At 38.9% G+C, this 72,089-nt stretch overlaps 3 protein-coding genes across 3 annotated transcripts; 1 reads left to right on the plus strand and 2 right to left on the minus strand.

The window, feature by feature from the left end:
* The first annotated feature begins 3,981 nt into the window (after positions 1 to 3,981).
* On the plus strand, positions 3,982 to 10,705 carry LOC108681227 (60S acidic ribosomal protein P2). Its single transcript, XM_018170240.2, has 3 exons — positions 3,982 to 4,096; positions 10,133 to 10,309; positions 10,499 to 10,705. The coding sequence occupies exons 2-3, from the start codon at positions 10,141 to 10,143 to the stop codon at positions 10,675 to 10,677; spliced, it is 348 nt and encodes a 115-aa protein (XP_018025729.1). The 5' UTR covers positions 3,982 to 4,096; positions 10,133 to 10,140; the 3' UTR covers positions 10,678 to 10,705.
* Positions 10,706 to 12,053: 1,348 nt separating this feature from the next.
* LOC108681228 lies at positions 12,054 to 26,869 on the minus strand. The gene is made up of 5 exons (XM_018170241.2): positions 25,239 to 26,869; positions 23,333 to 24,988; positions 22,830 to 22,946; positions 14,304 to 20,489; positions 12,054 to 13,742 (listed from the first exon to the last, which is right to left on the minus strand). The coding sequence occupies exons 1-5, from the start codon at positions 26,788 to 26,790 to the stop codon at positions 13,453 to 13,455; spliced, it is 9,801 nt and encodes a 3,266-aa protein (XP_018025730.2). The 5' UTR covers positions 26,791 to 26,869; the 3' UTR covers positions 12,054 to 13,452.
* A 156-nt stretch (positions 26,870 to 27,025) lies between these two features.
* On the minus strand, positions 27,026 to 30,072 carry LOC125177695. The gene is made up of 3 exons (XM_047879924.1): positions 29,873 to 30,072; positions 28,475 to 29,386; positions 27,026 to 28,057 (listed from the first exon to the last, which is right to left on the minus strand). The coding sequence occupies exons 2-3, from the start codon at positions 29,383 to 29,385 to the stop codon at positions 27,046 to 27,048; spliced, it is 1,923 nt and encodes a 640-aa protein (XP_047735880.1). The 5' UTR covers position 29,386; positions 29,873 to 30,072; the 3' UTR covers positions 27,026 to 27,045.
* Between the last annotated feature and the right edge of the window lie 42,017 nt (positions 30,073 to 72,089).

Raw genomic sequence — 72,089 nt, forward strand, 5'->3', positions numbered from 1 at the left:
TTACCTAACCTGTACTGCTCTACTCCATCCATACTCATAATAAACTTTCCGTACTCAAAATAATGTAATTATCTCGAGCCCAACCTTACATTACCCATAATTCAAAACCCTGCGCAGCATTACCCAAACTTACTTAACTTTGTTTATTCTTCCCTAACCTAACCTAACCTAACCTAACCAAATCTAACCTAAAAGGACCTAGCCTAACCTAACCAAATCAAACCCAACCTAACCTAACCTAACCTAATCAGCATTTGTTTCAATGCCAAACAATATGATTAAACGCAACACATTTTTCTCTGTGCGCTATTCTGCGCTGGTTCTCGAAAGTGAGAATCGAAGTGAGAAAGTGAGAAAGTCTGGAATGTTACGGTCTGAAATCATTTATGGAGCACTCGATATCATAATTTTGTTTTATTTCGCTCAAATGTTGAGACCCAAATTACCTTTTATTCAACCCGATCGATTTGTATATGTCCCATTGTGAACTTCTGTTGACTAAGCCACTGCTGATACGGCAAACACCTAAGATCTATCAATGAAAACACGACAAATACATATACAACGACTCGGCCTATCGGCCGAGCATTTTCAATCAAGCGGCCTTGATTTTATAACTTGGGAGCCCTCGCGTGTCTGACGACTCGCCTCGGGCTCGCAGAGTGAAGAAAAGAATCGGGTAGTAATGCCCTGAAATTCACAAATTTCCAGATGGAACAAGTTCCAGGTGGAACAAGTTTACAGATGGAACAAGTTTCCAGATGGAACTAGTTGGCAGATGGAGCAAGTTTCCAGATAGAATCAGCTTACAGATGGAACAAGTTTCCAGATGGAACTAGTTGGCAGATGGAGCAAGTTTCCAGATAGAACAAGCTTACAGATGGGACAAGTTTCCAGATGGAAGAAGATCCAGGTAGAACAAGTTTACAGATGGAACGTGTTTCCAGATGGAACAAGCTTACAGATGGAACAAGTTTCCAAAAATTTCATCTTCGTAGCAGGGCTGGAAGTACGAAAGTGGGTCTAAAAGTGTCGATTTCACGTAGGTACCAATACGACGAGGACAAGGACGTAAAGTCAAAATCAAAATCTGAATGCGGATCTGAATCTAAGTGTTTCTTCGAAATTCTTTCGGGGTCCCTGCGCCATTAACCAGTATCAAAATCATTCTAATTTGTCCAATTCTGAACCGATAACCTCCTCTATGTTGCAGTGGCCGGGTCAATCTCCGATTGGTGCAGGATTAACGTTGACGTTGTAAGTTGAACGGTAATCCCGTTATTGCGTACGTTTTTGTTTCAATTTTTATTGGAATGGCGAAGCCGCACTGCAGGTGCGTTTTATTTATAGTGTTTATTTATTTCTAGTGTTGCCCACATAAGATGCTGAACGATGCCATCGAACTCATGGCCTTACAATATTAACTAGTTAACGTATAGTATAACAAGAGTGACTCAGTCAGTCATTATACGAGTAAGAGCACAATTACGCAACCCATTTTTTTAAACATATTGACTTTATCATACCTTCTATATGCTTTTGTCCCAACTCAAACAATTTGTTCATTACCAAATGTTCAATGTTACACTTCAGTACGGCGTTTACCTGTGGGGGAAGAAGAGTGAGACGATACCCACGGGGAAGATCTGCATCACCATATCCACGTCCCCGCTGAGCTACTGCTGCGTCAAAGGCGGCTACCTCTGACTGCTTCAGCCCGCTGATTTTCTGCTGGTTCACCTCACCATCGCAAATTGAATGATTTTTTAAAATTTAATTTAAAAGAATTATTCGCTTTGTAAGCCAAATTTGTTATTAAGTTTCAGGTAGAATCCATATTTTTACGTTAGGATGAGCAGCAAAATAGGGCACTCAGCAGCCTTGTTACTCGAGTGTATTAATTCATTTCCATACACATAAATTTGATTGATTTTCCCCGGTTACATTCATTATCCTCTTTGGAACTCAAAATAAATATGAAAAGAAGTGAAAATAAGAAATAAATGCCATCAGCAACATTTAAATAGGAATAACGCAACGGAAGACTGAATTTTGAGATGGGAAAGCGCCAAGTCTGAATTCGAAATGCGGCTTGATAAACGTCCTGTGGCGACCGTACGGCCGATGGTCACAGGAAGAATATGGACAGGGCATATAATTATAATTTATATATAAATCTGGCACAGCACTACAAGGACAATAATGAACTGAAAATATGAGAAAAATGAATGTAGAGGTGCTGTTGCTGGAATTTTGGGTGAAATTGATGAATATAGAAGTGCTGTTGCTGAAAATAGACATGTATTTGATGAAAATAAATGTTTTGTTGTTATAGTGTTGCTGCGAGATAGATACTTGTATTCTAGACGATGAACACGTGTTAAAAAAGGGAAAAAGTGGATCACTATTTTTACGGAGTTTCACTCAATTAAACATAACATGGTGATGTCGGCGCTGAAGAGTAGGCCTGGTGTGGCCTGTTGCCGATTCATGTACTTTTCGTGCCTTGTTCACAGAAGATCTCGTGTCATTTGACCGGATCTTTTCAGGACTGACAATAGTTTTGAATAGCTACTAGACTTCCACCGGGTTCTATAAGGAGCTAGGCATTTCAAGTCTGAACATATATTTTTAAATAGCTTTATCTAGTGTGTTCTTGAACGCGTTCATACTCGAAGCGTCAACGATGTAATCAGGGAGGCTGTTCCACATGTCGGCGATTCGAAGCGAGAAGAAATTTTGTCGTGTGGATAAGTTGCAGCGCATTTTTTTTTTACTTTATTGCCGTGGCCCATGGTGTTGGTTCTTGTTACCGGTCCGACACTTCAGCGAACTCGCGTGCGAACTCGCCTGCGAGCTCGAATGGAAAACCTAACTTAATTTTCAACTCTGGCACGCATAACTCCTTCAATTATGAACGGATTTTATTCAAATTTGAAATATAAGTAGATAATATCAGTACGCTGCGGTGAGTATTTTACCGCAGCGTACTGATATTATCTACTTATATTTCAAATTTGAATAAAATCCGTTCATAATTGAAGGAGTTATGAGTGCCAGAGTTGAAAATGAAGTTCGAGCTCGCAGGCGAGTTCGCACGCGAGTTCGCTGAAGTGTCGAATCGGTGTTCTTGTTTCAAATTCTAGTAATCCTTCAGGGACCTTGTATAAACTTATGGGCCTATTTCTTCAATGCCGACACTTCTATTCTATTCTATTAGTATACATGTAGTTGTATACATCAATGAGGTCCCCACGCAGACGTCGATAACTGAGGCTTGGAAGCTTCATAATCTTTAATCTTTCTTCACAGGACTTGCCCTTCGATCCTGAAATTGTCCATGTTGCACGTCTTTGAGCAATCTCTATTAAACTTTCGCCTTCTTCATATCTCGGTGACCCCGCAACGTTTCCGAACTCTAGATTCGGGCGCACGACAGCAACTAACAACTGCTTCATCTCTAAAGAAAAAATTGTAGCTTCTCTCCGAGTTCCCGTTGCTGTGTTTGTGTACTTTTCGTTCCAATGTAATACCTATATATATTCCAAAATTCGAGCAAATCCGTTCAGTATTAGAGGAGTTCCGAGTGGTTCAGTTGCCTAAAAGTCGCGGTTTTTCATTCTAATTGAAAATAAAGTAATTAAAAAATTAGTACCTTATTATTTCTGACACAGTGCATTGATAAAGCATACTTAGATTCCAAATTTCGAGCAGATCCCTTCAGTTTTGAAGGACTTATTAGTGGTTCAGTTGAGAAAAAAGTTAGGTTGTTTGTTTGAGTTCGCAGCCGGGTTCGGAGAAGTGTCTTTTCGGCGTTCAAACTCTGTCCCATCATTCGGAAAAGCAGTGTTTTTTGTTTTCAATGTAGTCATTTCTGTGCATCAAAAGTTTCATGCAATTTAACTATACACCCAATGTTATTTTGAAAGTTTATTAAACATAATACATGAAAGTTATTGCACTTCGGAATCAAATATTTTGGTCGCAATTCACATTTAACCAATTTTTGATAAGAACCATTTACTTCTCTCTCCTTCACAGTTCGTAAACACGCGAAGTTTTGTGCAGTCTCTGTTTCGTGCCGCACGGCCTAATAGTAAGTAAATTGTAATGCATTTTGATGCCTGTTATTGTTTCTCGTCTTTTATAACTTTATGCGATTTTCAAGCTCTTATTGACGGTTTAAACTATTTTTTAATAAAACGCCTTTACGGATCGTTATTATGGCTTGCCTCAGTTGCCTGAATGCAAACCAGCCTACCTAGGTTACAGGTATATGATGAATTATTGATGATCATAAATAATTTGTGATTCATAATGTCCATGGCTCTGAATATAAACTGGAAAAAATTATAGGTTTGATATTGATAGAGCTCATTTTTTTCACCACTCAAGTCGTTATTTTGCAAATACCTAGGGGTTGAGGCTAGCCTCTGGCTAGGGCTTGTTACAATTTACCTACTTGATTGCGCAACTTGAGTTATTGGTATTTTGGTAGAAATCATAAATTAGCCTACTTGATAATTTTATATTCGGATAGCCTAGGTAGGTAGCCTAGGTATCATGTTTACTGCCAAATGCCATATGTCAATGATTAGGTTAGGTATGTCACTACATCATCCTACCTACATGCAGGAAACAAATTTTTTTCCTCTGATTGTAATGAAAATTAGGTATTATTGCAGATTAACTACATCCAAAAAAAAGGGTGTTTTTTTTTTAATTATATGTTTTTTGGGTATTATTGCAGATTAACTACATCCAAAAAAAAGGGTGTTTTTTTTTTAGATGTGTATAAGAGACAGGCTCTACTCGGCCACGACAGTGACATGCTTCTTTCCAGCACAACGGAGCAGATACAGGTACCATACGTCCATCGCACTGTTCTCGGATACGCGGTGGTAGGTTCTATTTGTCCCATGTCATATATGCACGGAGGACGCGACACGGTTGCCTTGAGAACTTCAAGTATTATATGCGATCATTTTGAGGCGACGCCGATATTTCATCCTAGGCTAAAACAGGTGAAAGACGTGTTCTCGCTGCAAGCTGATTTTGAGAGGTCAGCAGAATCTCCAGATGATAGAAAATTTTTTCAATACATGACCGAGATGCGCGAGAACGATGCAGGTTATCTTGAGGCTCCGCTCCCATTTAAGGTGGCTGACGTGAGCATGCCTGACAATCGGCTGACAGTCCTCCGTCGGCAGCAGTTGGCGTTGTCGCCTTTGAAACGGGATCCGGGAAAGCTCTCCAAATGCATGNTCACGGCTCGTAGAAATGGAATCACGGCTGGCAAATCCATAAAACCACGGCTCAAAAAATTCAGTCGCGGCTCGCCAAGTAGATATATTCCATACTAGGGCCAGGGTCACTGAGGCTAAGTTAAAAATGCTATAAATCCACGGATATTGGGGGCCAAGATTTAACTTGTATTTTATTTTAGATAATATATAAAAATTGGAAAAAATTGGTTTCCAATGCCAACCGCCAAAAACGGGATTTCAGATTCTTTATCTACACCCCAAAAACATATATTTAAAAAAATGCCCTTGGTTTTTGGATGCACTTAATCTAAAGTAATACCCTAATTCTGACACAGCTCAGAATTAGACTCAGACTCAGAGGGTATCGGAATTCCAACACAGGGTGTCGGAATTCAGCGATTTTGTTGATTTGAATTCTAACGGCTTCTAAATAAACATGGCAACAGTTTGTGACGTTTCATCATTGCTAGGACGTAGTGTGGTGTTTTGAGAGTGACTTAAACCAATCAGAACTTGAGTTGCACATACTGTGATCTATTTATAGCCATTTATTTCTTGCTATGTCCTTAAGGTACTGGTATTGGAATATGGTGTGTTTACCCTGCTGTAGAAAACTATCTCCTCATAGTATTTTCAAGCTATAACATTAAGACACATATCATTCGATGTGCACAGGCCATAGCTATTGATTTATTGTAGCTTTTTTTTAAATTCAAATTTTTGTGGGTGGTGAGCTTTTTGTAAAATTTTGAACATTTTCCATTTTCTTCTATTCCCCCCATTTTACAAAATTTTTTCAAAACTATAACAAAATTGAAAAAAACTACTATAAATCAATAGATCTTTTATTTGCAAATTGAATGGTATATTCTCATGGAGTCATGGCTGTAGGTTAAAAACTCTAGGAGGAGATGGGTTTGCAATGACAATAAGTGTGAATGTTCAGTAAAGCGTGACAAAGTCAATGCACCTCAAAATAGGCATTCAAGGATGCAAGACTTGATGATACTGGAGCTCAATTTCTGTCAAGGATGGTGCAAACAACTGCATGAGAACCATCCTGCACGACTGCAGCCTGGTGCACTTTAAGTGCACTGCGGGCACTGTGAATTTCCACCTAGGTTAACTGTTGGAGAACAACTCCCCTAACCCTTTTGAGATCTGTGGTGAACGCATAAATAAATGTACAGAGGTGGTTTTGGGCAAACAACCCCCTTAACAATTTAAGAGGAACTGTCTCAGTTAGAGATAGCAAATTTTGGCTTCTTCTTTTTCTTAGTCTCATTTTGGTTGCCGAAAAGGCGTGTCTAATGCAGCAAACCACATGTCTGTGCATGCTCTAGTTTTGCGTAAAGCAATTTGTTAACAATATGTACAAAGATTACTTGAAATTAAATCTGTATATATAGATAATTTTTCAAGAATGGCCAAGGTGGTGTTAACCACTTGGGGCTTTTGGGCAGGGTTGGTGATTTTTTTATTTTTTTTTAAAATCAAAAAAATCAAAAATCAACGATCTTTTTGATTTATTTGATTTTTTTGATTTTTTCAACTTTTTTGTCTTTTTGAAGTGTTATTTTTTATGTTGCAATTAGCCTATTAACAATAACAGTATATGGATCATAATGGATGGCTAAAAAGGGCACTTATTGCCTCCAATAATGGTCAACAGGCCAAGGTGGTGTTTACCACTTAGGGATTTTTGGGTAAACAATTATTGGTACTATGTCTATTCATTAGCTTTGTAAAGTTTGTATGGAGCAAGGTAATGAGCTAAATATTGACCATTTAACTGGCTTCAATATACAATAACACTTCAGGAATGCAGATCTCCTAAACATTAAAATCTTTCTAATTGCCTAAAAAATCAATACTACCTCTCAATATACAGGGTGGGGGAGAACCGATTGAGCAGTTTTGAGGTAAAATAAAAGAGTAATGGAGGTACATAAAGAAGAAAGTTTATATTCCTAGAAGTTAGCATAATATACCATTAAGAATACTTATGTTTTGAAAACAATATCTGGAAGATAGGGCCTTTAGCTGCAACACACTGTTGGAGTCGTTTTCGGAGGAGGGAGTAACCGTGATAGTGAATTCCGATCGCTATGCTATTTCTTGCAGCCCATGATGGAAAACATTGTTGAAAATGAAGCATTGCAAGACATGTGGTTCCAGCAGGATGGGGCTACAGCTCACACAGCTCGAATGTCACCCAATGTTTTGAAACACATGTTTCCCAGAGGTCTGGTGTCTCTGAGGGGTGATTTACACTGGCCTGTGAGGTCACCTGATTTGAGCATTTGCAATTTCTTTCTTTGGGGACATCTAAAAGAGTAGTTCAGAAGTTGCCTTCACACCCTACCACAGTTAAGGGAACAGATTATTGCAGCAGAGGTTATGGCCATACCTCGCCATATGTGTGAACGTGCTGTAGAAAACTTCTGAGAATGACTCCAACAGTGTGATGCAGCTAACAAACCCCATTTTCCTGATATTGTTTGCAAAACATAAGTATTTTAAATGGTATGTTATGCTAATCTTGAGAAAAATAAACTTTCTTCTTTATGTACCTCCATTACTCTTTTATTTCGCCCCAAAACTGTTCAATCAGTTCTGCCTCACCCTGTATAAGCTAGCTAACACATTTAAATTGTATATTGTAATCAATATATAGGTAACAAATAGTCAAATAGTTAAAGACTACTTATAGCCGTATAAGAATTAGCTAAGCTGTTAGCTACGTACAATGTATTGCACTCTTGATGGCTCTGTACCAAAAAAATTCAATTTATTGGAACCTAATACACACTAAAGGCAACAAGTTTATGTACAAATTTGTCATTCATAGTACATTTATACTAAACCATGAATAACAATACCTCAATATAAATTAAAGACTGCCACTCAATATATTTAAATATATGAAAAAATAAAAAAAAATAGAAAAAAATCATGATTTTTTTATAAAAAAATCAAGTTATTTAATCACATGATTTAATCATTTTGATTTAATCATTGCCAACCCTGCTTTTGGGTAAACAATTATTGGTAAGATTTTTCATTAACTTTGTAAAGTTTGTACGGAGCAAGGTAACGAGCTGAACATTTAACTGGCTTCGATAAACAAAAACACTTCAGGAATACAGATCTTCCAAACATTGAAGAGTCACATTTAGGTAGCTGATAGCACAGTGCACAACACTCTCAAAATAGATCTACTAGTTTCATGTCCTATAAATCTATCGTCTAAACACACCAACTAATAGTGACTGAGTGACCGACTGCAGTCACTGCACTGTTCCCATTTGATTCAGACCAATAAACCAATGCTAAACATTAACTGAACTACAACCAAACAAACCTCAAATGACTTGAAACAAGGCATGTGAGAAAAGCTAACACTTTGAAATAAACATGTATACAATTCAAGCATTTTATTTCCATTCACTGCATTTAATTATTTTATCTATAGTTTTGTAATTTTTTTGTTTCTAGTTATAAATTCAAATACCTATTCGAAGATTGAAATTAAATTTTTAAATTAGAATACTCATGTTAGGGTGATAATCTTTCTAAATACGTAAAAGGTCAATACAGTCTAAACCAATCCTTCTTTTATAAGCTAACTAACACATGTAAAGTGTATAATGTATTTAATATATAAAAAATAGTCAAATAGTTGAAGACTACTTTTAGCCTTATAAGAATTAGCTAAGCTGCTAGCTGTGTAAAACGTTTTGCAACAATTATGCCCCTGTACCAAAAACATCAATTCATTGGAACGTAATACCTACACACTAAAGGCAACAGGTTTGTATTTCAATTTGTCATAGTACATTTATACTAAACCATGAAATAGAATACTTAAAAATAAATTAAAGACTGCCACTCTATATATTTGAATATAGAATAAATAAAAAATTGTGATTTTTTATAAAAAATCAAATAATTTAATCACATGATTTCATCAGTTTGATTTAATCATTGCCAACCCTGTTAGGTAGGCCTATGAAATTGAATGAAATGGACCACAAGTATGATTGCCAAAACGCTAGCTGAAGCATCAGTGTTTTTGCCTCAAATGGGGATGGCTTCTACTGGATCCTCTGTGATGGGCGTTTGCCTGGATGTTTTGCATAATTTTTTATGCTCGCAGAGTGCTGGTTCTGTCATGGTGTGCAATTGTTTTGTTATGGACTGAGAATTAATTTATCAAAGTTTGATTTATTTATGGTTGTGAACATTAATTTCATTGCCCCTTTGGCGCCTGGTAATCAAGACTTCATTAAATGGCAATTTTATAAACAAAGCTGAATCACAAATTTCTATTGTGATTGAGTGCTCTGTTTTTATGTTGTAATTGAGCCCTAATGTAATTTTCTCTTCTGAGTGAAGTTCTGATCTGTATTATAGCTATTAGTGGGGACTGAGTTAAGTGCAGTAATTTGTATGTCATCTGGTCATCATAACTCGAAGCATCTGCGATTGTGATGCAAATAAACTCTTTGTAATTAATACAAGATGGCTGCAACTCATTCAGAATAAATTTCCAAAAGTTTAACCAAGTGAAAACATTGAAGTTATCTACGATTTTATTATAGAAAAAAAAATGAAATTTCTATCAAAGATGATGATGATGATGAATGATTATGGTTGAATGTTCAAATCTTTGCAGTGCTTGCAAACTGCATTAAGCATTCAGAGGAGAGCACTAACTGAGGTGCAGAGGCTATTATTGGTTGAGCTAGGGATATGCTTGAGATTTTATTCACTAGAATGAGTTGGACTTTTTCAAATAATTCATTCTTTAACTGTTGTGTATTTTTGTACAGCCTAAATATATATTGTGCTGTATTTTGCAGTACTCAGTATGCGTTACGGAGCTGCTTATCTGCTGGCCGCCCTGAGCGGTTCATCACCCTCTGCCAAGGACCTTGAGAAGATCTTGGGGTCTGTTGGTGTGGACTGTGATGCTGCCTTGGCTAAGCAAGTTGTTGATGCTCTCAGTGGCAAGAAGGTTGAAGATGTTGTGTCTGAAGGTAAGTAATCAAATTTTAACCATCAAAGCCCGCAGTTTGAGCTCGTATTTTAGCAGTCTTTATACTCTTTTATATCATATGTATTAAGTTGAATGACTTGTAATCTACACTACTTATAAAAAAACACAACTACATAGCCAAAAATTGCCATAACATATTTCCCTTCTTCAACGCATCGATTTCGTGCAGGCTTGGAGAAAATCGGCGGGTTATTGTCCAGCGGAGGCGGTGGTGTAGTGGCAGCCACAAGTGGCGGTGCTGCCGCATCTGCTGGTGGTGCTGCTGCTGCTGCGCCCAAGGCAGAGGAAAAGGCGGCTGAGCCAGAAGAAGAGTCCGACGACGACATGGGCTTCGGTCTCTTCGACTAAACCCGCCCCCAATAAAGGGACCAGAGAACAAGGAGTTTCATTGCACTTTGTTAATTTTGAAATTAGATCTTTCATTCATTATGAAGTCACAAGACAATGCATTGAGGTTTAATATGTAAACGACTTAGAGATTTTCTCCCAAGCTATATTTGATTAAATGGTCATTTACTTGAGGCTTATTTTGAGGTAATAGCTGCGTTGTATTAAAATCTCGATGCCGGAAGGATATATTGAAGGTCGAGCTGCTTGTAGTAAAAATGCAACCATCCCACGAATATGACCTAGAGTCCTAGATCTACGACTGGTGCGCCTGTATTGTGGCAGCTTGTTAGCCGGTATGCATTTTTATGCCAGCAATATTTGCTGTTAACGGCAAATGCAGAGACATCTGCATTTGCTTGTGATTTGACCCGCTGAGCCAAAGGCCGAATGGGTGGTGACAGTACGGGGTGCGATTGGGATAGTGTGATGAAAAAATATTGGAAAAAAAAGCGAGTGAAAGACGGCTAAAGGTGTGGAAGCAAGGAATGGAGTGAAAGGACACTCCCAAGACTATCACGAAAGCGATGCCAAAATATGAATGGTTGTAGAGGTGGGGACCTGTTTTCTGTGAGAGCAGGGGCGCTAGTTGTGAATTGACGTACATATAGATGGAATGAGAGGTGGGGGAAGATGAATGTTTTATGTGTGATCACTGATGGGAATGAGAAGGAAACTGTGGAGCATTTGATGGAATTTGGAGCGTATGAGACAGCTTCAGTCTATGATAGTGATTCTGAATGAGGGAGGCGAGATCAACTAAGTGGGGTAGAAGAGAACAAGCAGAGTGGATTGCAATGACTAGGTCTGAGGGAGCAACTGCAGCTATGTTAAGAGTGTGGAGATATTTGGAAAAGGTTTGGAGGTTGAGGGAGAGGAGAATGATAGGAGTGAGTTTTGATGCACAGATCTTTATTAAGTTGGCCGTCTAATTAATAGTATTCGCACATGGCTGCAGAAATAGACTTGAATCGGCTGATTGGCGTATCCAGGCCTGATATGTACTCGGCTTAGCTCGTAGGTCGAACTAGAGCTACTATAATGGCGATGAAAAATCAAGCCGTGATTGACAGGACCCATCTAACCGGTAAAGATGATTTTCGCCTAAATGTGTGCTGATGTTATTTACTAACAGGAAAGAAAGTTATGCTAGATCCTGCACATCACTAGCAGTTCCACCATCGCTGTGGACCAAGGAACTCTTATCTCCAGCAATGAAGGGAGCCGTGCCAGTTCAGTGGCCGATATAACTGTCTGACAGTACTCTCTTCACTCGAGCTTCAAAAATACCTATGATGAAACTTCTCCAGAAGTAAAGATAATAAATGCAACAAAAGTCTGTTTTTAGGTATTTAGTAAAGTTTCAAGAGAAAAGAAAGAGTTACCAGATCTGCTTCAAAAATATTCCTTGATGAAGCTTCGTAATAAATAAGAGCACAGACATTGAATCAGATCTATTGACTGTTTCAACACTTGGATTTTGCAACCCATATGTATTCCATAGCAATAAAATACTCATACATTCGGCGAAAATACAACGCTTTGGAATGAGCAAGCGAAAAATGGCAGCACAGATCCACTACAACACAGCTGGGCACGGTGATAATGACTGCGGTAGTGCGACGCATAACATCACATAACTAGGAACAGAATTTTACACAGGACATTCATCTAATGATGTAACATCAATTCTGTTGGATTATGAATATAAGAGACTTCTCAGCGTCGTCAACACCGGTATTGATTATCAGATCTTCATCTCGCCTCAAGTAACGACGTATATCGGCTGGCCGAGCCATGCTTTAAAAGAGGTGTGCTTCCCACTGAGTTCCCAGAATTGAAAATGAATTCAAGACGCAAACTGGGTGCGAAATTCGTTAGCATTCATATGAGATGAATATCGGCGGGAGGATGTGCTTCCCACAGTTGAAAATTGTATTCAGGACTTAAAATGAGTGCGAGATTTATTAACACTTACGTGTGACGTGATTGCATTCGGATACTGGCGCAATTACCTAACATAGAGGCTAACTAATCAACAGTTTAACATATTCCATGTTGCAACATCGCAGTATCAATTAGACAGACGTGTCAAAGTAAGAATGTACCATCCGCTAATAGCTACGAAATATTCTTAAATCATAGTTCACAAAAAACTAAACTCAAAACAAAATCCTAAAGTGCACAAAATTAAATACAACTTAATTTCTCTGCTAGGTGGAACCTCAGCCATAGTTAATAGAAACGTCCATTCCAGAAATTGAAAATCAATCCACTGGCTCGTCAATCCACTGATGACAATGCAGCCCAGTTTTAAAGAAACATTCCTATCAATGCTTTAAAATAAATCGAAACTAGAAAGTTTACCAGTTGTAGGCAATTGACTATCCACTAGCTCGTTAATAAATCGATAACCAAGTAGCCTAAAATTTTAAAAACAATTTTACCCGACGTTGTCAAAAATTCAGGTTACAGGCTAAGTTAATCAGTTGGTGACAATAAAAAGCAGTTCAACACCATCAAAACCAGCAATGCGTTCCAGGCGCTTTAATTTCATAGTTGAGGTGACCGTTTTCTAAGCAACGAGATGAGAATCTTTTACGAAAATTGGTGCAGAGTATTTCTATCTTTCTGTATAAATTCACATAAATAAATTGTTGAAGCCGGACGATCAACGCTCTTTCCATATAAGAGTGAGCAGCGGATTAGGTGGCCGCAGTAGATTCGATGTCACTTTCAGTTTTCTTTGCTATGGTGGATATTCCTTCCGTAAGGATAAGACTGAACATGATGCGTGGATGCAGTAGCCGAGACACGAACACCAGATGCACTATTGCTGGCAACATTATTTCCGTGGTGAACATTCATTCCGTAAGAAGTAGATTGAACATTATTCTTGGATGCGCTAGCTGGGACACGGACACCAGATGCACAACCGCTGGCAACATTATTCCCATGGTGAACATTCATTCCGTAAGAATTAGACTGAATATGATTAGTTGATGCGGTAGCTGGGAGTCGAACACCAGATGCACTATTGCTGGCAACATTATTTCCGTGGTGAACATTCATTCCGTAAGAAGTTGTCTGAACATGATTCGTGCGTGCGGTAGCGGGCACTCGAACACTAGATGCACGACCGCTGGCAACATTATTCCCATGGTGAACATTCATTCCGTAAGAATTAGACTGAATATGATTAGTGGATGCGGTAGCCGGGACACGAACACCAGATGCACTATTGCTGGCAACATTATTCCCATGGTGAACATTCATTCCGTAAGAAGTAGATTGAACATTATTCTTGGATGCGCTAGCTAGGACACGAACAGCAGATGCACTACCGGGAACATTATTTCCATGGTGAACATTATTTCCATGGTGAACATTATTTCCATGGTGAACATTATTTCCATGGTGAACATTCATTCCGTAAGAATTAGTCTGAACATGATTCTTGGATGCGCTAGCTGGGACACGGACACCAGATGCACAACCGCTGGCAACATTATTCCCATGGTGAACATTCATTCCGTAAGAATTAGACTGAATATGATTAGTTGATGCGGTAGCTGGGAGTCGAACACCAGATGCACTACCACTGAGAGCGTTATGCTGTTGCGCCGAAGTCTGCATGCGCGCTTGAGGAATATTTCCGAATTTAGGTTGAATGTTTAGCTGCAACATGTGGCTAGCATATGTCGGAGGTGGGGTTCTGGGCGTCTGCTGGTAAGGCTGCGGCAATGCCCCGCCAGTGGGACGAGTAGGAAGAAATAATCTAGGAGACGCATTAAGCTCTCCAACAGCTTGACCGGGAGGATTTAAACATGGTGCTGAGTGGTTCGGAGTGTTGAGTGGAGGAAGAGAGTGATTAGGCAAAAAGGAAGCATTTGGTACTGAATGGATAAACTGGCTAGTAGAATCCATCTGATTAAAAGCATCCTTCGAAGGCACATTCAAGCACACTGGTGTTCGATTGAAAGAAGTACTTGGATTATTGCCAGTCATCTCAGTTGGAACTGATGGGTAGTCAGAGTCTCGAAGTACATATGAATTTCCATATAAAAGAGGTTGCGGAGGTGCAATTGCAACAGGAAAAGCTGACTCCCAGCCGTTCTTGGGAACCGATAGATTCTTATTCGTTGTTTGAAGGAGAGGGCGCGAATAGCATATGTAAACGAACGAAGTTCGACGTTTAGGATAAATAGTTACTGGGGGGAAAGCAAGTAGCCCAATAATACTTTCAAAATTCTCCACATCAACAGGGGGCCTCACGAATAAATTTTGGGTGGAAGAAGAACTTGACAAAGTTGGCTGCCTGCTCAGTCCAATTGGATTCGAAGTGCGCGCGGCTTCAAGGAGCCTATTGGAAAACATATCTTGATTGACCTCGTTTGAATTAGACATAAGAGGTGCAACCAACGCAGGGACAGCTGAAATCGAACTAGGCACAATGACCTCAGATGACGGCTCCGAAAATATATCTTGATTACCCTCATTTGAATTAGACATAGGAGGTGCAACCATCGCAGGGACAGCTGCAATCGAATTAGGCACAATGAGCTCAGGCGACAGCTCAGAATTTATTTCTCCGCAGAAATCGTTTCTATTTTCTTGCAATGTTTGACGCAAAAGTTTGGTACGCATTGCGGAACTTTTCCTAGCAGTAGCTTTTTTAGAGGTGATTGCTAACACTGAAGATGCCTTGGGAAGGTTGTCGACTTCAGGCTTGGACGATTTTGTGATTTGTTGGCGCGTTGATTTGAGTGGCTTGGACGGGCTTGTGAGTCGTTGGCGCGTAGATTTAAGTGGTTTTCCTCGTTTAGAGTAGATTTCATCAAGAGGTTTGCTATCATTTACATTGCCCAGCCAAACTATTTCTGAAAATGGATCTTCTTCCTCATCATGTGCAGTGTGAATATTAGAATCAGCTTCATTGTTTTTGGAACTCGTTGAATCACGATTATTAGGTTTCACTGCGTTGGACGGCGATCCTTTGTTTTCTGCTAAAAGAGTCGATTCAAATTTATTGTTAGGCTTTTCAGCTTCAAAACAAAAATTCGAAGAAGCGATGTCGGGCAAATCGTTTTCAGCATCTTCAGAATCGGAAGCAATCAAGTCCACAACAGCCACATGTGATGATCGAGTGGAGGTTTGGCTGGGCTTCATTAGTTCGAGATTTGAAGTGGATTGGCGCGTAACATCAAAGTTACCAGTACCTTGTGTTACATGTTTGCTTGTAGACATAGAATGGAATGGAGATATCGATTCCTGAGTTCCAAAGATAGAATGAGAAGGATTAACACGAGGAATGAAAGGTTGTGGCATGATGCGATTCGAAACCAATTTCAAATCATTGCGAGTTAATGAATTTCCACTCGGGTGATTTCTCTCAGCAGTTTTTTCATAAGAAAGAGCTAGAGGGTCAGCGTGCAAAAGAGTTGTGTTGTTTTCCCTGGACTTGTCAATACTTTTTGACAAGTCAACATAAAATTGGTTTTGGACTGATACTTTTCTGGCAGAATCGTTGATATTGAAGTCATTGTTTGATATTGAAGCATGGGTACGCTGCTCAGGTTTAAAAGTTGGTGATCGACCAGAAACGACGCCAAGTATTGTTTCTTCACCAACACGAGCGTAATTTTCAACAATAATGGCTCCGGGATTATTAAATGCTGTAGAGGGAATTCCAACGTGATTTCCGCAAGTTTCACCGAGACTAACAGGGAACTCACTTACTGCTGAACGAGGCTCAAAAAGATTTTTGCGACATTCATTTAGAGTAACAGGACAATTAGTCCCTCCAGGAACAGGCCTAACACTCCCATGAAATCTTGTAGGGCCTGAGTCCCTTTGAGGTGACACATATTTTGGACTGTTTACAATAACAGATGATGATGAGGAGGGAGAGTTTAAACTTCCAAATTGACCTCCTGGGCTAACAGAATTTGATGATAACGGAGTGAGTTCCATTGAAACAGTATGGTTAGAAGTGGGAGCAGACAATAAATGCGGTCCAGCGCAATAAATATCATTTGGGATATTCCTCGAAGGCGGCTGGCTAATGGCGTGAACCCCAGCATCCTGGTTGACATCAGGTCTACTGAGTAACGAGGCAGAAGAATTATTCACTTGATTATGATGAAGAGCACCGAGACCTCCTGGCTGAGCAGAATACGGAGATGAAAAATACATGTCTTTGTGCACGTTATTCGTTGAACATGAAGTACCAGCAAAAATAGCAGGAGCAACATTTTCGGGCTCTGTTGTAGGCACCAACACTACAATTGGTCGATATCGAGGTGTCATAATAGAAGGTCTAGGCACAGTAACTGATAAAGAACGAATTTGAGGATGAACCGGATCACCATTCGAATTTAGTGTTGAGGCAGGTTTATCCATGTTGTTGTTGACCATCAACTTATCCATCTTCAACTTAATTGATTCAGGAGCTTGATCAACATCAACCTGAATATTATGCCGCATTCCTGAGTTACCAACAGGGTTGAGGCTTTGTTCTGGGCGCCCAACAGGTGGCTTGACAGCAATGGGCCCAGGGTTAAAATTAGGTAATGGCAGCTCAGGGGTATGCAAAGTATTACAATACCCAGTGTTTTTCATCGGTACTTCCTTCAATGTTGTGAGTCGAGGCACACTGTAAGATTTGGAAGCGCCAGCGACAGACGAGGTCGATGGAATAGGAGCTTTGTTAGCATCACTAAGGAGACCAACTGAAGGGTCGCTTTTTGGTGAATCGCAGCGTCGGTAAAAACTATAGCTTCGCGATGTTGATTCAGGTTGAATAGCCTTATTGGCGTAAGTCGACATTTGTTCAAGTCGTTTTCTAAGTATCGAGACAAGCGCACCATCAAAATTAGCTGCTTCATGTTTCTGTGCGGCTTCAAGGTTCTTGGTGGCTTCCAGGTTCTTGGCGACTTCAAGGTTCTTGGTGGCTTCCAGGTTCTTGGTGGCTTCCAGGTTCTTGGCGACTTCAAGGTTCTTGGCAACTTCAAGGTTCTTGGCGACTTCAAGGTTCTTGACAGCTTCAAGGTTCTTGGCGACTTCAAGGTTCTTGGAGGCTTCACGGTTCTTGGTGGCTTTAAGGTTCTTGGCGACTTCAAGGTTCTTGGCGACTTCAAGGTTCTTGGAGGCTTCAAGGTTCTTGGTGGCTTTAAGGTTCTTGGCGACTTCAAGGTTCTTGGTGACTTCAAGGTTCTTGGTGGCTTTAAGGTTCTTGGTGGCTTCAAGGTTCTTGATGGTTTCAAGGTTCTTGACGGCTTCAAGCTTTTGGGCAACTTTAAGAGTCTTGGTATCTTCATGTTTCTTGGCTGCATCAGCAACAGGCAGGCAAACTGAATTCGAATATTGAGAAGTTCCTCGTTGCTCAATGGTGGTACTTGTTATTGGTGCAGTACAGGAAAAACGTGATACCACGGACTTCAAACCAGAAGAAAAACTCGGCAAGCCTTCAGATGGAGAGGGGGATGAATATTTTGCATAAGCTGAAGAGGTTACAGGACGTTTTTTTGGCGGCACCGAACTGGACACAGAAGCAGTTGAAGTTGCCGAGCACGGCTGAACGAGCTTTCTGCCTAGCACTTCGAATAACGGTGCAGGTGTTGCGCGGAGGGGGCCGGACATCCGTCTGATCGACGGGAGCAAATGCGACAGCTTTCTAACGCTAGATTGCATCTTGAGCTCCACTAACTTAAGAGCATTGTTCTGGCAAAATATCATGTTCACCAAATAATCCAACGCTGCTTGAGAAGGTTTCTTGCAACAAAAATCTGGTTTGCGAACACCATACCTGGTCATGAATAATCTTAGAGCAGCTTGTTGACTTGAAATTATTTTCAATTTCTCTAGGTACAAGCTGTGAATTTTTCTGTTCAGTTCAAAATGGTGATCTTTCAGCAAAGCGTTAGCTGCGCCAAAAGACTTATACAAATGGTGACTATGGAGACGAAGTCCTTGGTGATACGAGGCACACTTCAGCCTAATGAGCTGCAAAGATCTATTTCGATCAACCGCAGCTTTGATGCCATTCTGGCCACCCCAGTTTTGAAAAGCGTCCATAATTGCCATATTTTCGCCAGATGGAGAAGCATTCTTCAGTGAATTTTCATGAGAATCACACAGAGCGCACAGTAATTGCGCCACTATGGGGTCAACCTGGGACAACATGGCATTGATGTCCAATCTTGAGTCAGATTCATTATCCTGGGAGTTCAGGGTGCAATAGGATGCGCTTGACTCGTGGACAGTAATGTTGGAGGGTTCAATGATATTAGTAGGTCTATTTGAGATGTTCCCACGACAGCAGGAATTAACTTCTTTCTTTTTGTCAACTGAGTTAGAGCTTTGAGGTACGCTTGAATTTTCCGAAACAGAAGCTCCGTCCTGATTGCTGGCGGACACTATTCGGTCATTAGGAGTTTCTCCATGAACACTGCTGTGACCTCCATCCTGATTCTCATCATCTGAGTCTGAATCACAAATAACACGGACCCTTTTTCTGGTTAATTGACGCCCGCTGAACTTCGGCGAATTTTCTTCATCAGATAATTCTCTATGATTTCTTAATGCAAGCCTTTTTTTCTGTGACTCCAGGTTATGATCTACATTCCTTGAACCTAAATTTCCACTAAATTCTGATGTGGAGCAGATCGACCTTTTTCTAGTACTTTTTATTGCTTTCATTTTTTCATCACCTGCATTGTCTTTAGCTCGAGATACACATTGTGACGTTTCATACTGCGTCCTTTTCTTATTATCTACGTATGAACAATGATCCTCTTGCAAATCGGTTCCCGTCATTTCCATGCGGTTCAGAGTTTGTTGTATCTTACGAAGAGCGTTAAGTTTTGTTGATCTGACAGGTCTCTCGTATGACAATACCGACTCAACAACATTGCGGTAGCATTGCTTGGCCTGCACCTCTTTTAATACCTTATCATTTGGCTCTCGTATCAATTTCGGTCCGAGTTTCCTTCTCTTTGCGACACTTTCAATTTTCAAATCTCTGTTGATTCTATTCTTGTTGGCCACAGAAATAACAGGACATCGTTCTTCTCCCAGTCTTGCCTGATCGGCAGTGATAGGAAGCAAGACGCATCTTGGTGGGGCTGACAAGAAGATGGCATTCCCGTGCTCATCAGCGAGCCATTGCCAATAATTCTCCTGATCGTTACACTCGGCCGTAACACCGCTGGCACTAGATTCGAGCGAACCTTCTTGGATAGCCAATTGTGAAGTTTCACCTGACTTATTTGAAGAAGAAGGCTCGTGATCAATGTTACCGACATTGATGGAGGTTTCCTTTGTATTAGTTGCGTAAGTACCAGTGGAAACCTGATCTTCATAGACAGGTACTGCCTCCACACATGTGTCATCAGGAACATCTTTTAAATTAGAGGCCTTATGACCCTCTTCAGTTATGCTCACCACAGTGTCCTCCTTTTTGATCTTTTTATCGGAAGCCTGTCCCTCATAGGTGGCTTTGTCTGCTTGCAAAGTGTCCTTGTTAGCAAGCGGCACAGGCTTCACCCACCCCATGTAAATTTCGCCTAAATCCCGAAATTGCACGACTTTGAAGTTGACAAAATTAGCAATAAATTCGGCACTCCGCTGCTGCTTTTGAAGGTCTCTGAACATGAGCTTTGGAAGATTCTTCTTGACGCAGTCCGCAGGGAGCACATTTCTGAAGACGGAGTGAGCGGGGAAGTCGCGGAGCTCGGCGCTAAAATCAGGGACGACGTTGTCGGCACACGCTCCTGGAATGCAGGTATCTATTAGTGGAATGCAGGCAACCCATAACTGGAATGCAGGTAACCCATTAGTGGAATGCAGGCAACCCATTAGTGGAATGCAGGCAACCCATTAGTGGAATGCAGGCAACCCATTACTGGAATGCAGGCAACCCATTACTGGAATGCAGGCAACCCATTAGTGGAATGCAGGCAACCCATTACTGGAATGCAGGCAACCCATTAGTGGAATGCGGGCAACCCATTAGACTCAAGCCCTGAATAAAAAGCCTCCCAGCTCACAGTCATCTCACAACACAATACTCGTAAGAATTTCAGTTTCTTTTAATTCTATCTTGATTAATAATTTAGTCAGAGCAGGTAAGATCTTCGTAACAAGAGCTCATTTACTGATTTATAATAACACCAATACAGATAGAGAAGCGAACGATCCAGTCGAATGAATAGAAATAAGCTAATGCATCAAGAAGATGCTTTAAACACTCTCCTTTTAAAAGTTTACAAATAAATATACCTTTATTTAAAAAGTTCGACCTTTATTTTTTTGCCCTTTGAACTTATTGACTTACTATCTTATTGGAGTTAAGAAAATTGTTTAAATCTGTCAAGGTTCGGAGTTTGGCCCAATGATTTTGTTCTACAGCAGCCTTGACACAAGACCTTAACTAAAGCCGAATATTTAAAGATCTCCTTAACCAATTTATTTGAGCGAGATGTCTCAGTGTTCATTAGTGCATTAAATCACAGCGATTTTAGTGGCAAAGGCAGAGCGTCATTAGAGTATCATGAAACCGGTGATTGAAGAATAGCTGAAAATTGGCCTCGAGTTAGAAACGAGTCAGTAATTCTTGTTAAACTATTTCAATTAGAGAAATACTCGGAAAACTTGGCCACTAAATCCCTTTATCTAAGCAGCGTTGCATGTAAAAGTTACCACTCACTACTGATTGGAAGCTCACTCGTGAGCTCCCATTGAGATTTTGTTGTTATACGTTGTCTAAATTCAGGAATTCCACAATATTTAAAACAGTTAATCAATTGCGAATAATGGCAACAACAAGCTGACATTGCATTTTGTCCATGTATGCACATGTACTAGCGCCGAGCATGTATGGCACGTATCTATGACACAGCAGTTCTTATCGTGCATAGGCAATCATTAATGAAATAAATCACGCATATGCAGTGTAGGCTATTAGCTAAGAAGATCAAGAACGAGTGAGAATTCTTAGTTCATCAACTAAGAAATATACAGACTTAACTTCCCGACGTGTTCTGTTTGAGCGTTTCCGTGGGAAATTTACACACGAGCTCGACTGGGTCATGAGCGAGATGTTGTGTATGCTATTCTTGTGGTCGAATAGAGGAACACATGAAAACTGTTCATGTCGTGGCAATTGTTTAGAATAGGTTCGTAAAACGTTGCACAGGTTTGGATTTGGGATAAAGCCTTAAAAGAAATTAGTGTCAAGATAAGAGTAAATGTTGGCAATACGTCAAGAATTGCACACCGGGATAACAGGGGGCGCATGCCGGAGGAAAGCTTTACCATACTTCACACTTGGTTCATATTCCTTTCCATAGGTAAGAACGCTAGAGTGCATAACGGCCTATGAAGTCAAGTGCTCAAAGCCATAACGCCGGATGTCCACAGCCACAAAATAAGCTTGCCAAAGATAAACATGGCGATACTGCTTCTGGCCAAACCTCATCTGGCCCAACCTCTTCAAGCCTAACCTATACAAGCAACCTTTCTCCACCCAAAACAAACGTGAGCGGACCTAACCTAACCTCATTGGCTGCAAGAAGTTAGAAAGGCGGTCCAAGTATGCTGGTAGAGCCAGTCATTGGCTGCAAGAAGGTTGTGAGCCGGGACAGCGTGAATAGGTTAGGCCAGAAGAGGTTAGGCCGGAGTAGGTACAGCCGGATGGGGAACTGCCTGCTTATGAGCGAGCATGCATTGGCTGAAGACCTATGGCGCTATTATCTTTCGACAGTGTAATGCTTGTCTGGATTACGGAGTTCAAGCGTAGTCTGCAGCTTCTAGTTCTGAAGCCGAGTAAAGTTATTGCATGATGAAGCTAGGCGTTGGCTCCAGTGCTTATTTAAGAGTAAAATATGTCGCCTATGGCTGCGCCCCCAATAAAAGATGCAAAAGTACGTAGCTTAGATTCTTGATGATTCTCCAAAATTAAACTTATGATCATTTTCTTTAAATTCACTAGCACGTCATGCAATTCTGAAGGAAATTGCTTCATGATCACTGACTAACAATACTCTATGTTAGTAAATATACCTAGAGTAAACGAACTCCCCAAATGCCAGTTACAAAGGTGTTGCACATACCTGCAGCACTCGGGAGCGCATGGCACGGCGCTGCGTCTGGGTCGCTGCCCTCGCCGCCGTGAGCCGCCAGCAGGCGCTCGACTGCTGCCTGTCGCCGCAGCCGCACCACTGCCGCATCTGCAACCAAAGATCAAACTTAGCAGAGGTTCCCTCATTCCATAATGATTAATTTGAAAGCAATGTAACTTAAACGCATTCTCTTGATCCTATTATAATTGTTAGTGATATTTAAGAAATGAACGTTATGAAATACATAAATTTACAGTTATTATTTTTCATAAGAATAGTAGCAACAAAAAGGAGTATCTGACTTTCCACCCAGCATTAATGAAATTAATGAATCACAACTGCTCCTTGGACCGTGAAGACTTTCCAGCAAAAATACAGGCATGAAATACAAAAACTAGTTATTAATTAATCAATTAACTAGCCAATTAAATTAAGTTAATTAATTAAATTAATTAATTAACTAGCCAATTAATTAAACACGTGGCGTACAATACCTGTAAGTTGAGCGTAAATTGTTGACCTTGGTGTTTCTGAGACCATCACGTCACTGGAAGATAAATCTTGTCTGTTTGTCAGCACGCCGTCCGTGGCAGTTTGCTCGGGAATGAAATCGTTGAACGCCTTAGTTGCTCCAAATTCTTCCATTGGTATAGAAGATTGTGAGGTACCATCATTCACAGAATTAGCTGCCGTGTTCAACCTATCACGCACATGACCGTCTTCTGGACAAGTAATGTTGTGAGCGTGACCGCTCACAGCTGAGGATGAAGTGTTTGGGTGAGCACCACGCTCAGAACGGACGTTACTTTCACAGCCTGTTGCCCTGACTGAGTCCCAAGCATTGGAAACTTTGGCTGGTGGATGCAATACAGTTGCTGGTGCATTCATGTTCAGCGCCCCAGCACAAGAATCCACTTTAGTTTCAGGTAAAGTTGAAGACAGCTGGTCAGTTGCCTCCTTAGCTGGAGACGGAGATGTATTCAAATTCCGCGTTGAAACATGACCCTGGTTAGTAATATCCATATGGATTGAAGTTTCACCAAAAGAAAAGCGAGCTTTTTTCGCGTTTTGTTCATATTTTTGGCCAAACGCAAACAAGTGACTTCCAAACTGCCATTTTCCAAATGGCTCATTGAATGGCAGAGCATTTACTGGAGTTTTGTGAGTTGTCATAATCTCTTTTCGTTTCAATGTGCCAGCAGAAAATGAGCAATCGCGTACAGAAATTTCCTTAACAGGAGTCACAATTGTGCCCAATGTAATCCCACAGTCAGAGTTATCCTCCACAACCTTGTGCATGAGAGTAGCTCCTGATGACGAACTGGTGCTTTGGGAGCTTTTCAACTCGCAAAAGTTGCCACATTCAAGTGCCATTGTTTTCTCCTGTCGACATGGCGATGCCGGCCTCTTGGCTACATCACCACTCACAGAACTCTTGTCTTCCATCTCCAAGTCTCCAGAAAAAATCTCAGCATTTTGTGACTCGGATTTTGCATCTCTATTACACACGCCATGTTTGTCCACAGCCAGACTGCCTGACAAAGACTTTTCAATAGAAACATGAGATGCTGATGAGAATTCACAATGGTTTGTTCCAGCAATAGCAACATTTTGATCTTCCGTCCCAACAAAGAATGAGCGTGGAGGCACTGCATCAGGTATATCCTCCATCAACAGCTCCAACATAAGGGCAGGGCAGACGGAGTCTTCATCCTCTGAGCTGCTGCATGAACTGGAACTGGGAGTAGATACTTCATTTTTTATGGAGAGAATATATTTCTTCTTTTCAGAGTTAGTTTTGTTAAAGGTGTTCGAAGATTTTTTTAGACTCACAGGAATTTTTTTGTCCTTCGTGTGCAAGCTTTCATAGACATAAGAACGTTGCTTGAATTTTTCATAAGGAAAGAAGGAGCCGGATAGCCCCTGCAGACGCTGTTTATTGTAACGTTTGATAAATCTGTGACGACGGGCAACATGTAGAGCTGACAAGCTGTTCTCTTCATTGCGACTTGAATCTCCATCATCACTTGAAGAATCATCATGATTACTAAAACCATGACAAGAGGAGTCACTGCTTGCACCAGCATTCTCGTTGCCATGAGAAGAGTTGTGAGTCGTACACTCCAGGGCAGGACGGCTGGGGCTGGGTGCTGCAAAATTCAGATCATATGAATAAAAAACGTCAAGATATTGATAGAAAATATGTTTTAACTTTTAAATCAACCGAATCTTTATTATTATGGAATTTATGAGAAAATTATAAAATTACCAACATACAGTAGATGATTAGCACAGATTACAATTTCTTACAACACATTTATATACAATTTCACAACTAAGCTAATTACTAGTGCTTAAATTACTTATTGCACAGAATTACTGACGGAGTGAGCAACTAACCAGAGGCAAAAAGTGGCAAGGCAGTGTCCGCATTGGCCACTTCAGAGCTAGTGCAGAGTTTGGCCTTTGAATTTATTTCCTGAGAGTTATTTATTTTCATGGGTTTCATTTCTTTTTTTATGACAATACAATTCAAGACATTGAGATCAGCTTCATCAGTATTGTGGTCTTCAGAATTTTCCTTGATGCTAGTCTTTCCTTCCCTTGCACTTGGAACAATTTTTGTGATTGTTTTTTGAACAAGTTTTATTATATGACCATTTGAAGTGCAGTTTTTGGAAATGTAATCATTCTCAACAGGAGGCTTTTCACATGCAAATTTTTTCATTTGACAAAGCTTGTTATCAACTTTTTTATCAAATGCATTAGTTTCTTCTCCTGCAGATACCTCCACAACATTCTCAGAGACAGTATTCTGGGGGCAAGAACCCGATTGAACCATACCAGAGTACAGAGCTGCTTCACGGTTATTTTCATTTCCAGCATCATCCTTCTGGACAATTTGGGGGGCCTTCAGCACAATTTTCTCAGTAATAGCTAAGTTTTGTTGTGTTTTACAAGAGGAAGGTTTACTTTCACATGTATGCTTCATCAGATCACCAGCTGCTTCTTCCTTAGAGTTAACAAGCTGCCCACTTTCAACAACTGCAGCTGTGGTCTCAAGGCTTGAGTATTTTATTTCATTTCTGAACACACGAAGAGACAATGTTGATGAAGTTGAACTAGATTTACCAGCGTTCTCATTAAACTTTGTGTAAAAGCTCAACGTTTTCTTTTCCTCATTTACCAAATTATTTTTTTTATCCTGAACATAATAGCCAATAGTCTTTGTCCCCATTTCAACCGTTTTCATGTCTAAATGAAGAACCTTAGCTGAGGCTGACTTATTCAATACTTTGTTCATATCAAGCTTCTTCAAAACAACTTTGAGTTGCTCACCATTTTGGCGAGCAACTCCAACTTTTGGAATTTCAGTCTCTGCAAAGTTTCTGGATTTCTCCACCCGATCCAATTCTGAATGAGTTGACTTAGCTAGAGTTTGACGAGAGAGATAGGACACAGACTTGTCTCTTGTTTGGCCAATGTCATTAAACAACTGAGGGCTAATTGATGGTTTCAAACATTCTGAAGACTTCATTGGCTTCTTCAGAGGTGATTTTTCCATAGCTTCTTCATGCTTTGTGGATTGATAGAAACTAACAGTGGGCTTAGTGCTGCCACTAGGCTCAAACTTAATTTCACATTTTAAAGGAGAAACATTCGCAGCATTAGTGAATTTCACATTGGCATCTTTTGATATTTTTTGACATTTTGAATTCTTCTTGGTCACCATCTTTACTAACTTTCTGGGCATCTTATGAATGCCCACTTTCAGACGCTTCAATTTTCTTCTTTTTCTTGCAATTTGCTTGGCTTTTGAAGTGCTTTTTGCTGCTAATAATGCAACAGAATTCTTATAAGTGGAGATATTTCTCAAAACTTCCAAATCCGATTGTTTTTGTTGGCTGCTTTTTCTGGCAGTGACTTCAGTCTTGGCAGATAATTTCTTCATAGGTAATGAATTCCCACCAATCAAAAAGTGATCATTGCTTGGGCCCCATCCTTTGTGTACTGCAGTACAAAAATAAAATAATTACAGAAGAAATGAAATCAATATAATCTGTAACAAAAATTCTCAATATATTTTAAATTGAAATTTCTGCTTTAAACATTTAATAAAGATTTTTTGAAAACCTCAAATAGGAATTTCAAAATATCATTCAAGTGTACAAAAAAAAAATAATAAAAATATTAACCTGTCGTACAACTAACCTTTCCGTTTTGGAAGAATTCTCCTGCAGAGGAATGGCTTTTCCTTTTTCCTACGGCAATCTTTCCACACAAGGTTACTGCCCAACCAGTCATCGGAGTCATCTCCAGCATTACTGCAATCCTCAGTTTTTACCTCATTTCCTAAGCTATGAGCAGAATTGGGAAAGTGATTTTCAGAGTCTGAATAGTCCAAGTCAATAGAAGGATATTTTATGCTCCGTATTGATGAAATTTGAGGCATAAATGCAGGTTCAGCAATGCTTGATGAAGCAATAGAATGGATGGCTGGCTCACTGGTGTTCAGATAATCAGTAATCAGCAAGTGATCAACAGAATGTGAGGGGGATGATCTCTCTTCTTCTACTAGAGGGGTGACACTAGCAAGTTCATCATTGGCATTATTCACCCTTGATGCAAGAAACATTGCACTTGTAGATGGTACATGACAACTTAGTACATTATCTTCAAATTCACTGGACTGAAGCTTAGCAGAAACTTGTTCTATTTTTGCAAGTTTCTCACCTTCAACTGATGACAATACCTCAGCTTCATGGCGTTTAGATGCCAAGTTATCAAGCGCAATTACAGAGGTGGAAGGTGCAGTTGTGGAAAATACAAATGAAGGCTCTCTTGAAGAATGAGATCCATGGCAATCAAATGAGTTATTTACTTCCATGTTGAAGCTAGATTCTATTATAGATTCACAATTTGGTGGGGATTGCAATTTGTCAATAAGCGATGAAAAAATTTCATCAGCTAGTGGGCTTGGAGGAGCATCATCTTGTAAGTGTATATTAGCATCAAATTCAAACATTTCAGGCTTTAAATTATCAAGTTTATTTTGGGTGATGAACTGAGTAATACAAGCTTTTGATTTAGCAATGGTTCCATCCAAACAAGAAAATTGAACTTGGCGTTGGAAAACATTGGATGAATTATCACGTACAATTTGACGGACAAATCCAGATGGAGTCTTGCATGGACCATCCAAGTGCTGCTTTACTGTTCTGAAAAGAGTATTGGACATATTACAGGAATGAACAAATAATATGCTCAAGAATAAGACAATTGAATAGGAAATATAACTAGACTATTTACCGGGTATGTAGTTTTAATAGTGCCAGCTAAGTAGCTGATGTGGAAAACAATTTGTATTTCATAAATTATAAGGGGATGAATATAAGAAAACGTTAGCAAATGACTTAGTATTCCAGTTTTTCACATACAATTTAAAACAAACAAATTCAAAAATATTTATTTTGTAGAATACTCAAAGACCTATGGTATAGTCATTTTGTGAGCTTCAGCATTATAATAATACAAAGAACAAATGCAAACATTTTTTGTTCAATTATTCATTTTTTAAAATAAGAAAATGAATGCATTGATATGACATTTCCTAACACAATATCCAAATTTCCCACCTTGGTAAAGAATTTGATGGCTCAGGATGTTTTTTGGTCAATATAGAGTCACTGTGACGTGCAGGTTGCTCAGCAAGGTCAGGTTTCACTGGAGACTCCACAGACCTTGACATCTGCTTTTTATTTGCAGTAGGATTTGTCTCTGCTACAGAGTGTTGCGTAACACCACCTCTCAAGTATTGTTCAATTTCATCTGAGGTTAATTTTGGTGTTGAAATGATAAGGACTTTAGAAGAGATGATATCTTCTTTGCTTTTTGAGTTTGTATCATTTTGATTAATACTGGAGTCACGAGAGGAGGCAGCAATGCTACTTTTGGTATTGTTTCCTGTTCCATTGAATGAATTAGACAACCTTTTCCTTTTTTTGACATACCACCTTGATGGGTCCCATTTTAAATCCTTTAATCGCTTTCTAGTTGTATTTTTATCACTTATAGAAGGTCCTTCACAGACCTTAAGATCCTCTCTCCTCATGACTCTGGAAGTATCACTGGGAGACACGTAGAGAAGAGATTGATTATCAATACAAACATTATTGGAAGTTGAGTCATTTTCAGAGGAATGAGGATTAACATTTCTTATATTAGTGTCTGATTGAAAGCTAGAAGTCTTGCTTGTTTCAGGAGTGCACTTATTCCACATGGTAATTGTCTTATGTACATGGCTTTCATCATTTGGGATGCAGGATTCTAGTTTCTCAGTTCTAAGAGGAGAAAAATATACACTGGTATTGGAGTGCACATCATTGCTTTGCAATGATGAGGTAGAGACACTAGCTTGCAGTTGTACTGCACTCTTATTAGATACAACAGCAGACAAGTTCTTGATTACATCATTAGAATCTGATATGAGTTGCAAGTACAAGTGTTGCTCCATCTCCGTATTCGTGCCATTATCCAGTCCATCCATGCTGCAGAAATTTAGGAGTTGTATGTTAAGATTAAAAACTGAACTGCATGCATTATGACCCAATCAAAGTAAAGACCATGAAAGTACAAATCAAAAACTAAATGAAATGAACAGTTTTTAGTCCAAGAACCATTACTTGAGAAGCCCCTTGAGAAAATGAATCTGGAAATATAGACATACATGTTCAATAAATTTCTTAAGCTTTCTCTCAACTTGTAGAAGAAAATTTATAACTGGTTAAATAAAATTCATCAAAAAAATATATTAACATCATAACATGTCATTAGCAATTGTGCACAATCAGATTGATACAATGAGATGGCTACATTAATTAGGTGAATTTTTACTATTGAAAGTTAGAACTTATTGGCCATGCATACATTGTAAAAACTTGAAAAAAGTTCAACATATCTATTGCCAGCAAAAAACATGATATTAGAAACAGAAGATAAGTATGGATACAAAAAAATATACCATAATAGCTTACACTAAGTTCTTAAGCTTCTGAAGGAGTTGTTTCTCCAGATGCAATGCCTTTTGAGTTGTTTGAAGCCTGCAATTTTGACAGTGAGGAAGACAACCAATGCCAAGGGTTCTACGGCAGAACAAGCACTCGGGATGCCTTTCATAGCAAGGCAGGACTGCCTTACATAGTGAACATGACACCCGTTCTTTTCTAGGAAATTCCATGAGCCCCTGTAACATCACTCAGCTGCAATGAACAAATAACAATTTAGAAGACATTTTTATCTGTCTATATTCAGTTTATATTTCTTCTTTGATGTCCATTAAAAACTGGTTTTAATGAAATAATCGCAACCAACGCATACTATATAGATAGCAATTATTTGTAAAAAGTTTCCAAGTTGGCTCCTAGAAATTACTCAATCATTTTAATTAGTATAGGAGAAGGCTATAACAGGTCATATTTGCATTTGATTGTATTATGTAAAGTTCACAAATAAGCATGACTGGGAAAATTGAATAAAATAAGGGGTAATAAGGGACAGTCCTCCAACATTTCATAGAAATGAATCTGAACATTTTGTAGAAATGTTGTAGTAGCTAACCTAATCAAAATATTGCAAAACAAAAAATAGTGGCATAAAGTTTAACATTTTTCCTATCTAAGTAGCAAAAAGCAAGTTAAGAAATCATACATTTGCTACCTCTAAAAAAATTGTAAAAAAAGTGCAAAAAGTGAGATTTTGGAAAAGTACCTACCTCTGCTAAGGTCTGTAGCAAAAAAATTTTCACCGTATTAAAAAATTTTAGTTGCACTTACGTTGCACACAGGTGTTGGCTTAAAAATGTTATTAACAGAATTAGCATATCTCATTCCAGAAAAAAATGGCGGCCATTTCCACATGACAGGGTAATGAGGGACACCTCCACCCAGGGTAAAAAGGGACACCCCTAAAAATGCATTTAAAGCAGAGCCTTGGTTAGCAAAGGCTCTAGTTAACAAAAAAAATCAATTAACAACAAAGAATTTTGACTACATCTACCTTGCTCAGATAAACAAATTGCATGTAACAAAATATTAATGCATCATCCGTCATCACAAAACTGTGCATAGAACAGGGTTGGCGATTTTTTTGATTTAAAAAAAAATCAAAAAATCAAAAATCAATGATTTTTTTTATTTTTTCATGATTTTTTTTATTTATTTGATTTTTTTATTTTTTCAGCTTTTTTGTCTTTTTGAGGGGTTATATTTTATGTTGCAATTAGCCTACTAACAATAATAGTATATGGATCACAATGGATGGCTAAAAAGGGCACTTATTGCCTTCAATAATGACCAACAGGCCAAGGTGGTGTTTCCCACTTAGGGAATTTGGGTAAACAATTATTGATGTCTATTCATTAGCTTTGTAAAGTTTGTATGGAGCAAGATAATGAGCTAAATATTGACCATTTAACTTGCTTCAATATACAAAAACACTTCAGGAATGCAGATCTCCTAAACATTGAAGAGTCACATAACAGATACCTACGTAGTTGATAGCACAGTGCACAGCACTATCAATAGATCTATTAGTTTTATGTCCTATAAATCTACCAGACTCTACCCTCTATACACACCAACTAGTAGTGACTGAGTGACTGACTGCACTGTTCCCATTTAATTCAGACCAATAAACCAATACTAAACATAAACTGAACGATAACCAAACAAACCTCATACGACTTGAAACGAGACTTAAGTTATGAGAAAAGCTAACACTGTTTGAAATAAACATGTGCACAATTCAAATATTTTATATCCATTCACTGAATTTAATTATTATATATATAGTCTTATAATTGTAATTGTTTTGTTTCTAGTTTTAAATTCACATATTCAAAAATTGAAATAAAATATTTCAATTAGAGGTACTCGTATTAGGGTGGAAAATCTTTCTAATTGCCTAAAAGGTCAATACAATCTCAACCTCTCAATATATAGGGTGGAGCAGAACCGATTGAGCAGTTTTGAGGTAAAATAAAAGAGTAATGGAGGTACATAAAGAAGAAAGTTTATTTTCCTAGAGGTTAGCATAACAAACCATTTAGAATACTTATATTTTGAAAACAATATCTGGAAGATGGGGGCTGTTAGCTGCAACACACTGTTGGAGTCATTCTCAGAGGAGGGAGTAACCATGACAGTGAATTCCAATTGCTATGCTGCAATGTTGCAAAATTTCTTGCAGCCCATGATGGAAAACATTGTTGAAAATGATGCATTGAGAGACCTGTGGTTCCAGCAGGATGGGGCTACAGCCCACACAGCCCAAATGTCTCTCAATGTTTTGAAACTCATGTTTCCCGGACGTCTGGTGTCTCTGAGGGGTGATTTACAGTGGCCTGCAAGGTCACCTGATTTGAGCACTTGCGATTTCTTTCTTTGGGGACATCTTAAATAAAGGGTGTTCAGAAGTCGCCCTCACACCCTACCACAGCTAAAGGGACGGATTATTGCAGAGGTTATGGCCATGCCTCGCCATATGTGTGAACGTGCTGTAGGAAACTTCCGAGAACGACTCCAACAGTGTGTTGCAGCTAACAGACACCATCTTCCTGATATTGTTTTCAAAACATAAGTATTTTAAATGGTATGTTATGCTAATCTTAAGGCAAATAAACTTTCTTCTTTATGTAGGTACCTCCATTACTATTATTTTGCCTCAAAACTGTTCAATCAGTTCTGCCCCACCCTGTATAAGCTAGCTAACACATTTAAATTGTATATTGTAATCAATATATAACAAATAGTCAAATAGTTAGACTACTTATAGCCTTATAAGAATTAGCTAAGCAGCTAGCTACGTACAATGTATTGCACACTTGATGCCTCTGTACCAAAAACATTCAATTTATTGGAACCTAATACACACTAAAGGCAACAAGTTTATATACCAATTTGTCATTAAAAAAATCAAAAAAATCAAAAAAATCGAAAAAATAAAAAAATCATGATTTTTTTATAAAAAAAATCAAGTGATTTAATCACATGATTTAATCATTTTGATTTAATCATTGCCAACCCTGGCTGCTTCTGGCACCAAAATGCAGGTTTCCACGGGGCTGCAGCAGGTCTCACAGCAAGAAGTTTCTCATATCTGTAGACTGAATCTGAGAGTAAGTTAGTTAGAACAAGACATAAATCAATCAATTGTTTATAGCTCCTTTGGTTTCAGAGTGAATCCAGCGTGCCAGACTGCAACAGAAATTGTGACAGGTTAGAAAATACACAAGGGTGCTCTGCTGCAGGGATCTCAGCTCCCAAGACTGTGCTAAGTCTCCAAGGTACTCCAATGTCTACCAGTGCGGCAGCAAAGGCTATTCTCTGCACTGCAAATCTGGAACATGTTAGCAAAAAGTGTGAGATTGTATCTTCCTGGTTACAAATGGGGCATACTGGATCCTGGGCCATCCCAAAACGAGCGTGGTGAGCACCCACGCCTGCATGACAAGGTGCAGACGTGTTACAGCACATTGTATTTTCCTACTGAGACCACCATAATCAGTATAATTAATTCCTCTAAACTTAGTCGGAAGCGGCCAGTGCTTGTTGATGCCACCTCTATGCCATTGTTCCTTCCACTGAATGAGGAAAGACTTTTGCAACTGGCACAATGATTCTCTGAAGCACAGTGTTGATCGAGCTGATCTGTCGGCACCATGTGCAAGGTTAGCCACGCGATCAGCAATTTCATTGCCCCTGACTCCACTATGGCTTTCACCCAGCAAAGGGAGACTGAGTTGAGGCCCTTCTGTAAAAGCAGTGATTGTATCTTGAATATCATGGAGGTGTATCCTGGACGATATGTGTTTCTGATAAGATACAAGGATGATCTTGAGTCTGTTATGATAACCACTGGTCTACTTTGAAACTCTTCCAGCAATTTCCAGTGCCTTGGAGATTGCAAACAGCTCTGCACCCATTACTGTGTGAGTTGGAGACAACAGCCACCCAGTTGCCAGAGACAAGGAAGGTATATATACTCCAGCTGAAACTGAGCCCTCAGATGATCTTGATCCATCTGTGTAAATGTGAACACTTCCAGGGTAAGAAGATTCCAGCATATGAGCCAACAGTGCAGAGGACAAACTTTCATGAAGTGACAATGAAAGGCCCTCTCCTGGGTCTAGGCAGATATTCCTATGCAAGGAAACATTTGGTAGGATGGGAGAGAAAGCAGGGGTATAAACAGCAATCCCTTGATTAGCACGGTTTTGAATACCGCGGAAAAAAATTTGCGACCTACCCTTAATCTATGCGGTGCCAGTTTTGATTAGCGCAACTTTTTTTTCACAACGCATCATTTTCCCGCCTCTAGCCAGAGGTGTTACATTCGTAAAAGTGTTACTTTTTGCTTATTAGATCTTATGTTGTTACTTTTGTTACGACTTTTGAAAAAATTTGTCAAATATTAACATATGAATGTCAGCCAATAATTCTTTAAATAAGGTCCCATTCCGTAGGCACTTGTGCTGACTACAGAGTTGGTTGAACCGATGGACCAAGGAACAATTTCAACATTCAAAGCATATTATTTGAGACGAACCTTTAAGAAAGCCATTGAAGATGCAACTGGAGATAACCCAATTACTCTTGAGGAATTTTGGAAAAATTACGACATTAAACAAGCAGTTGAGAACATCCATAAATCATGGAACGAATTTACAGAGAGCTGCATGAGGGCTGTCTGGCAGAATCGTTTGCCGAATTTTTTGTCATTCGCCACGCCACTGCATCGTCATTTGCGGACGACACCAGGATATTAATGACCATCACGGACAGGACGGACAGTGAGAGGTTACAAGAAGACCTCTCTGCAATATATGACTGGGCCCTAGTGAACAACATGCAGTTCAACGGGACCAAGTTTGAGGTCCTGAGGTACAGAGGAACCGGAAGAGCTGGAATGGATCACCGCTACCTGGCACCTGACAGCTCGGAAATCGAAGAGAAGCAACTTGTTCGCGATCTAGGAGTGTTGATGAACAATCAGGTCAATTTTGTTGATCACATACCGACAATAACCGCAAAAGGTAGACAACAGATGGGGTGGATTTGGCGGACGTTCAGAACGAGAGAAGCGGTACCGATGATCACACTCTTCAGAACCCTTGTAATACCTATCCTTGAATACTGCTGCCAGCTCTGGACTCCGTTCACACTAGGCGCAATACAGCAACTGGAAGGAGTCCAACGAACCTTCACTTCCAGGATCAGAGGGATGGAGAATTTTAACTACTGGGGGAGGTTACAGCGACCGAGTCTGTACTCACTGCAGAGGAGACGGGAGAGGTATAGTCAAATGGGGTAAGACAGGATCGCAGCCTTCATGGGGTAAGAAAGGACCAGCCCATATCATGCATTCTAATTGCACTAAATTTAATTTGATAGAAGAATATGTTAGAGCAATCATTGCATGTCATTTCAGTGATTGTTTCAACCCTCTTCTGCAAATAATGAATTTCTGGCTAATTTTTAAAGAAAACTTATGTAAAGAAGGGTCACAAAATAGTTAACCCTGTTTGGGAAATAAGCTCTGTCTAATGACAAAAATTTTTTTGGCCAAGTTTGTGGATGTAGGCATGTAACCTCAAGTAATAAGCAACTTTTGAGACATACTAGGCATTCCCACCTGCTACCATCACTGCCTGACATGTATTTCAAAATGGGGTAAAAAAGGACCGGACATGGGGTAAGACAGGACCACTAAATGATCCTGCTTTACCCCACAAGTGGTCCTATCTTACCCCACAAATGGTCCTATCTTACCCCACAAATGGTCCTCTCTTACCCCATAGTTTATCAAAAATAGCTTTTAAATGAATATATTATGGTGCATTTGTATTGGAGTATTTTGGTCAAATGCAACATACATCTTTTGCTCAAAATAACCATTCTAACTTGTCAGCTTTTTAAGGGGAGCATCTGCCCGGACTGCCCCATAATCAAAAATTTTGATTTTCGGTTTTTGTACGCATCTTATCTTAAAGCTTACATTCTGATGCATCTAATGGTACCAAAACCATCTCTGTACGTTGATTTATGCATTCACGACAGATCGCGAAAGGGTTAGGCACGGGAGTTCTTTACCATTGAGATAGGCCGAAAATACCGGTAACACACTTAAATAGCTAGTCTGAACACGCAGTGCTTCAGTTATCCGCCTGCAGTTGTATGGGATGGTTCTTATGCCGTCGTTCACACCATCCTTGACAGAAATTGAGCTAGAGTATCATCTAGTCTTTGCAACCTTGCACCCTTGAATGTCGTTTTTGAGGTGCACGCGACTTTGTCGGGCCCTACTGAAAAGTTAACTTATTGTCACTGCAAACCTATCTCCTCCTACAGTTTTGAAGCTACAACAATGCGACATATATCATTTGATTCACAAATTAAAGATCGTTTATGGCATTTTTCCTAATTTTGTTATAATTTGGATTTTATTCTGCGAAAAATGGGAGGATGGCTTGGAGAAAAATGAAAAATTTATGAAAAATGCCCCCACTTCCACAAAAATTGGAATTTCTAAAAATAAGCCATAAACATTTTATAGATAAAGACTTTATGCATCAAATGATATGTGTCTCAATGGTGTAGCTTGAAAATCTTAGTACTAGTTACATTTCTACAGTACCCCCTTTTTTGGCTGGGCTGTATTATAAGAATTTCACATTTTCCTTCATTTTTTTCAAAAAATTCACACAAAAATTCACACTCTTTCTATTTTAAATAAGTGTATCAAGTTTCAGAGTGCTCCATCTGTAAATAACCGAGATAAATTTTGGGGCAGACGCTCTCCTCAAAGAAATTTAGCATACTATGGTAAATTGCATCAAGGGGATGGAGAAAATAGGGATGTCTCTTCCCATTAGTGAGCTGCAGAACTCTGTGCAAGAGTGGTTGGGGGAAAATCATTGTGTGAAAAATAAAAAATAATTAAAATCACAACTTTGTGAGAGAGCATGGGCTAGGTATGTTTGGAGAAGTGCACCACAAATGCAGTTAGCAAGAAAATACATGATGTCCGACACTTAAGTTATAATCCATTGGTTTTATTATCAATTTGATAAAATTTCAGACAATGACACTAATGGAATATACATGTAGCATTCAGCAGTGCTCTACAATGAATCAAAGCCAACCTACTATTACTATGCTTAACCCTTTAACGACCAGGGGCCGGATTATCCAAACTTCGTAACTTTTTGTTCTTACGACAAAAAAGTTCTGTGGTATGTAAACACACCCTAATTTTCGCATTATCAAAACTTTCATATGCAAGTCTTAACAAAAACCTAATTTGTTTTCCCCACGCAAATTTTCCCGCTCAAATGTTTATATAATACCACCGCTAGTATTACGTTGTCATAGCAACGCCACTCGTAAGTCGATTTTGCATACTTACAAAGTTTTGATAATACGGCCCCAGGTGTACCATTCGGTTGCCTTTCAAACATGCTGTGTAATATTACTGTCATGATAAGGAATAAGCAATAGTTGTTTTGAATGTGTTCAGTAAGCATCCCTGCTTCGTTTCGGTGGTGCAACTCTACTCTTTGCCGCCAACTACGCTGTGCAGCGCTGGTCTTGTTGGGAATCCGTGGTGCCATTCATTTGTTGAACTTTCCCAATCTTTATTGGACTATGGTGGGAAAATCAGAAAAGTTGCAGCATTGGAATAATTTTACACAGTTTCTAGTACAATAGTGGGTGCACATGCAAAATTTATATCACAACGAGAGAAGGGGGAGACTGTGCAAGATCCCTCCCCTGCGTAACAGATCCGCAGTCAGATTTCAATCCCTGCAAGAAGGATCACTCTCCGTGGCAGGACCAAGGCTGTTCAACGCCCTACCAAGGGATCTAAGAGAAAGGGAGTTCACCCTGGAGACCTTCAAGAGACAGCTAGACATGTTCCTGAGCACAATTCCAGATCGACCTCCCCTGCAACGCTACCAGCGGCAAGAAGCAAGCAACAGCATCGTGCATCAGGTGGCCCAAATGAGGGCGGATGAACGATAATCAGAGGCGGCGATCCATCGTGGCCTGGGACTGCTATGTCCCAAACAAATACTAAGGATACTAAGTGTGCAAACAATTTTCGGGGTTTTAACGATCGTGTCAATGAAGTCATCGAAGAAATTGCTACAGTTGGACAAGAACTTAGCCTTGAAGCAGATTCGGAAAACATTAGAGAATTGTTGGAATCTCACTCAAAAGATTTGACTGATGACGATCTTCTTGCAATTGACCATGAACATGCTTACGAAGAAGATGAAAAGGAGACAGAACAAAAGGAAACGGCTCCTAAAGAAATTTCTAGTAAAAAACTTGCAGAATTACTCACTGCAATTGAAAAAAACTAAAGAAATCATAAGAGAAGTAGACCCTAATGAAGAAAGAAGCATGAATGTTTGCCCTGGCCTGGATAGGCAAGTGAATTGCTATCGCACAATTATGCAGGAGAGAAAGAAATCTACTGTGCAATTGAAATTGGATTCGTTTTTCAGTAAAAAATAAATGTTAATTCATTCGCATTTCTTTTATTTATTTCCCCTATTATTTAGAAAAAAATATGATGAATTTTAGTGGAAAAAAAATTTTTATGTAACTTTGCTATTTTTGAGGATTCATTATAATTATTCCCATATATTCTTAAGTTTGATTAGCGCGGTTTTGCTTAACACGGTAAAACTCGGGGATTTATTAACCGTGTATATCAAGGGATTGCTGTACTCTCAGTGGAACTGAAAGCCCATAAGAGCAAAACAGAGTGGATGCTTGAGTGGCGAAGGGCTGACAATTCAAGTTTGTACCACTCAGAGGAAACCCCAACAGGCATGCCAATGGGGCTTGCGCCGGAGAGTACAGGTAATGTAGGCTCCACTTCATAAACAAAAAGCGAAATCGGAGGCGGAGAGAAGGAACTAAACTCTCTATCTGTAAGGACAAAATAGGAGAAGTGCACTGAGCTGCAAGAATGAGGCGCAGTGCACTGTTTTGTATTCCATCAAGTAGTTTCATACTTGTATTAGAGAGCTCTCCGAGCACACTGCAGCCATATTCCAACTTGCGGCAAATGAAGGCTATGTATACCCGTCTGAGCAGGGAAAATGAGGCCCCCCATTTTAGAGAACTCAAAGCTTGGAGGACATTCAGGCGCTTGAGGCAATCAGCTTGAATTGAATTGATATGAGCTGCAAAGTTTAGGCAAGGGCAGTCAAATATGACTCCCAATACTCGCTGCTCACTTGAGAGAGCAATTCTCTTATTGCAGACGTGAAGTGAGATCTGTGGGATGACTCGACGCGAAGTAAATATCTGGTATGTGCATTTGTCTGGGTTTATTAGGAAACACCAACGGATACACCAGGCCGTAAATTCCTGGAGGTAGGTCTGCATGTTTTGCTGAGCTATATGTGGGTTGTCAGAACTGGTGAACAGTGTAAGATCATCTGCATAGCCAACCAGATGCACAATTGGGGAAGATGGTACGTCCAAAAGCAGTACATTAAAGAGGGTCGGGGATAAAACTGCTCCCTGTGGGACCCCAACATGAATGGGCATGGCCTCAGAGAGGGAGGTGCCCACTTGTACCCGCGTTGAACGTCCATCAAGGCAGTTATAAAGCCAGACCAATGTCTGCTCAGATACCCCCAGTCGTGCCAAATTGAATAGGAGACCATGATGCCACACTCTGTCAAATGCACCTTGGAGGTCCAGGTACACCACTACACAATACTCACGCCGCTTTGTGGACTTGACTATCTCATTCTTCACGAAGTGCAAGGCATTTAGAGTACTGGGTCCCCTACGGAAACCCTATTGCAGTGGAGGGAGAAGGTGGTTGCTCTCAAGGTAATACTCAAGGCGATGTAGCACAATGCGTTCCATCATCTTGCCAAGGCACGGAAGAAGAGTGATTGGTCTATAGCTTGTAACGGATTTTGGGTCCTTGGCTGGTTTCATAATTGGGCAGGTAATGCCCTGTTTCCATGCACTTGGAACTGTTCCGGTGTACCAACTGACATTGAACAAGGAAAATATTTCTGATTTGATTGAAAGTGGTAGTCTGTTAAGAAATATGTTTATTACCATATCATGGCCAGGGGCTGTATTTCTAAGATTCTGGCAAGCCGAATCAAATTCTTCCCAAATGAAAGGTTCAGAGTTGAAGTGGCAGAGCTGTTCTAGTTGTGCCACCACAGTTAAAATTTCTTCTGGTGCAGGCTGTGGATTATTGGTTGGAAACCAGTGCCGTCTAAAGGCAGATGCTTTTGATAGGTCATCAGAATTAGAAATATTTTGCAGTGGGGGGGAGGGGGTAAAGGGAGAAGATTTACCATTAATACTGCGGATTTTAGACCAGGTGGACTTGGTAGTTGTTGTGGCTGACATGGAGCTTACATACTGCTCCCAACTTCTCTTTTGCTTTTGCAGTTTTATCCAACATGCCCTTGCCTCCAGACACTTAAACTCTATTAGGTTAGCTGGAGAAGGGACGCGCCACAATTTAGTCTTGGCTTTCCTGCGTAGGGAGACTGCCTTGGCACATTCTTTGTCCCACCAGGGTGTGGAAAAGCAGTGATGGCATCTGCCCGTGGTTTATGGAATGGCTGCAGCTGCTGCTGTGGAGATCCTTTCAGTAATCTGAAGGCACATTTCTTCTGCAGCACCAGGTCCAATACAAGTAGACTCTAGACTGTGTGGTATTTGGTCCAATCAGCAGCATATAGCTTCCAACAACTTGGTATGTCTTCTGTGGCATGGTCCACCTCAACGCCTACAGAGCAGTGCACTGGGAAATGATCGCTCCCCAAATCCTGGTCTCTGCTGAGTGATGAGCAGGGAAAGAGATCAGGTGACAAAATAAACAAATCCAAACAAGATGTGGTGCCAGTCCTGTTGTCAATGTATGTGGGGAACAATCCATCATGCCCTACACAGAGACTTAATTCATCTACTGCTCGTTCCAAAGATTGTCCAGTTTGGTTACTGTGTCCATGGTGATCCCATATTGGGGAATGTGCATTGAAGTCACCCGCAATTATACAAGGTTGAACAATCTGGGAGAATGAAGCTTGGAACTCTGCTTGTGATATGTTTGCACCTGGGTTATAAAAAGTTGCCAATGCTGACTAATCCTACCGAGGTGTGCACCTGAATCCCCTGAAATTCCAAGCCTCCCACCAGAATGGGAGCCACAGGCAAAAGGCAGGATTTCAAGTCACCACGTACAAGAATGGCCAACCCCCCCCTCCCCCCGTGCAGCTCCCACCCTATGGGCCCAATAACACTGGTAGCCCACAAAGCAAGGCTATCCCCTTTTGATCCATGTCTCACTTAAGCAGACCACATCTGGCTTTTGGGTGTAAATGTAGAGTTTGAATTCAGTCAGCTTACTTTGAAGGTCATTACAGTTAAACTGGACAATGACTAGGCACTGTTCTAGAAGTGGCAAATGGTGGATGTGCATGATGGAATCATTTTGAAGATTTCTTAATTTGTCCTTGACCTGATGTCCTCTTAGATAAACCTACTGTGGCCTGTTGTCTTTTCTTCTTATTTGGATCACAAGCTTGCGCAGGAATGATGGGGTTGCTCCTCAGTGGGTCTCCCAATGGGGCAGCAGCATCCACTGATGGGAGGGAGGAATCAGGATGTGAACCTGGCTGCATGACAGAGCTATGAACTTGATTGGCTGGGAATGCTGGTAGCCACTCATAAAGTAGATCATCACCAATTGATTGTTCAAAGTTATTCCTCAGCAGACTCACAAGAAGAAGAGCTCTTTCTTTTTGCCCCTCTTTTACCAAATTTAAGGAAAAAGCATCATGCAAAATTCTTCCCACCTTCATTGAGAATTCCCGGAGAGTTGATGATATCAGGGTCTCCATACGGCTTTCACTCACAATCAGTTCTCTCAATATGGCTCTAAATTCAGAGGTACTAGATGTAATGCCAGGCACTGTAAGAGTTTCTCTTTGCTCATTGAATTCTTCAATCATGGGCTTGGGAGCTGCTAGAATTAAGCGCTGCTGGCTGAGGCACTTGTGTAGTGGGCTGAGATGGAAAGTAAGATCCCTGAGAACTATGAACTTGGGCAGTCACTTCAACACCAGTCATTCTTGAATTCCTTCTATTGACTTGATGGCCTGTGGCTTGAGAATACCTCCGTGGTTTGGTTTGGGGGGCTCCATGCACTGATGTGGGCATTGGAGAGTTATTCCCATCACCATACACTGCTTTCACTGAGGTGAGTTTTTTCACTTTTTTGGCTGCATCTGCATATGTGAGACCAGGGGCACGCAGCTTTTACACAGCTCTTGCACTAACAATGTAATCACATTCTCTGGAGCTAGCCAAATGTGGTCCACCACAATGGGCATAATACCTGAATGATCCAGAACTGTTGGGGCATTCAGCTCTATGATGGGGCCCAGCACAGAGAAGACATCTCCTCTCTTCTGTGCATCCACTAGCTACATGTCCCGGCTGTTGACACTTGTAACATCTTAATGGAGAAAAGACAAAAGGTCTTACTGGAAAATGCAGAAAGTCTATATAAACTGCTTCTGGAAGCTTCAGGCCTTCTAAAGTCACTTTCACTGCAGCAGACTCCGTACAAATTCCTTGATGAATGCGTGGCAGATGTGTCATCTGCAAAATTTTGGTAGACCCTGATTGTGCTGACTCTTGCAGTTCTGTAACTTCTGTTATGTCTACAGATTAATGAATTGGGCCAATGACTCCAATAACAGATTTGTCAGTTCCAGGCAGTGAGCATTTCACAGTCCAGTTACCAATTCTTGTGACTTGTAGGAGAGCCTTCAGGCCTGCAGCAGAGATGTTTTCAAACTCAGTGGCCATCAGATTCCTTCTTGGATTGGTGCGCACTTTCATATTTGGGAATTTGCCATATGCAGACTCTCTAATGCATTTAGCTAATTAGACTGGATTTTTTAGGAAAGATTCTGCATTAGGTCCAAATGGTTTGATTAATATAGTATTACCCTTTCCTTGACTGATCAGTGTGGCATTCATAACAGGGGAAACACGCTTGCGGCGGCTGGGGCTGACAAATTCTTGGTTGTTTACTTCATGTTCATGAGGTGGAAATTTCTTCCTAAGAGGCCCCCTTACCTCAAGGAGTCAATACTGGCATAAGATCACTTTCATAAGCTTCATTATTGATTTCAGTTTTCAGATGCAAGCTTTTTTGGTAGGTTGAAAGTTGAATTCTTCATTGTCTTCGTCACTGCTGACAGAGGCAACACACTCAAGGGCACATTTTCTGCTCCCTGGCCCTTCAGGGAATTTTTTGCTTTAAATTGATGACTCAATGACTGAGGTCATGTTTAAAACAGAGTTCTTCATTGGGTAAACGCGGTATATTCCGACACATTAAGGACGCATCGAGAAATGAAAAACCATAAAAAAAACCGCATGCATTACTCGAGTTCTGTTTGCTTTACATGACTCTCAAAACACCGCACGACGCACCAGCAACAATAAAACGTCACAAAATGTTGCCATATTTATTTAAAAGCCTTTAGAATGCAACCTACCAAATCCCTATATTCCGACACTGTGTGTGACTATATTTGGCACGTGGTGATACATATTCCGACTGCACTTCAAATTGTACTAATACGTAATTCCGACATCCATGTGTTTGAATTCCGATCGCTGTGTGAGGTGTATTGGAATACGACATGGCTTTGAATTAGAACACTATTGAATATTGAGCACTACTTAATTAGGCTTTTAATTAACAGTTATTAAGCTTTTAATCAGGAAAATTTTAACTTTTGCACACAGCTTGGAACGAGCTGTGTGTGTCTAATTCAAGTTGTGTTACCAGTGTCATGCATTAAGTTTTAAATACTAAATTTAGCCTTGCTATGACACATTGAAATTTTTAGTTGTAACCGCAACATTTATAAGAAGTATTAACAACATTGTGCTCCTTTATTTACTTGCGAAATAAACATAAACCACATTAGTTTTTATGTGTCTAAATCCATTTCTCAACTTAATCATCTATTAATTTATTTACCACTTGAAATCAGCAAATACAAGTATACGTAAAGGATTCCTAATATATTCACAGATGTATTTAAAAGTCTCAAACCATAATATTCTTTCTACACAAACAGTTTATCACTATTTGGTAGAGCAAGGTCAACTGTCAACTTGACACATATTTCGATGATCAGGATCTCACTGGGTCGCATGCACCATCTCTCTATGGATCTCAACATTTTCCCACAAGCTAGATGGCCCAGACCCCAGACCTAGTGTTTTGGCAGTAGTTTGACGCGCAAATGTATGACATCACTATTTCAACCATCAACAAACGCATGGAATTAAAACAAAACTCAATATAAAGGAAAAACTAGAGAGGTGTCGGAATTACCCACGATGTCGGAATATACCGCGTTTACCCTTTGCAGAAAGATCAGCAAAATCTAAGACCTCCTCATCATAGTGACAAACCAGAGATTTTTAGAATCGGTTCATTTTTAATTTCCTCATTTACTCAAGATTTAAACCAATTTATTAAGTAGAATAATGCTGGTATCCATGATACTTTGCTGGTCTACTCATAGTGGCAAAGCAGAGAGTTTTTTAGACTCTGTCTCAAGTTCATTTTTGAGTCCTATAAGTAGACCAGTAAAGTATCATGCATAGTGGCAAAGCAGAGAGTTTTTTAGACTCTCCCTCAAGTTCATTTTTGAGTCCTATAAGTAGACCAGTAAAGTATCATGGATACCAGCATTATTATACTTAATAAATTGGTTTAAATCTTGAGTAAATGAGGAAATTAAAAATGAACCGATTCTAAAAAATCTCTGGTTTGTCACTATGGGTCTACTTATAGGACTCAAAAATGAACTTGAGGGAGAGTCTAAAAAACTCTCTGCTTTGCCACTATGCTCCTCATTCAAGCCCGGCTTGATTCAAGGTGATTGGATTTGGAGATTCAGATATGGCCAGCCCTGCCATATCTGCCATAGCAGACTACGTGCAGGGACGGCATTTAATTAAACAAAGAAGACAAAAGTCAAAACCCCAATTGATATATAAGTTTAAACAACCAAAGCAACAACATCAACAACAGAAGAAAAAGAAAAGTAAATAAACAAGATAATAAAGTACAAAAAGGAAAAAAAGGGAGGAAAAAAAAAGACTGGCAAACCTCTGCAGGAGGAAGCCAGTTGGGTTTTCTAATGAATATGAGTTTAAATGTACAAAGAATCACACTCAAGATTTAATGACTTTAGGTTGCTGGTTGAAGCAAGATCTTTAACTGAAAAATTAACCGGAATTCAAGGAAAGCAGTTCAAACGCATGCTTACTCTCCCAACGCAACTGACTCTCTCCGACGAGTTACGTGCAGTAGCTGCTGACCTGCTGTGCTGTGGCCTGAGGCTCTGAGCGCGAGCGGCGACCTACCTAAGAGCTAGGTAGGCCTAGAACATCATCCATGTGGACCATCACCATGGGCATGTCCGCCATGTTGTGTCATTGATGCCTGATTGTAGTTACTTATAATCTCAAGTTGATTACTGTAGCTGAAAATTAAACAGAATACCGTAGCTGAAAATTAAGGTATGATTAAATCATTGGTTTAATGTCAACGAAAAAAGATTTAATCCGTAAAGGCACTTCTTCCAACAATTTTCGATTGTAACATTTTTTTACCTTCAGATTGATCCCCTGACCCCATTCAACAGTTCAGTTACTTCAGTACACTACACCTGTAACACTATAAACGACGAGAACTTTCCGTATTTATTAAACTATTATTTAAGTTTTCCGTATTTATTAAACTCACAGTCACAGTGATCACACTTTCTCAAGGTTCCTCATACATGTAGCCATAATCGCCCGCATTGTAGCGTGAACGGCTCTTCCCAGTTCCCACCCGAGTCGGCAGTGCGCGGATGCGAACACAGACCGTCAATGAACGAACGAAAGAAACAATGAACATACACATTTTTCAATTTTTATTGCCTCAACTCAAGCAACCATTTCGTACGTGAGTTCCGAGTCCAACTGAGCGAAAACGAATCTAGAGACAACTGAGCGAAAGACAACAGAATATCACTGATGTATCTGAATCGCCTGTTCAATACAACGAATCGAACGGCATTTTTGTCGCAGATACAACAAGAATAATTCCAGGCTTAAAGGGCTAGTCTTATGAAGAAAGATTAAAGATTATGAAGCTTTCAAGCCTTTGTTATCGACGTGTTTGTAGGGACGTCATTGAAGTAAACAAGTATACTCATGGTTTATACAAGGTTCCAGAAGGATTACCAGAATTTGAAACAAGAACCAACACCAGTTGGTTCTTGCTCGGTTACAACTCATCCACGAGATAACATTTCTTCTAGCTTCGAATCACTTACATGTGGAACAGCCTCCCGATTACATCGTTGACGCTCCGAGTCTAAACGCGTTCAAGAACAGACTAGATTACACTACGAAAAAATACCAGAAATGCCTAACAAAACATCGAACCTGGTAGAAGTCAAATAGCTATTTCAAACTAACGTCAGTTTTGAAAAGATCCTGTGAAAGGACCTGTTTTTAGATTTCCTGTGAACCAGTCACGAAAAGTGAAAGAATCGGCGACAGGCCAGATCAGACCTATTCTTCAGTACCGACAAGTACCCTCCCATTCAGAGGAAGGGTACTTTCATTACCCTCCCCCTCTCCACCCGCCCTACACGTCGATCCCTTGATTCCCCCAGCACACCCCTGTCTTTCCCTCGCCAGCTGCAGCTCTGCTGTTCCTCAGCAACCGACAAAGGCGATTCAGATACATCTGTGATATTCTGTTGTCTTTCGCTTGTAGATTCGTTTTCGCTCAGTTGCACTCGGTTCAAATTCAGTGCAGTTCAGTAAAATTAGTGCGAATAGTGAGAAAAAGCGGCTAGTGCCAGTGTTTTATTCCCGACGTATGCCAGTGCATGAAGCGAGGGAAAGCTTGTAGCTTGTTGGGAACCCTCGGCGACAGCTTATCAACCGGAGAACAACGGTGCCTTCAGCACGCTAAGGCCCCGTCTTCCTATACCCTCCCCACTCTCTTAGCCCATATCTCTCCCCCTCTTCACTCGCCTTACGCGTCGATCCCTTGATTCCCCCCAGCACACCCCTGTCTTTCCCTCGCCAGCTGCAGCTCAGCTTTTCCGCCAGCCGAAATTTTCGAGGAAACTCTACTATACTCAACTCAACTCAGTTTTGTAATTTTCTCCGTCCTTTTCTCCGTTCAAGAGGTCTAGTTCTTGCATTTTATAATGGCTGGACAGAAAATCAAAAAGATGGTCGGAAAGCCCTCTACGGCCTCTAGAAAAAAAATGAAACCAAATCAGCCCAGCTAGAGATGAAAGTTTGCAAGTACTGCAAAGTGATCTCTCTAAGCGAAGTCCAGACGGTCACCTGTGAACGATGCGAAGATCTCATTTGTATCAGCTGTTCGAAGTTGATCTCTAAGGAGTACTCGTTTCTCCAGAAATCTAAATTACTTCATTGGTTTTGCCGTGATTGCGAAAACCAATTCCTGGTGCTCGAAAAAGAGAGGAGTCGGTGGAAGAGCACGGCAATGAGTCGAAATTGTTGAATGATGTAGTAAACTCCTTGAGTAAGATGGTGCGCTCGCTGAGTTACAAACTGAGCTCGCTATGCAATGAGCTGACTGAAGTGAAGGCTCAGCTGAAAAATACGGAAGAAATGGAAGTAAAGAACAAGAAAGCTGATTTATCTGAAGTCGCTAGCGAAAGCTCACGTGAATTACTTGATAGAGAACGTATGAAGGCCAATCTGGTTTGATTTGGGATTCCTGAAAGTACCGCTTCTGATTCGAAGGACCGAGTGATGGATGGCACGGCATTTGTTGTAGAATGTGGCAGCAAGGTACTCAATACATCGACTGATGTTACATCGTGCAAGAGGCTATGCTCGAAGGATGCTGCTGCCAACACCAGCAGACCTCTGTTGGTGACTGTAGAGGATTCTGCTCAGGTCTGGAGCGTACTGAAAACAGTAAGAAAGCTTGGAGAAAACGCTGATTACAAGTCAGTTTTTGTAAAGAAAGATTCCACCCCTTTAGAGAGGGTAGTTTTTCGCAACAAGTGGCAGGAGAGAATCAGGCGGAAAGGCACGGAAAATCAGGTCAATCACTTCCAAGCTGTCAAGACAACACCGGCTGCTCACGGTCTGTCAGAGGAGATTTGGGCCAGTGGACAAGCAATCAGTAGGAATGATGTCCGGAGATCAAGGCCTGTAAATAATGTAGGAAGTAACCGCATACATCAAAGTGAAAGTGCACAAAAAGTTTTAAAATGCTTTTACACGAACTCAGATTCCGTTTTGAACAAAAAAAAGTGAACTGTTAACAGTGATCGCAAACGAGTGTATAGACATTATTTGTATTACAGAAACACTCCCTAAAAATCACGGGGGGAAAATTGTACCTGTTGAATTTTAGCTGCCAGGTTTTAATTGTTTCCATAACGTAAATGAAGAGCAGTGCAGTAGAGGTGTAGCTCTGTGGGTTAAAACCTCTTATGGGGCCCAGCAAGTTAAGTTATCTGCAGAAGAATCAGTGTGGTGCGAACTTACTCTATAAGGCAAAGATAGTCTCCTCACAGGGGTCATTTATATAGATCACCTTACAGCTCCTTTGATAACAATAAAGTATTAAACAGCCTCTTACCGAGCATGACTTTCAGCAGGTCGCACACGTTGATCGTTGGTGACTTTAACCATCCAGAAATAGACTGGGCGGATAAATCTTCTCCAAGAGATAGGAATCACCCAGCATCCCTGTTCTTGGAGTCTGTGCGAGACTCATTTTGTAATCCAGAAGATCACCAAGCCAACCCACTTTAGGGGTAAACAGACCCCAAATATTCTAGATCTTGTGTTTACTAGTGAAGAATCAATGATAGATGTGCTTCACCACGAGGCTCTGTTGGGCAAAAGCCACCACCAATAATTGTTTTTCAGTATTAAGTGTTGTGCAGAAAAGACGCCTCGGACGCGTGAACGTTTGAAGTTTGCGAAAGGAGACAATGATAAACTCCGTGAAGCGGTGAATGCGGCGAATATTTTGGACTGTATCAAGGACATGAATGTGGCTGATTCATGGTCATTTCTCAAAGACACGGCCATGTCTGCAGTTGATGCCTGTGTACCTAAGATTACGTTTGGAGTCGTCAAAAAGTCCCAGTGTATGAACAGTGCAGTTAAGGTTAAGCTAAAGACCAAGAATGAAGCCTACAAGCGTTATTTACGAACTCGCAGCGGTTCTGATTATAACCTGTATGCATGAGCTCGAAATCAAGCTAAAAAAAAAGTTTGTCGCACTGCAGTGAAAAGCATCGAAAAAAATATTGCTAAAATGCAAAAAATAATCCGAAAGCCTTCTTTTTGTACGGTAGTTTGAAGTGTAAGTCAAAGGCCGGCATATCTGATTTTAAAGTAGACCAATGAAAAATTTCCTCTGATGAGGGCAAGGCTATCGTTCTTAATCAGTTCATCAGCAGTGTGTTCACAGATGAGGACTTAAAAAGTATTCCAGATATTGAGGAGCGCCCAGTCGGCTGCGAAGTTAACAGGTTTTTAAATACACGAAGGAGAGGTTCTCAAGCGCCTGGTAGCTCTAAATCCCAACAGTCATGTGGACCAGACGGCTTCCATCCCAGATTGCTCAAAGAATTAGCAACCGTTCTTGCCTGCCCATTGACAGTATTCTTTCAAAAAAACTTGAACGAAGGAACTTTGCCGTCCGACTGGAAAGAAGCTCAAGTAACACCATTGTTCAAAAAAGGTGACAAAAGCAGCCCCGGCAACTATCGCCCTGTCAGTCTGACAAGTGTTGTTTGTAAGCTGATGGAATCTGTCGTGAGGGATAGGATTATCGATCACTTGACTGCTCACCATCTCCTATCAGATTATCAACATGGTTTTATTGCCGGTAGATCCTGCACCACTAACTTATTATCTACGTTGAGCGACCTGGCGTGGTCGCCAGGTGACCACGCCAGGAAAGGTGACCACGCCATGAGCTGTCGCAGCTCAATTTTTCGTATCGAAAACATCAGAATTAAAAATCTCTCATAAAATAATGAGAAGAAGGAAGCAAAACTAACGTAATTCAAAAGTTTCTAAACTAGACTTGAAAAACTCGTGCTCAAATTGAAAGCAAGCGAAGCCACGCAGCTCATCAATCAAAAAATAGATTTAAAAAGTCCTCAACAAAAATTCTGAAGCAACCACTTAGCCCCACATCGATCAGCTCGAGCAGTATAGAGGCGATCAGAGCGAAGAGGCCATAACATATAACATAACATAGTGATCTCGACGCTGAAGTGTAGGCCTGATGTGGCCTGTCGCCGATTCTTTTCCTTTTCGTGTCTTGTTCACAGAAGATCTAAAATCGTGTCATTTGACCGGATCTTTTCATGACTGACGATAGATTGAAGTAGCTACTAGACTTCCACCGGGTTCGATATGGTGCTAGGCATTTCAAATCTGAACATATATTTTTCCATATCTTGATCTAGTTGGTTCTTGAACGCGCTCATACTTGGAGCGCCAACGATGTCATCGGGAAGGCTGTTCCACATGTCGGTGATTCGAAGCGAGAAGAAATTTTGTCGCGTTGAGAAGTTGCAGCGCAGTTTTTTTTAGTTTATAGCCGTGGCCCCTGGTGTTGGTTCTTGTTTAAAATTCTAGTAATCCTTCGTGGACCTTGTATAAACCATGAGTATACTTGTATACTTCAAATGAGGTCCCCACGCAGACGTCGATGCGCCCTCGCAGGATAGAACGACCGGTCCGTTGATCACGACTTTATAAATTTTTTTTTCCGATCGAACTAATCTATAAAAAATTGTCTGAAACGTCAAAAATCTACCATTTAGTGACAAAAGTTGAACCGAATACTCAGATAAACACAAACATTAGTTTAACCGAAGAAATACAAGCTAGAGTTGCGAAGATTATGCTCGGTTAACGAAAACTGTACACTGACTTTCAGACAACATTTCGAAGATCATAATTGAGTTCGATGATGTCTGTCAGGAAAGGTCTGCATTTGTGATCAGAAGTTTTTCCATCGAATTCAGTAAGTTGCTGTAGTCTTTAAGATACCGTGATTGCGACAGTCAATCCGGTAGCTTATCAGCGGTGTTCTATCTAGGAACTTACTAAAGTACCATGGATACGGACGCAAATTTTTTACCTCCCTCATACGTAACCCGTTTAACTACAGCTCGGTAACCGTTTACCTACTGCTACACCCTAACATTCGGAAGTGGTACCATTATCTATCTACAGCCCATTCTCAGGGAGGCAGGACAGATTGCTGTGATGAGTAATGCCTATTGCTTAAGCTAGCGGTGGGGGTCTGGAATCAGGCCGAGAGTTCGATTCCCGGGCTGGGTGCAGGATGTTTCAGAAGTGCAAACTTCGTCAGAAATCCCAGCCCGAGATTCGAACCCTCGACCTCCAGACCACCACCGCTAGCTTAAGCAATAGGCATTACTCATCACAGCAATCTGTCCTGCCTCCCTGAGAATGGGCTGTAGATAGATAATGGTGCGGTGCCACTTCCGAATGTTCGGGTGTAGCAGTAGGTAAACGGTAACTGGATCGACAGCCAGCATGCTGTCGATCCAGCCAAGCTGGAATCCCATTAGCTCAAACCGACGCCTTTAACCACTACACCAAACTGTGCGAAGGCTGATAAAATTGGAACTTACATTTAAATTGCGTAACCTCTCCTAGAAATATACGAATTAATTTCGTACTCGTAAGACCCTAAAGCACCGGTTTTCTGAAAGCATTAATTGAAATAAACATAAATTAGAAATAATACAAAAAATAATTTGTCAATATGAAAAATTGAAATATCGTCATTAGTTTTTAATTTAAAAGCTGATATATTTGTCACTAACTATGAAAGTCCGCCATCTTGGATTTCTCGCCCTGGGCGCTTTTGATTCGTCTGCCAAGGAAGCGGGGGACAGAGGGGCAAACGCCCTCGAGCTAGTATCTTGACTACCAAAATTTGTCGGAATCGTATTTCCGAAGAGTAAAACGCGTTCTGGAGGCCGTTACTGCAATTTGTTTTAAATTATCGAGAGTTCAGCACGCCTAAAATATTGTGTGTGTAAGTGCCTCATTGGCAAACGTTTCATGGGCCAGCTAAGCTCATACTGGTAACCTGTATGATCCTATGATGACGTACCTGAAATAATGTAGGGCTAGTGTCAGTCGTCAATATGAATGCTAAATTCATGAGAATATTCTAGCCTTGGAGACTTTGACTAGACTGAGCTATCAATGAACATCTTCAAGAAATCTATAAGAAATTAACTAGCTCGCAGATATTGAAAAAATCTGCATAATATACAGTAAATAATGCACTGCCTTTGTAGAGACTTCCAGGCGAGACAGTCATAATAAAAATAAAATTATATTATAATGCAGTCGAGAGTCATAATAAAGAAATCTACGGAATTTGTTCTTAAAATTTAACTATAATATCTCTGGTTGGCAGGGTCAGCTGATGACTTTCATAGAAGATTGAATTCGAATCAGAATAAATTTCACAGAAATGGCAGCCAAGTTTAAGGCAAGTAATTTTCGTCATTAAGTTAATGACGAGAAATATAAAGTGGCGAAAAAAGGACATTGTACCGAATAAACAACAATGACTGGCATCTTTAATTGCACCTTTCATCAACTGCGCTCAATTCTCAGCTCTCAACTACGTAAATGGAAAAGGGATAATAATGAGCAACGCATTGATATTAATTATTATAATACTTTACACTCCTACATCACTTAACTTAAATAATAAACGTTCGATCGCGGCATAATGCAACTAACGATATTTAATAATTCGATATAATACAATAATAATAACACGATCGGACATATGTAAAACATCAATTATTAAATGGTCGTTGTTAAAAAATATTTTAGGAATGATTCAAACTCCTTACCTGCAACGTCAAAATCACATCCTCCGATTCATAGTTTATTTAGTTTATAGTTTATATTATAGTTTATATAGTTTATATTATCCCGCACTTCGCAGGACCGGATCTGAAGATTGCAACGCCGAAATCTTTATTGAATGAATTTTTTTTTAATATTTCGATACGGTAAGCAAATAAATGATGAAATTATTATTACTTTTTCTTGCGCGATCGTGATAAAAGTTTGAGGCCATTTAGCTAACAACAGAGAGTATTACAATATTGTGTGGGGGTTAATTAATTTCGATGCCTACATTTAATTAGTTTTAACCATTCCAGAGAGTATATTCACGTAAAGGGATTGGAATTTTAAAGTGATCCATAAGGATTTATTATGGTAGAAGAGGCTAATAACGTTGGCATCCACATTTATGATCTAAATGAGACAGATGGAAGTAAAAGAATAGGTGTGATAAAAATGAATGGTTGGCTAAAATATACAGATAACGTATCTGGAGGCAAGCAATATTACGCTCACGTGACCTGCTTGATAATGGCGGCCACGGGACGAAGAAGGAGATAGGAGCACGTGGTGATGACGAGGTGTCAGGAGCACGTGGTGATGACGAGGTGTCAGGAGCACGTGGTGATGACGAGGTGTCAGGAGCACGTGGTGATGACGAGGTGTCAGGAGCACGTGGTGATGACGAGGTGTCAGGAGCACGTGGGTTCAGGAATACGTGTTACAGGAACACGCTTCGTATGTTAATAATGATAAAAATAAAACGCCTGTATGGTATCTTTATTTAGACCCGGCAAAAGCCAGCAACGGTCTCGCCCTGACTCGAACAACTGCGAATCTCGTAACTTTCCCCTTTACCCTTGATACCTAGCAAACCGACAAATGGACTGACTTTTGGTTACGATGAATAATGCAATCACCATTAACACGTTGACTACGATTGCTTCATCTTGTGCTATTATTTCATTTTTTGTACTGTTTTTAAGCAGGGTTGCCAGACGGTCATTTTTTCCGGACAAATTCCGTGATTTAGTTTTTCTCAATTGTATTGGCCGGCTAAAATTTATGATAGGGGTACTTTCTAATTAAATTTTAAATACTGCAAAAATAAAATGAATGGAGTTTCTATAGCGGAACCTACAAATAAACTAGTATACATTGAATTAGCGGCATTTTTGGCCTTTTTTGTTCTCGGATTTGGCCGATTTTAGGCAACCTGAATTATGTACCACTACCTCCTGGAGAAATACATTTCGTGGTACGCATATGTACCAATACGTAGTCAACGTGTTAAGCTCACTATTTTGTTGTACTGACGCTGACGCAATCACTATCAAGCTCACTTTTCTTCAGCTTACGCTTACGCAATCATCAGCAATCTCACTATTTTCTTGAGCTAATGCTGACGCAATCACCATCAAGCTCGCTATTTCTTGAACTGACTGTCGCGGAATACTTCCAATATAGGAAGTATTCTGCGGAATAGGTTCCATAGGAGGAACGCTATTTCTGGCTTTTTGCCCACAGTTGCACGAAACCTGACCACCATTCTGTCAGGGTGCTCTAGAGCTCCCTCAGCTCTAAAAGAAGCAGAAAACATAGGGGGAAAGCAGCCGTGCACCACAAAATTTGTGCACCAATCAGCACTGAAAGGAATGCTCAGCATGTTACCCCCCAAACTTGTTTATAAAATGTTTCATGGTAAGAAGTTATTTTATAATTATATAATTTTTTTTTTATATAATTTTTTATCAACATGTGTTAAATGTTTTTCGTTTAACACTTGAAAGGATACATACCGAAGCCGAAGCTTGGGATCTGCGTGACGCCTTTCGTGTAGTGCACCTCGCTTTTGAGGTGCACTACACTTTGAGAGCTTTTGAGGTGAGTGTCCCACATTAAATTTCAGTCAGGCTGCTGGGGTGTCAGGGAGAGGCGGGGTGAGGGTGACTGCTGTGATCAGGCTGCTGGGGTGTCAGGGAGAGGCGGGGTGCGGGGTGACTGCTGTGGTCAGGCTGCTGTGGTGTCAGGGAGAGGCATGTCATGAAGCATTGTCTGTCATGACATACAAACTCAACCGGCCATATACTTCACTTACCGGCCTTCCATACTCCTTATAATTCGCTTTGTTATGTAGCCAAAATGGTAGCCACGATACAACAAAAACTGAAAATGTGATAGGCTTCTACAGCGTGCATTTTGATATTTAATTAATTAATTGAATGGTAAAGCTTGCATATTTTAATGTATATTAGTTTCTTCGTCGACAAGTGAAAATTCAAAAGTTTCTAGTCAACCAAAAAAGTCCTTATGTGGAAGTGTATCCTATCCGATCTTTTAATGAGACATATTTTATTAATTGCATGAAGTGACTTGATAAGGAATTTGCTGTGCCGCGCCAGCAAACAGCTACTGAAGAATCGTCAAAAATATCATGCATCATTTTCCTTCACAATTCTTTTCAAATCAAATAAAATGATCTATGCATCAGATGGCGTGTGTATAATCATGGTAGTTGACTTTAGTTTCTTCAATTGGCATCGGAGTTCTCGATTAGTATATATTCAAATATGACTTCCTATTTTACCGCGCGTGCAACACTTCAAAACTTGAAACTTTTTACTTCACAATATAATAACAAGGAAGCGATGTGGCTGACGTGGCATTAAAATATTCGTGAAGAACAAACGTGGCAGGTTGCCGTGTTAATCAGCTCGCGCCACATGCCACACTGTGGCAACACGTACAACATTTCAGTGCCACAACCAATCAGTGGCAACAGTCATAGTACAATCGTTGATGATGGGACAATCATCGATGATGAAACAATCGTCGATGTTAGGACAATCATCGATTGTAAGACAATCATCGATGTTAGAACAATCATCCAACTTTCCGTTGGATAATCGCCGTCTTGCGTGCGAAGTGTTTCAATCAATTCACTGTATTGGGGCCGCCGTTCCTAAAGTTCATGAACTAACTGTAGTGAAATGTTATCGAAGGTTAGATGAAGAAATATTAGAGCAAACTAATCTAACTTGAATGATCGTTTGGATAAAAAATTGTGAACACATGAACCCGGAACTGGTGGCTTATTTTAAAAGGAATGCAATATTAACGTGAGAAGACTTGAATTTACAGAACGAAGGTTTTTGAGTGTCATAGAAAATAGAAAACATCGCTGAAAATCTTATATTTGACCATGGCTCATTGAAAATTAGGATTATTACAATTCTGAAAAATTCTTTATATTGGATCAGATGAAAATATTAAAGCAAAAATCTGGCTACAACATCCCTACTGATGTTATTATAGGTGTTGACGTATATTAAATTTCCGACAAAATTAACAGGAATTGGGAAAAGTGCATGAAGTATTTATATCCATTTCTGCTTAGATCACAAGTTAAACAAAAATATAAACGCAAAGAAAATTCCGAGTAATACATGATACCCTGGAATTATTTAACGTTTTCCTTGCTTTAAATTCAAGGGAAATTAAATGAAATCTCGGGAGTCAACTCCGTAGACTACATCGCACTTGCCTCGTACTTGAAGAGGTATGCTTCTGAAGAGTCTTCACTGTTAGTACACGGAAAATCTTTGTTGTACAAAATACTTATAGCTATGGCAATTATTTTATTGGCTTGCGAAACCCTACATTTGCTTGGATCGTCCGATTTAACTGGATTCACAGTAAAACATGAGCACAGTCATGCATGCATTGTGTCTATATTTTTACAGATTAGAGAAATCCCCGAAAATCCCAAATTGTGTTCAAAAAGCAATTCTAAGGAATTTCTGTGAGCGCTATATTAATTTATATGCCTGAATAATATTTCTGCTCTGCAGCAGAAATTCAAGCATTTATTATTGCGCGAAAGTGAACGATGGTAACTTTGGTGATTGGATTTTAATGTCGATGTCATGTCAATGTAAAGTTTTCTCGAGTCCGACAGACCAAGTATAATATGAAGCAAGATAATGTATGTCTCGCGTGTCACGCCATTGATTGTCACTTCCTTGTTAAATTCATGCTGCAATTATGCCAAAACTTTGATTACTCCTAGTAATGATTATTCCTGATAATGGTTACTTGTAGTAATGATTACTCTTAGTAAAGATTACTCCTGGTAATGAATACTCTTAGTAATAATTACTCTAAGTAATGATTACTTCTAGTAATGATTATTCTAAGTAATTATTACTTGTAGTTATGATTGCTCCTAATAATGATTACTCTTAGTAATGAAGGCTTACCAGAGGGCGGAGTGACCTGGGACCAGAGGGCGGGGTGACCTGCCTAGCGACGACTCGGAGACGGAGGACGACGAAGGCGGAGCATCAGCTTGCCCATGGACTACAAAGTCCTAAACTCATCACAAGGTCACACAAGGCTTATAAGAGCTTAGATTTGCAGAGCGATATTGCAGAAGAGTTCATCAGACCGCATATTCTGCGCACGAAATAACACATTATTCGGGGCGTCCCAGCCCTGAACTCGCCGTCCAGTAGGTTAGCGTCAGCGGCGGAACGAGGCTGGGGTGGCCGACAGCCTCGAGTCTTGCGGACATTAGAGTGCGGTGGCCATTAGATTCGAGTGGCCATTTGAGTTGAGTTGACATCAAAGTCTGGTGGACATTAAGATCGAGTGGACATCAAGGTCTGGTGGACATTGAAGTTTAGTGGACTGTTGAATCTAGTGGACATTAGAATTGAGTGTAAATTAGAGTTGAATAGACATTAAAGTTTAGTGGACGTTAGAGTCTAGTAGTCATTAGAGATGAGTGGACATTATAGTCTAGTGGATATTAGATTTTAGAGGACATTTGATTCTGGTCGACATTTGATTTTAGTGGACATTTGAATTCAGTGGACAGTAGAGTTTAGTGAACATGAGAATCCAGTGGACGTTCAAGTTTCGTTTACGTTAGAGTTTTGTAGACTAGCAAATTAATGCAAACAAAATTCTATGAAAATTTTTCGTAGCTTTTTATGGAAAACGTTTCGGATTTCAGATCCATCGTCGATTCAAGAGTATTAGTAGGTAGCAGAGTCGAAACATCAAGTACTTCGTAAAGTCGAAATTGAAAAACACAAGTTAAAACCTATTTTACAAGCATAAGACAGAGTAAACAAATTAAATCGGCGTAACCTATCAGTAGATAGCAAACCGAGCTCATGGTAACAGTTTGCCCCAACAAAATTAATCAATTACCCCTGAATAAAACCTATTCATTTACCTTCAATATTATTACGAATCTCAACCGCAAAAATTGATCAATTACCCCAAAATTTGCATAAACAGCGAAACAAGGTACCGATCACTTACCCAGAATTTTACCCATCAAAATTGAATTATCACCGAATAAACCCTGGTCATTTACCTACAATTTAATTTAGAACTTTGACCATCAAAAATTTGAGAACTGTCTTACGATCATTTACCCACAATCTTACCCCGAATCATGAGTTAACGACCATTTACCCCGATTGAACACTCTTTAACCGAGAACTCAGAGCTTAACCTAGAGCGGTTACCTGAAAAATACTTTTGTGAAATATATAATTGATTTTAATTTTTGAAATACTTTCCAGAACCGGGATGATAATGAGATATATTGCATACAGACAGAGCTGCCACTCCCACACTTACTTGAGCGAGGCAGAAAGGGAAAGCCGGCTTGGAACAGCATTGGCGTAATATGCACGGGTTAACACCATAAATGCTTACATGCATGCTCACATCCGTTTGATATACGTTCTCAAGGTGACTGTAGCGGTGAACTACGTTCATTACATTACCGTTACCAAGGCTAACGCACCACTTTCATTGAGGCCATAAAAGTTAGTCTTATTATCTCATCCGCTCATGTAGTAAGAGCCATGTTTAGCATGATTTTCAAGCAGAGACCGGCATATGTAACAAGTTGATTACACGATTTCACCATGTGAGAGTGTGTGAAAGGCCCTGATCAATTCACTATATAAAGCTAGGAATGTATTCAAACTCTCATTTACGCCCGCCAACTCAGCCATTCTTATCTGTATCTTCCAGTCTACTACGTTGATCTAGGTGAGTCGAATTTTATTCCTGCGCAATATTTAACTGCAAAGGTGTTGCATTAATCTTTAATTGAATTTTTCATATCATATATAATTACCATGGCTAAATATATATAATGTGGTTAATAATATTATCTACAACGTCTCATGTATGATAGTACTTGTCTGATTTAATATCACAAATTTGATTATTAGAATATTATCTATTTGTTATTTTCTAAGTTTCATTGACTCACTTAGCTCCCTTATTTAATGTCACCGCCTCATAATTAAAGGGAATGTATGACAGCAAATATAATTTCTGAGAGAGAAAATTTGTTGAGAGAAGCACAAAAGAAAGAACGGTTGCTAGTTGTGGCTTTGATTGAGAATGTTTTAAAAAAATAATTCTTCTTATGAAACTATGCAAAATTATATTAGGGAGGATGAGAAACTATCCCTAAAACCTTTCAACCCTACGTAAGGAAACTATTCAAGGTAACAAATCGAATAAGAGTTAACACGCCTCAGCAGATCAGTATTTGGTTAAAAAACATTTAGTTGAAAATACTACGGAATTGAAAACTCTAATCCACCTGCTGCTACGTGTGATGATTACGACGTAATGTTTCGATTCTTGATTAGGTCAAGGAATGTAATAAAATCAAAACATAAGTCACTGCTGAAAGAACAAATCCTTTATGGATATTTTCTACATAAATTTCGTATGAATCATTATGATGAATTTGCTTTAGGGAGACGAAGTTCGACCTTACAAACAGTGAATCAGTGATAGCTGAAAACCTAGATATTTCTATGTCATATGTAAATAGGTTGCGTTGGATAGGAAAATTAGAAGCAACATACGAAAAACTTAATCAAGTCTCGTTTCCGCTCTATGAGCTTTCAAGAAAGCAGAGAATGATAACACACATGTTCAAACATCACCCGGACCTAGCCACCGAGTGGTTGCCTGGTAAGAATTTACTTATATATTGAGGGCGAATTAGGCATTGCAAGAAAATTGGTTGTTTTACATACCTATGCTTATTTGGAATATAATTATTTTTCGCATCGGGTATTCACAAATTCTATGTTAATTTTTTACATTTATTTAAATTATACATAGGCGCCCATTGATTATAGCCGATATTTCAATAATGCGTTAATAAAAGCTTCAGGCAATATTTTTATTTTCTGAATTTCCTCCTTTGTAGTTCCAGCACTCACCGCCCCCGCCAACGAATTTAAAAAGGCGTAGAAAAAACATTTCTAATAAGGGTTGTCGACTCCACCTATCCACGACCGGAAACAACCTGCAATTAAAAAGGCGTAGAAAAGCCTTTTCTAATACGTATTGACAACTCCACCTCTACAGAGCCTGCAACAACCTGCAGTTAAAAATGCACAGAAAAGCCTTTTCTTTAAAGGCTCGCACAATCAAAATTCTATATAGAATAGTGGTTTAATGGTAGCGTATTAATACCTTCTGCCAATATATATTTTTTGTCATAGTCACCATTAGTGAAATTTTATTAATTTCTTTCGTATACAATTCATGATTATCACTTTGGATATTATGCATTGTTCTATATATAGTCTCATTATTCAATGCTCTCATATATTCATCCATGGTTATATTCCGTTCAATAACATTTCTCTTTATAACTTTAGCTTTCTTAGCTACAGAACGCTTTGTTCGATAACAATACAGCTTTGCTCGAAGACCTATAAATTCTTCTATGGGAATGCTGCTAGTTTCATCTTTCATTTTACCGATTACTTTTTTGTTCTGATTTGAATATAGGAAATGATCTTTAGGATAATTCGATGTATCAAATAAGTCATGATTATCCTTCATATCTTCATATAAGTCATCGGTTTGAATTTCGTAACAAAATGAATCAGTATCGGTGAACAATAGCTTTGCTCTATCACCATATTTCATTCTAATGAAGTTGTGACTGTGAATCAATGCCTTGCAGTCTAGGCAAGGTGGCCTAGTGGTTACAGTTCAGAGAACCAGAATTGGCGCAGAGAGGCGCGGGTTCGATCCCAGCTCTGTGCGCCAGTTTCTGGTCAGAATCGGCAAGGAGGTCGGGCGGTTAAGCACAGCAGAATTGTAGCAGTGAGTTTTGAGTTCGAGCCCGCAACAAGCTGTGGATGTTCTGCGATGTTAAGAATCGGCGACAGGCCTATGACCTAATAAACGCTCAAACCGCTATTACCGCTATTATTATACTGTATCAAGTATGCTCATCCCTATATAAGTAGGTTTATCAAACTTTAGCTATTGTTTTTGCATATGACAGGCTATCAGGTTGTCCGAGAATATTTTGAATCCTTTGAAATTAGGTTTATTAACTAATCTTCTCAATTCTTCTTTAGTCTTAACCAAATTAACTTCGACTCGGTTTCTAATGTTCTCCATCGTTTTACCGAATACTGAATTATTCATTAACTTGAAGAAATTTTTATCAAAATCAAATGTCGCTTGTTGCCGCTTGTTTGTGTTCAGATCTATGTACGGCTTCATCCATGGACTTTCATCGAATTCTAATATTCTATGGATTTTCTCTAGTTTCAAACCAAGTTTCTCATACAGCTTCAAATTACTGTTATGGATTACATATTTTTCACGCTTACCAAGATGAGGTACTAACTTATGAACATACCTTATTTTAAATTTTTCAGGAGCTAGAGGTAAATCATTATGATTGTCAAGTAAGTCTTTTGGATAACTGAAGTCAACTTCGAGGATGTAGCTTTTATTATCTTTGAATGGTTCATTTTCTTTCAACCATCTAAAGTTTACTGTCGGTAGGCTCTGTGACATTGCCTAACCATATAAATTATTTACATCCATGTATGATATATAATTACTCGGTTTTTGATGATCATAACTTTCAAGAATATATTTGTTATTTGCTTGAGCATATCTTGCAGAAATCATTGAAACATCACTTCTAACCCCTTTCTCAATGAATAGTATCATATCAGGATCTTTCGGCAAGTCTAATTTTATCTCAGTAATATTTAATAGAGCATCAGAGGATAGACCCGGAGCTGTAAAATAGTGGGCTGGATCTAATTTGTATGTTTTCAAACAGGTATTTCTAAAATTCTCAAACACCTCACTTAAAAACGAGGTATCAACTTTAACACGTTGACTCCGATTGCTTCATCTCGTACTATTATTTCATTTTTTGTACTTTTTTTAAACAGGGTTGCCAGACGGTCATTTTTTCCAGACAAATTCCGTGATTTAGTTTTTCACAATTACGTCGGCCTGCTAAATTTTATGATAGGGGTACTTCCTAATTAAATTTTAAATAGTGCAAAAATAAAATAAATGGAATTTTTATAGCAGAACCTAAAAATAAGCTAGTATATTTTGAGTTATCGGCCTTTTTTGGCCTTTTTTATTCTCGGATTTGGCCAATTTTAGGCAACCTGAATTATGTACCACTACTTTCTGGAGAAATACATTTCGTGGTACGCATATGTATCACTTCGTAGTCAACGTGTTAAGATGGAAATTATGATAGTCTTTGAATGTTTTGCATTTGAATATTTCCTCTTTAGCATGTCCATATTCTTGTCCATAACCTCTTTAGCATGTCCATATTCTTTATCAGATATATGCTTAGAATTTAATTTGTTATAGAATTCAACCCTCGATGGTAAACTAATTCAATTCATTTTATCATTGGTATCAATGTAATCGTATGGATATATACCTTTGTTTTGTATCAATTTAAGCTGCTCATTATTCATTATAAGGGAAATGTCTTTTCAATTCTACTAACGAAAAGGCGCAGTGCCAAAAAACATATAAATCGAATAATCGAAAATACTCAAATTTATTAAATAAGTAACAAAAACTTGCACACAATTATTGAAAACTGGAGATAGATTATGGCCCCCGCTCGAATGAGCTCCGTGTCGCACCCGTGCAGTCCGACGATCGGGAAACTGAGGGAATACGACAGAGGTTTCTCCTTTCGTTTCAATTATGGATTTAATGTAATAGTTATAGTATTAGTTATATAGCTAAAGCCATATAGTTATAGTTATAGAATTTGGTATCGTAATGTCACTGTTACAGTTATATAGTAATAGTTATAGTTATATAGTAAGAGTTACAAGTTATAGTTATAAGTTTTAGTTATAGAAGTTTTAGCGGATGTAAGGTTCTTTTAGGATCACTAGGACAGCAGCACGCACGGCTCGATCATGAGCCAAGAACTATGACAACTCATATGGCTCACCTTCACTATCAAGGGCGAACGCCAGTCCCAGGGTAGGTCCCACGCTACTAGCAGACTCCAGACGTCGTACGACAGCTGTCGGATGACATACGACAGACGTCGGATGACAGGACGACAGACGTCGGATGACAGGACGACAGACGTCGGATGACAGGACGGCACACGTTGGAAGACAGACGTCGGATGATAAGACGACAGACGTCAAGCAATGTGCTGCCAAGTTCAATGCTCGAACGCGAACAAGTAAGCTTGAATAGGAATATTCATGCTTAAACACACGTGAACAGGTTGCTATCTGTTTGGCTGTAAATGAAAGGAGACTATATGAGCAGTCACGACTAGACACAAGATCAAATTGAATCGCGCTGCTTCCATTAAAGCACTATTTGTATGCAAATTAACTAAAGTTTGAATTTCCTGGTTCAATATAGTCAAATATATTCACTTAAACTAAGGCCTGTAAATCTTAGGAAGCGACCGGAACCGTGACCGGCTAGGCCGACTTCAACAACACAAGTGAAGATTAAGGCGCGACCGGCAGAAGTCGGCTACGCCGCTGTATATGGTCGTCATACGTATGTACATGGGTTGCATCGTTTTAGACATCTACATGCTGTGATAAATTTTTTGATAGTGCATGCAATGATGAGGATATGAATCTGAAAGTGTCTAGGAATCTTAAGTCTCTTGTTATGGCTTGCTCTCTCCCAGTTTTTAACACGTTTTTCTTAGCTTAGCTTCGCGTTTGTTTGTTTATTTGTTTGTTTGTTTGTTGTTAACATTGACAACGAAAATTAGCCCACTTCTGATTGTTCTAGAGATCTGAAATTCGGAATGCAGGCTATTTTCGCCTAACAATTTCAGATACAATCATAAAAACTAGTAATTAGAAACCGAAATTAGTGTAATTGAGTAAAGTATATATATAGTATATATATAGTAAATATATAGTATGACGTGCGGGCGCTCACGTTATAGACGAGCAGGCGCTAACGCTGCGTATCATCGATACGTACGTCAAGTCATACTTAATCAAGTCTTATTTAATCGTTTTTCTTGTGGACTAAAAAGCAGAAAATAAAATACTTAAAAAAGTTAAAAAAAAAAAACACGTTTTTCGTGTGGACTGAAAAGTAGAAAATAAATTATGGTTCGCCCCAAAAAAACGTGGGTCGGGCTGTACGTTCACCATCAAATTTCCAAAATTTAAGTGTTGGGTGTTTTTCGCTTTAATCATACATCTGCCCGACACACGTTTCTTTGGGGCGAACCATAATTTATTTTCTACTTATCAGTCCACACGAAAAACGTGTTTTTTTAAAGTTTTTTTAAGTATTTTATTTAAAACGTTTTTCTTAGCTTAGCTTCGTGTTTGTTTGTTTGTTGTTAAAATTGACAACAAAAATTAGCCCACTTCTGATTGCTCTAGAGATCTGAAATTCGGCATGCAGGCTATTTTCGCCTAAACAAAAAACGTGGGTCGGGCAGATTTATGATTAAAGAGAAAAGCACACAACACACGAATTTGGAAATTTGATGGTGAACGTACAGCCCGACCAACGTCATATTGGCAGATTTATGATTAAAGCGAAAAGAACACAACTCCCCAATTTTGGAAATTTGATGGTGAACGTAGAGCCCGACCCACGGTTTTTGGGGCGAGCCATAATTTATTTTTTACTTTTTAGTCCACAAGAAAAACGTGTTTTTAAAAAAAGTATTTTTAAGTATTTTATTTTATCTATATACGTCGCACTTTGATGGTCTGTGTGAAACTTATGTATTTTTGATCGGTTTAGCATTTATTTTACCAGACATTTTACCTTGTTCTTTAATATACAGATGTGGATACTGATTCAGATGTTTCAGGTTCAGGAATAATAATATTATTGTTCTACCGTCTAACGTTAATGATATTGTTGCAAGACATCGCTTATTATATAGCTCTCCGAATCCTGGAAACACAGGAGTCTTTAATGAATTGCAGGCACTCACTCATAAAATTTTTAAACGAAATTTATTAAATGGACATGATGTTAAACTATTGAATGATTTTTGTTTAAGAAAATGGAATCTCAAAGCATGGTTATCACCGGTAGAAAAAGTGATATTTACACGAATTTAACACCAGCATTAAAATTGGATACAAACAAATTTCATGAGCTGGCATTGGTGGGACTGGAAATGTATCACTCTATACCGAATATCGACGAGACAAATAACAAATTTTATGTTGGGAAACATGGTATTGTAATGCCTATAACTATGCCGACCGGATGCTACGAGATAGAGAGTATCAATAAGTTTATAAAAAATGCATACGGAAACGAGGACTCGATTGATATAACAGCGAACACCAATACTCTAAAATGTGTTATAACTATTCGTGATCCTGACTTGAAGATTAATTTCAACAAACCCAATAGTTTACATACTCTGTAAGGCTTTAATAATGGAAAGTGTTGGAAAGTGTTGGAGAACATGAAAGTACAAATATAGTAAATATAATGTCTGTTAATGCAATGTTTGTTCAATGCAGTATAATAAGTGGGAGTGGATCATATCTCAATGGTGATTTACACAATAATTTGTATACATTCTTTCCTAACGTTTCCCCGGGATTTAAAATTGTAGAGAATCCTAGTCCACCAATTTATCTAACCGTAGATCAGCCTTCAATTTATAATATTCGAATTTGGTTAACAGATCAAAATAGAAATCTTTTGAATACCAGAGGTGAAGAAATAACAGTACGATTGCACTTAAGGTCGAAATATATTAAATAACCTTTAAAAATATTGCATATAAAAATGGAGAACTTGCAATGGAACGAAACTATTCAAATTGATGAATCAATTCATAAAATTGAAACTCGTGATTATGTGCCTCAAATTGGAACAGATTTAAATCGTGAACACAATGATATCAAGATTATTATTCAGAATGAAGATAAGTTTCTACTACCATCAGGCAGTTGTCTTTACATCGAAGGGGCTTTAACGAAAGAGGATGGTGATAATTATAACTTCAAAGATGATAAAATATCCATTATCAATAATGGTCTGATGTATTTATTCGATCGAGTATCCTATAGAATCGGAAATGAGGAAATTGAAGGCTATAGATATCCTGGAATTGCTACAACTCTAAAAGGATTGACAACTTATCAACGAAACTAAAGAGAATATGTTCTTCTGGAATATTGACACTAAGAAAAATGAAAAATCGAATGATGGATTTAATGAACGTATTGATTATTTAGGAGCCGATGACGGTCAATTTGATGCTACAATTCCCCTAAAACATATTTTCGGATTCTGTGAAAATTGTGACAAAATGATTTATGGAGTCAAACATGACTCAACTCTGAGAAAAGGTGATGATGCAAATGCTCTATTCAAGAATAGCGATAAATATCCAAATCATCGATATAAAGTTGGTGATAGGAAAATCCCTACAAGAAGACTAATTTGGAAAATGACGGCTTATAAACTCTCTGATGAGTAAGATTAAATTATATGGAAAAATAAAAGATAAAATTCGAATATCAATTCCATACATTAATCGACAATTTTAACAAACAATGAGTCCTAATAAAAAATTCTTGGATGGGACTCTTACACCAAGTTCGGGAACTCAAAGACCTCGTTATGTCATTTTAGCATTTTAAACTGGTAGAGGTAATTCACAACTTTCTAACAATGCACTGTTTGATCACTGTGATATGAAGAACGCATATATCCGGCTAAATAATGAAATGTATCCTGAGCAAAACTTACAAATTGATTTTGCTAGTAACAATTATGCGGTTTATAAAATGATGATAGATTATGCATCACATACAAATTGCGCGGTTGCATACAGAGATTATAGGTTTTTACATCCTATTTTCGTATTTGATATCAGTCGGCAAAATGAACGTCTTAGGACAGTCTTATTCATATGAAGATTAAAGCTGAATTCAATACCAACATTCCCGATAATACACATGCTTATGCTCTGATTCCTTCAGACAGAATAATTCAATTACAATCTGATGGAAATGAACATAAATTACAGAAAAATTAATATAAATTACTAAAAAATGAATATAAATTACTAAAAATTTGAAAATTCTTTTAGATTTATTTCTTATTAAAATGATGTATTGCGTAAAATGTCAAAAAGAAAACTTATACTGAGAATGCTCGGTATGTTACGACGAAAAATTATAAAATATTGAAGAGCGGACGTTGCTTGATTTGTTATAAAACTAAAATTCTGTTTGGATCAGCAAAAGAATGAGGTTTCATCTTTTCAATTTCTGCTATCCTAGGAGCTCTAGGCGCTGCTGGGTCTCTGGCAGGAGGGGCTTCTGCCATAGCTAGTGCGGTCAACAAAAAGAAAGCAGATGATAAACTTATAGCAGAAACGAAGCGACATAATGAAGCAATGGAAGCTAAAAAGGGATCCGGTTTAAGATTGATTCCAGCGAAAAAAATCTTCAAAGAAAAAAATCTTGTAGGGGAGGTCTCTACTTGAATCCACCAAGAAAATAATACCCATTAAACCATTAACACAAAATTATTTAAAATATTATTTGGGAGTGTATTGAAATTTCCTAGAGTCAGAGATATTTTCATAAGGGAAATACTGCCTAGGTCATCTTAAAACGGAGCGAGAAATTCTGAATCTTGATGTGAAAGAGGGAACTGGAACGCATTGGACTTGTTGGTATAAGGAAAATTAAATTTGTTATTACTTTGATAGTTATGGTTTGACATGTCCTAATGAGTTTAAAACGTACATGAATAAATGCAACATTTTTTGGTCCGCCTATATGTAAAATACAAAAAATGGGTGATGCAATTTGTGGAAATTTATGCTTAGAGATATTAAAAAGACTAGAGTATGAGAGATTTTATTCCATCCTTTTAGATCTTTATAAAATGGTTATTAAAATTTATTTATTTCATAATTCTATATAAAATGGTAAGTATTAATATCTTTGCAAATAATTTGAATCTTTCCGCAGCTCGCAAAGATGGTGAGGAAGAAGCAATTGAAGTATTTCTCTTAGAGTCTTTGAAAACTTCAATCGAAACTTCGCAGTGAATATTCCAACTTCAATTCAATTATTACAACCCTGTGAGAGAAGACTTACAAGTTGAGTTTTCTAATACTGATTTAGGTTTGAAATTTCTTCTAAAATAGATTCTTCTAAAACAGATTCTTCTGAAGAAAAACTGATTAAACAATTTGATGAGAAAATTGACAGTTTGCATTCAGCTGCAACTGTCAATTGGTAAAGCGGAATAGCTGATGGTAAAGTCAAGAATTCAGAATTGCATGTTGAAGAAAAAGTAATTAAGTAAATTGATGAGAAAATCATCAGTTTGCAGTTAGTGCTCGATGACAAAGTGAAAATTTTGGAATTGCATGTTCAAGAAAAACTAATCAAGCAAATTAATCAGAAAATCATCAGTTTGCAGTTAGCGCTCGATCACAGTAAAAATTATAGAAATTGGTATTGAGGATAAACTAATGAAACAATTTGATGAAAAAATAAATAGTTTGCAGGTAGCGCTTGATGATATAGTCAGGAATTTGGAATTGCATATTGAAGAAAATTTGAAACTGATTATTAAAGCTGATGAGGAGTTCCAGAGAGTACATTTGGTGTTGAAAGATTTAGTTAATGAAAAGCTTAAAACTTCAGAATTGCGGATTCATAACCTCGAGTTAAAAATTCATGGAAAAGTATCTGTTACTGAAGTTGATCAGAAATTCAAAACCCTGGAGTCCAATTTAGCTTCAATTAATGATATAAAATTTAATAACATTATAGAACAAGTCATGGAGTTACGAGCGGCGTCAGTTATGCAGACAAAAATAGAAGATATTATTATTGATATGAAAGATATTAAAAACATATTTCATGACCTTTCTAGAGATATTATATCAAATCAGAATGAAATTAACCAACTTAAATTGATGCTACAAAATGAAACTGATAAAAACATAGAACTGAATAAAATATTAACTGATCGTATAAATAATCTTGTAGCCTCACGAGTTCGGGAACACATCTAAGTTCATATCACATCTAAGAGGTTCTCCAGGCATTGGCTTTCAGTACCTTGACGCTGAAAAAAATTTTGATCTCATTAATCGGAGACTTGCAAATATCTCTTATCCAATTGAAGATAAGGATGCTTCGTGCAAGAGTTATGTTGATGAAGAGGTCGTAAAAGTCTCAGATGCTTATGTAAGGATTCAGAAATGACCAATAAAAATAGATGTTGTGTGGGAGGGTGCCATGGTATATATCAACTTTCTCGAGAGAGAATTACCTGCTGTAAAATCTGTAGTAGAAACTCTTGATGGAAAAGTAACTCTGGAAATGATAGAAGTGAATTCAAAGTTGGACATTCTCGATGAGAAAGTAAAGACAATTCATGAAAAATCGAAAAAAAAAAAACAAATTGGAAATTTGGTTTCTGAATGAAAAGTTATCATCACTGGAGGGGATTCAGGTTGAAATTAAAGCGTTTATTGATTATGCTGTTAGAAATACAGCATTAAATAAGAACAAACTAGCAGAATTAATACGAATTAAAGATAAATTGTTTCAACGACTCAGAAAAATGGAGCGTCAATGAGAAGCGGACCTTCAAACTGATTTCCAGCTAAATGAGAAACATTCCAAATTTATAAATTCATCAAATGAATTTAAAATCTTGGTTAATAAAAATGAGAGCTAATGTACAATAGGAAATAATTAATAGACAAAAGACTGACAATTCACTCTACCTTATGTATTTACCGTTTGGCTTAGAAAAGTAATTTCATCTAATTCAGAGCGATGTGCCCATTAAAATTATTCGAAAATTTAGAGTAATTTATGATGGAAATAAATTAAACCTAATAGAAGGTAGTTAATTTACACGCTATTGTCATTCAAGGCAGCCTGTGAGCAGATGAAAGCTTGATAAAAATTTCTTAAATAAATGGAAGACGTAATAACAGATGTCCAAAGAGAGGTGATGTCCAATTCTGGAAATATTAATCAGCTGCAGATAAATGTTGATAATATTCGCTATGATATTCGCCATCTCTCCACTGAAATAAATCAGATGAAAATTTAAGTGAACATATTAAAACTAACATTGAAAAGGATTTAGAAATAAAACTCTAAAAATGCTCTATAAATGGAAAGACGATAATAAAAATAAACAGAAGAACCATTTTGTATGTAATTTCGTTAACTGGTACTTACAATCTGTCAATGAATGTAATATTGCATAGCAATGGCAAAACTTGATTCATATAATACATGCACATTCATGAACAAACTTAATTGTACTGTTCAGTTGCTATTGGAGTACTTTTTTGATTTCAACAATCTTTTCCTGTCTAGCAAGTCAACTCATTAGCCTGAATATAAGTTGTTGAAGAACGCTTTCGATAAGGGATGTAATAAATCTGAAATCATTGATTTATTTTCTAACGGCAATGGTAGTATTGATGAATATCTTGAAAACCTACCTAAAAGACGTCAAAAAAATGTGCTATTGAATATTTTTAGAACACTGCTACTGTACCTGATCCCAGTGATATAGAACCAGTGAAGAAGAATTTGTTCGTTTTTTATGATATTGCTACGGAAAAGAATCAAAACCCTGCTAATAATTTTTACACAACCGTTGAAGACATGATAATCATAATTCAATTAACTTATCCCAAAACTATCACATACTACCAAGACGAACCATTAGAACGAATTCAAATTTTTTAATTCTATTCCAGTTACCTTTCATCGATATGAAGAATATTCATAGTGATTACATTGCTTATGCTATGCCAGTTGGGGAGTTTCAAGAACTGTGTGATGAAACATATAAAGTAGCTATAGTTTTGTGTTGATCAATAGAGATGAGCATCCCGGTTCTGGAAAGTATTTCAAAAATTTAAATCAATTATATATTCAACAAAAGTCATTTTCAGGCAACAGCTCTAGATTAAGCCCTGAGTTCTCGGTTAAAGAGTGCTCAATCGGGGTAAATGGTTGTTAACTCATGATTCGGGGTATGATTGTGGGTAAATGATCGTAAGACAGTGCTCAAATTTTTGATGGTCAAAATTCTAAATAAAGTTGTAGGTAAATGACCAGGTTTTATTCGGCGATAATTGTTCAATTTTATATTCAATATTCTGGGTAAATGATCGGTACCCTAGCTGTTACGCTGTTTATGCAAATTCGGGGGTAATTGATAAATTTTTGTGGTCGAGATTCGTAATAATAGTGAAGGTAAATGAATAGGTTTTATTCAGGGGTAATTCGTTAATTTTGTAGGCAAGATTCGGAATATGAGTGTGGGTAAATGATCGGTACCCGTTATTAAGCTGTTTTTGCAAACTGTTACCATGAGCTCGGTTTGCTATCTCCTATCTATTTACAATTACAAGTTTATAGGAGAAACATGATAATATTTCTCATGTCCACATGCAATATAATAATTACCTTGAGAGATATGATAAATTTTCATGGAATTTCTTTGTTATAAAATTTATACTAAATTTACGATTCAAGCAAACGAGTGGCATTAATTCAGTTTCGTGGACATTCTAACAAAACGGGTGCGCGTTGTGGATCACTGCTGTGGTCCTTGACCGCAAACGCCAAACTCGTTAATCATCATCAACGCAAATGACTTCTGGAAATTCTGAACCTTTCAGCTTCATTGTAAATTAAAAATTATTGAATTTATCAGTGAACTACTAACCTCTAATTCTAACAGCATAGAGCAACCTTTAGGACAAAAATATCTCATCACATACGAGCTCCTCGTTTGCCAGTAAATTACCACGTCA

This window comes from Hyalella azteca, unplaced genomic scaffold (assembly GCF_000764305.2).
Source record: "Hyalella azteca isolate HAZT.00-mixed unplaced genomic scaffold, Hazt_2.0.2 contig4200, whole genome shotgun sequence".
In the NCBI taxonomy this organism is placed as follows: domain Eukaryota; kingdom Metazoa; phylum Arthropoda; class Malacostraca; order Amphipoda; family Hyalellidae; genus Hyalella; species Hyalella azteca.

Coding starts and splice junctions, on each gene's coding strand:
- LOC108681228 (XM_018170241.2), bottom strand. CDS start 26,790: ATGAAGAAATTATCTGCCAAGACTGAAGTCACTGCCAGAAAAAGCAGC. Junction 24,989..25,238: donor CTTGCCACTTTTTGCCTCTG/GTTAGTTGCTCA, acceptor TGAATTTTGCAG/CACCCAGCCCCAGCCGTCCT. Junction 22,947..23,332: donor AATTTACGCTCAACTTACAG/GTATTGTACGCC, acceptor CTTTGGTTGCAG/ATGCGGCAGTGGTGCGGCTG.
- LOC108681227 (XM_018170240.2), top strand. CDS start 10,141: ATGCGTTACGGAGCTGCTTATCTGCTGGCCGCCCTGAGCGGTTCATCA. Junction 10,310..10,498: donor TGAAGATGTTGTGTCTGAAG/GTAAGTAATCAA, acceptor GATTTCGTGCAG/GCTTGGAGAAAATCGGCGGG.
- LOC125177695 (XM_047879924.1), bottom strand. CDS start 29,385: ATGGATGGACTGGATAATGGCACGAATACGGAGATGGAGCAACACTTG. Junction 28,058..28,474: donor CCATCAAATTCTTTACCAAG/GTGGGAAATTTG, acceptor TACTCTTTTCAG/AACAGTAAAGCAGCACTTGG.